At 37.3% G+C, this 72,089-nt stretch overlaps 1 protein-coding gene and 2 long non-coding RNA genes across 5 annotated transcripts; 2 read left to right on the top strand and 1 right to left on the bottom strand.

Annotated features, from left to right (window-relative positions):
• Positions 1–1,900: 1,900 nt before the first annotated feature.
• Positions 1,901–3,534, top strand: gadd45ba (growth arrest and DNA-damage-inducible, beta a). Its single transcript, XM_051122723.1, has 4 exons — positions 1,901–2,102; positions 2,211–2,312; positions 2,416–2,635; positions 2,743–3,534. The coding sequence occupies exons 1-4, from the start codon at positions 2,059–2,061 to the stop codon at positions 2,854–2,856; spliced, it is 480 nt and encodes a 159-aa protein (XP_050978680.1). The 5' UTR covers positions 1,901–2,058; the 3' UTR covers positions 2,857–3,534.
• Positions 3,535–42,866: 39,332 nt separating this feature from the next.
• Positions 42,867–45,740, bottom strand: LOC127173087 (uncharacterized). Of its 2 annotated transcripts, none has more exons than XR_007828709.1 (3): positions 44,144–45,740; positions 43,912–44,040; positions 42,867–43,540 (listed from the first exon to the last, which is right to left on the bottom strand). It is a non-coding gene; the product is annotated as an uncharacterized LOC127173087 (long non-coding RNA). The 2 variants fall into 2 exon arrangements; XR_007828710.1 differs by having other exon boundaries at positions 43,912–44,000.
• A 2,852-nt stretch (positions 45,741–48,592) lies between these two features.
• On the top strand, positions 48,593–71,439 carry LOC127173086 (uncharacterized). Of its 2 annotated transcripts, XR_007828707.1 has the most exons (4): positions 48,593–48,806; positions 59,102–59,223; positions 66,133–69,390; positions 69,672–71,439. It is a non-coding gene; the product is annotated as an uncharacterized LOC127173086 (long non-coding RNA). The 2 variants fall into 2 exon arrangements; XR_007828708.1 differs by lacking the exon at positions 59,102–59,223.
• Positions 71,440–72,089: the final 650 nt, after the last annotated feature.

Raw genomic sequence — 72,089 nt, 5'->3', positions numbered from 1 at the left:
TACTGTGAGGGATGAGGTGTCAAGATTAAGTGCAAAGTGTATTCCAAATGAATAGGTACCGCAGGGGATCCGTGAGACGGTAGTGCAGGACTACAGCCGACCCCCCTACCAGGCTTCCTGTATATTAGAACTGTTAACATCCCTCGTGTTAAAGACAAGTTTTTCCTCACGTATGTGGTATGCTGCAGAGAGCACGATGAAGGTAGTCTGAAGTCCTGCTAATTATCTAACACTATTCGCAGCCAATAAACACACTCAGGATAATGTGTGCTCAAGCATATTATAATTACAGTAACTGTTGCCTTTGTAGATGTAAGCGACTCGGTGTGACCGGAATTAGAGCCATTGCTGATAAATACTAATAAGACCACATAAAGGCATTTTCGGGATTTGTACCACCACAAGTTAGCAAGCAATCAGTGCACTTTAAATATAAGTTAGCAAACAATGAATGCACTTTAAAAACTAAAAATACCTGTTTCTCAGTTAAAATTCGAAAAATGTTGTTTGGTTATAGACAATGCCACCAGTGTTTACATAATAAAAATGAAAGTTTTTTTCTTTTTTGGGGCCATGACATATTAAAATGCATATTATTGCCATAATATGTTATAACCAGTAGATGGCGCTCATTGATAGAAGATAGTTCTGCAGAAATACTATTTGCTGAAATGCTTGAGTTGAACGTCATATTAGCACACTTTATCACTTATTATATTTTAAATAGCATCCCTTTTACTATTAATTAAAACGTATGGCATAATTCATCTAATGACAAAATTACAGTTAATTTCAGAGTCCATGTGTTTTTCAAAGAGCAACAGATAATTTATTGCACTATAAGCATTAACAGCAGGTGGCGCATTGGAACAGTGAATTAATTTCATTCGATTCAGTTGATTTGGGTTATTGATTAAATTGACTGATTTGAAAAGTAATTTAAGATTCATTTGAAATGCATTAATGCACTTACAATGCAACCCATGTGTGAAAGAGTTGTTGCACGGACATAAACACAGTGTGATAATATGACAGAATTAACTCTGAAGGCATTTCTATTGAGGAAAGTAAATCGATCAAACAATTAAGTGCCCCTTAAGATGTTGACCCCAGTGTTTATGCAGTCCGATGGGTTTCGTAACTCGAGCACAACAAGGTCCCATGACAACATCAACAGCTCTGATCCTGTGACTGTACCGTCTATAATTAGCCGGTGGAACTGGAACAGCCTGGGTGATGAAAGTTCCAGGTAAGAAGGAGACAGAAACTCTACTACCTTCTAGAGCCTCTGCAGCAGACGACTCGTGTTTTGCAAAACAAAACAATGCCTTTTGCAAAGGCAGATGCCATCAATTTGAATGCATCGTGCTCGGCACTAACGGTGCACAATACTCGGGATAAGAATCGGGAGGCACGAGTCATTACGCATGCAAGAGAGTTTCGACCAACCGGCGCTTGCAATTTCAGGATGTGCCCAAATATTATAGACCTTGATGCAATCACTATTCATTTTCCATATATTGCTATACTTGAAATTCAACCCCGAATATAAATGAAAACTGGGTAAAATTCTGGTTTCATTAAGTTTTGTACATGATGCAAAAGTTTCAGATAGATCTGCAACATGCACATCGAAAGCATCAGGGAAACTCCATCATTTCCATAAGGAAATTCCATCGGACTCGGTACAAACAAAATTGAAAGCTACTAGGTGCATGTTGTACTGGCTGTTCGGGCAAAGATTCCCCGAATTGGCCCACGTGGGGTCTAAGCAGGAGTTTCCCCCATCACCAATGGCAGAGCGAGCCCGAGACGCTTGTGGAACATTTCTAACCAATGAGAAAGACGAGCGTTCCGCAAGCCTCGCCCACACGAAAGCGGTATAAATACGATTGCTTCGCTGGAAGTCGGCAGAAACAACTTCTGAGACACAGCAGAACGAGCAAGGAATACAACTCCAAAACGATATTCGGATTATACTTTGAACAGCACACTTGACTGGATTTTAATATTTCCGAGCTCTTCCGGAACTTGTGGATTACTATTATTTGAAGCAAAATGACCCTGGAAGAAGTCGTTGGATGCAACATCACTGATAAAAAGTAAGTTCTTCATTGCATGCATACATATCCAATGTGAATCTCAATGGGTACCTTAGTGTATACAGACCTATCCGATTGTCGCTTACCATAGTCTGCATGTTTTTACAGAATGGACACCGTGAGCCAAGCATTGGAAGAGCTGCTGGTAGCAGCACAGAGACAGGACTGTCTTACAGTCGGCGTTTATGAGTCTGCAAAACTAATGAATGTGTAAGTATATACTTATGTCTTGACTTTTACGCATTATACTGGTATTACTGTGTTGTTTTGTCTTAACAAACAGAAGACTAATTGCAATTCGTTTGATCAACAGAGACCCAGATTGTGTCGTGCTCTGCGTTCTGGCCACCGATGAGGAGGACCAGGACGATATTGCGCTGCAGATTCACTTCACGCTCCTTCAGGCGTTCTGCTGCGACAACGACATCAACATCCTGCGGGTGTCTGGGCTGAGACGCCTCGCACAGGTGCTCGGCGAGCCGACCACCGTGGATAACAGCGAGCCAAGGGATTTCCACTGCATCCTTGTCACTGTAAGTACACTTACAATTCTGCGTTATCATATGCAGCATGCATTCAGATGTACATTTTTTCTTATTATATGACATTGACTTACGTTGGATTTCATGCATTTTCACAGAACTCTCAATGCCAACCACTCAAATGCCAGGCACTGAAGGACGTGGGCAACTACTGTGAAGAGAGCCGCTGCAAAAACCAATGGATTCCATATCTGTCCCTGCAAGAGCGCTGAACGAGTTGCGATGCTTCTGAAGCAATGAAGGATGAAAGAGTCATTCTCTGCGAATGAAAGCAAAAGGGCTCTGCACCAGCCGCCGTTGACTGCTGCGTCATGTGAAGGGGCTGTGAGAGAGAAAGTGGAGCTCTTGGAACTGTGCGCACGGACCGGTAGATTCCACCCTGCAACCTCCAGCTTGTCGTGTCCTCCGTGGGGGAAAGAAGTGGTCGTTTTGGTAGCGGAGGAACAAGTTGTGGGAACATGAACTGTGAAAGGCTGCCTGTCGGCGCAAGCTGTGCCAGAGCACTTGCACGCGGGCGGCGTGGGCGCGCGCGCGCGCCCCCGGCTTCATATGTGCAATGGGTTGGAAAACGATGAGTGTGCGTCACAATCGCTGACTGCGGGACGAACATTTTGAAATGCTGAGTGAATGATCTGTGTATGTGCCGGACTCTAGAAACTATGAACTGCAGTAGCATTGATGCCAAGCTACAAATGGACTGCAATCGCTTCTGTTAGACTGCACTGGCAAGGACAGTGTTTGTGGAACAAAATGAACTCTATTGAGTTATTGAGAAATGCATACTATGAATAGATGTAAGTTATTTCCAGTAATTTAAATAGAGTAATATATGCATTGCTATTGTTGTCAAATGCAATATTGTTTCAATAAATTATTGACTGAGAATTGTACACCTTTGTCTGATGTTTTGCTTTCGGTAATGCATCTTATGAGTCTCAAAACAATATTCACCTTAGTCAAAAACAAACATTTCCTGGTGAACTTCCTTCAAAATTAGGCTGGACAATATGGCAGTGAGTGAAAGGGAATTACCCTACTGAGGTGTGAATACATTTAGTGGAAATGTTAAGAAAGAACAAGAGCTCTCAGTGACGTACAAACAAATTACACAGTTTGCCAAAGGATAGTCTTAATATCCTCTTCTCCTGGAATCAGCGTCATATCCGTACTGATACACTCCAGTTACGACACCTTACTGACAGGAATGCAGACCTTACAAGTAATTCATGTTGAGTTCCGTCTACTTTGGCAAGCTCTGCTCCTCCATAAAGTAACAGAACAGGGCTTGCATAACCTCCAGAAAAGGATCTGACAATATGATCCATATAAAATAGCTTTCAGTAAGTGATTTGAGGTTATGTTACAGGTATCTTATCTTATCAACTGTTATGTAGCAGGTAACTTGTGCCTCATTTAAAATAGCAGGTCCCACTGGGCAGACTGGGACTGTGTTTTCCTCAAGTGCGAAATGGTGATGCCAGTTTATGCTTCATCCTTTCACAGCTTGGTCTGGGTTACTAGGGCAAAGCTTTAACTATTAAGCTACCACCACCCTTCAGTAAAACTCTGGCACACTTATTCGTAAGCTTTTGTTTTTCCAGCTCCATCCAGTTGCTGTTTAGGTCAGCGTTGTGAAATCTTGAGAGGTGAAGAGCAACATGCTAACAGTTCTTGTAAAACAAACAGTGCATCTTATGAGAGAATCTTCCACCATTGATTCAGAATCACAAACACGTTGTTGTGATATCATTCTTTCAGCATTACTGTTAATCTGAAGCAACAAATGCTAGTAGCGTACAGTCACTGTCAAAGTGAACTCGATATTAATGACTTGTTATCAAGGGATAATAATAGAAACGAGGAATCAGAGTTTTCCAATTTAGTCTCCTTTGAGATGAAAGACGTCGCCTATTTTCTCGGGCATTCCCTGAGCTGTTTGTGCGTCTGACGTAGCCCGTTTCTGATTACGCATTGGAACCCCGGAAACGTCATTGACCATTTAAGGGCAAATCTGAAAGCGCCCAGTGTGTCAGTTCTGCTCAACGCCAGCGCGAAATATAATCATTTAAACCAAATTCTCAGTGTTTAAAGCATCACATTATACTTCTTTATTTGGATAGGGCATCTCCTAACCGCTCACCGACTGAGTCGTGCCCAGCGTTTCTACCGCCGGTATGTAAGGAATGCGGAAGCAGTGGCTGTGTTTCCATAGATGTGCAGCGTGAGCTCGCTAGCTGTTTCCCACAAGGTGCGAGAATGAATCATGCGGTCTTTTTTCTCTTGTCGTGATCAGGGGGAAGAGTCCAGAATGAGATTAGAAAACAGTTGTTAAAAATTCTGATGACATATAACGCTCCTAAACGTTAACTATGACGGACATTTGGTTTATTAACATTACATTACATTATTTCTCAAGATAGGATATTATCAGGATAACGTTGTTCAAAATCAGTATCTGTATAGAAACAATTATGACCTGTTCCAGAATCAAATATGAGGTTGCTTCAGAAATTAGTGAAGATGCTCTAGCATTAATGCACATTTATTTGACATTTATTTTTGTCCATATATTTTTCCCATAAGAGTGGGTGCAGCCATTTGTAAATTTTTTGTGTCTGGCTTCCGGTCCCATGCACTTCCAGCTATTTTTAACTGCACAAAAAGCTCGTTTTGCTGTTTGGTATTGCAAAATGTTGTGTCTTACCATATTATTTTAATGTATTATCTTAATTATGAACACTCTGGCTTGTAGTGCAAACTGTTTTACCATTTACTGCACTTCGATATTCTTCTTGTTATTTCCCTATGGCGGATTATGAACCGGACGTCTAACACATTACCAGAAAACAGCTTATTTCCGTATTGAAAAATAGGGTGGATAAGGAAATAATGAGAAGAATAATAATGTGCAGGAAACGGTAAAACTGTTTGCACTACAAAGCAGTGTGTTCATAATTAAAATACCCCTGATAGCACACGTACATCGTGGAGACGTCTATCTGATGTCTGCATTTACATCTGCAAGACATATTTTTTTAGAGTGTTTGCTCATCTGGAAAACGCCTATAGGACGTTTCCTATCAGATGTCAAATGTCTTTATTTATGTCAATTTTGAACGTATGTAAAACTGACATCTTACAGACATCTGTCACATGTTTGTACACAGCAGATGCTTTCCAGATCAAGCAATCTTTAACAGACATCTTGCAGACATACATGTGCTATTTGGGACATTTGAATAATATGGCAAGACACACCCATTTTCAATATCAAGCAGCAAAACAAGCTGTTTTGTAAATCTAAAAATAGCTGGATGCAGATGAGACCCATAAAATTTACAAATGGCCGTGTCCGAGGTAGATACTTTGTTCAAATGAGAGTTTTTGCGTCGGCGCCAATAGTCTTGTGGTTAGTGTGTCAACATATAGTGCAACTGGGCTCACGGCGACCCGAGTTCGATTCCCAGCTTGAAGTCCTTTGCCGATCCTCTTCCCCTCTCTCCTTCCAATACTTTCCTGTCGTCTCTATACTGATCTCAATAAAATGCATAAAAAAAACATAAAAATAAAAAAAAGAGTTTTCACAAACTAGCACAACTCAGCACTGCACACAAAGTGCTGAGGAATTCTAAATGCCTCTGATTGGCTGCTGAGTTAAAAAAAAAAAAAATCTACATCTATGTCTTTGATTGGCTACATTGTTCAACGCTGCAAAAACATGATGGAAACCGAAATGTCTCATCAGCGCAAACGCAACAGTTTAAGCAATAAAGCAGTGTAAAACAATTCATGGCAGAAAAATGGGGGGAAAACGTAACTTGAATTCTATAGCATTTGTTATATGTGACCTATACAGGTCCTGTAAAGTCATACAAAATGTTCGCCAGTGCAGCATACAGAATTGACATGAATGCAAATTGTAATAATTGTAAAAGGTACACTGACGTGCATAGAAATACGTTTGTGATACTATCACAAAAACCCATCTCAAAATTCTTTTCAAAAGCATGACCAAGAGATAGGTATACAGGAATAGATACACCTACACAAACTGACTCTAAAAAGAAAGAGCAGTTTAGTATTTTTTAAAGCACTCATAGGCAGAAACTATGGGCCCCTGCTGAAATTTTCCCTTCCCATAAAGCCTTGATCTGTGTGTGCACTGTAATGACTATGTGCCACCCAGACTGTTTCTGTTTGACTCTGGTCTCTGAGGTCGTCAGGTACATTAAGGCAGGCAGCAGCGCTTCTTTCCACCCCCACCCAAATGAGCAGCCAAGACGTGACTCGTGGCCAAGTTTAAGACCCATCCTGCAGAGCAGACCAAATTAAATAGACAGTAAAACCATAGCTTGTGAATGCTCTCATTTTCATTGCACTGTATAAGTCTTTAATCAGCATTTTATCTCACCACTATAAACACATTGCTCATGCTTAATTAAAGCTACCAATTACTAGGTTACAGCAGATGTTGACAGTGTTTTTAGAGAGAGGGGCTGTATGGCTTGCCAACTTACAAAGAACAAGACTATTGTATAAAGCTCTTATGAAATTATTGTATAGTATTATTGTATTACTGTTATTATATTAAACATCTTTTGTGATTATTTTATTCTTATTTTAAATCCTTTTTATGTAAAGCACTCTGAAATACCATTGTGTCTAAATGCCACATCTTTGAACAGTAATCTGCTGCTGCTTTCAGGAAAACCATCTTGAGGTTCTCTAAGGTCTGGTGTGGCTCACAGGAGTCAACTTGACTGCTGCAGGAACCAGCTGGGCGAGCGGTGAGTTTAAGGCCTGCGTGCCGCTTGTCATTCGCAGTCATGCTGAAAACAGGGAGTGGGTGAGCTTTAAGAATACGTGCTATTGTACGGCCCGCTCGCGCTGCAGCTGACCAGACAATAGCCAGCTGTGTGTTCCTCTCTAGAGTGCTGGAAAAACGTGCACGCGTGCTCAGCCCTAGAGGCGTCACTCCGCAGCACAATGGCAGCACACGTAAGTGGCTTAAAAGACTAAATTTGCCTGAACGAGACTGGTGACTGGAGTCGAAAGTACTGGGGAGTGCTGACGTCAAGCCAGAGAAAGTGAGAGAAAAAGGGGGGGAGGGGGGTAATAGAAACAGAGAGCCTTTTCTTTCACTTGGCAAAAGCCCTGGCTGATTTAGAGTTGCTGACAGTATTTAGTTCAGACAGCAGGGCTATTAATAGAACGGCCTGCCAGAATATTTTTAGCACAACAGGGCTATATTTATATCTCAGGGAGTGGCGGCCTTGTAGATAAAATAAGGGGCGATTTAAAAAACCCAAGACGGATTCTCTCGCCCCTCCTGTGGTTCTGCTGAATTGGCCCGAAACTTTTTTTGCCTTGATTGAGTGCACAACAGAGCCTCTCTTTTTTAAGATGTGTGCAGTGCTGGACGGTTGGGACTGAGCTGCCGTGCATCTTAGCCATAATTATAGACTTGTTTAAGCCCCCTACCACCCTGTTTAGCCCCAACTGTATCCATCAAGTCCATCCACACCCGCACGCTTACCATATCCACGCATATGTCAGTGATTCCCTATGAAACCAGTCTTTAATTTAAATAAAACCACACCTATTACACTGACCTCTATGTATTAGGGTCAGTGACAAATACCGGTGTCCAATGTAAGGAAAAGTAACCATCTTTTTAAAATTCTAGCTTAAAACGCATCTGGTAAATCTTAGAAACAAAATCATAGTATTCAGTTTGATTTCATACAATTAAAAAAAAAACTTTTAAACCATTTTCAGCAACAGTTTTTGGTTTAATCACTCTAAAAACGACTGTCTAGGAAAGAATAATAGCATATTACATATTTTAGAGCTGCTTTAAAGCAGAATGTTTGATTCTGTTACACGTGTGTTGAATACCATGAAGATGTTTTGAATCTGTATAAAACATACTATAAATAAAGGTGACTTGACTTGAATACACATCACTATAAAAAAAATGAAATTAAAGATCAAAGTTTTAAATTAAAGAAAAATTATTAAAGCATGTTTTGCGAGAAAAAAATAAAATAAATAAATAAATAAATAAATAGTGTATAGTGATAATATACCAAGTACCCATGCTAATTATAATAGTATAATAGTAGACATATACAGTTTAATGCGAAAGTTTTTGAACCTCTTGCAGAATCTGTGAAAATGTGAAAAACAAAATAAGAGAGATCATACAAAATGCATGTAGATTTATATTTAGTACTGTCCTGAGTAAGATATTTTACATAAAAAATGTTTACATATAGTCCACAAGACCAAAAAATAGCTGAAATTATTAAAATAGTCCCCTTCAAAAGTTTGGAAACCCTTGATATTTCGACAAAATAAGAAAAATCTGGATGTTTTCATCCTGTTCAAAAGTTTTCACCCTCGGCTTTTCATGCATCGTGTTTTTTTTCTGGCGCATCAGTGAACATTTGAACCTTTTCCAAACTTTTAATGGGGGTTATTTGAATCATTTCAGCTATTTTTTGGTCTTGTGGACTATATGTAAACATCTTTTATGTAAAATATTTTACCCAGGACAGTACTAAATAAAAATAACATGCATTTTGTATGATCTCTCTTATTTTGTTAAAATTAGTCTGCAAGGGGTTCCCAAACTTTCGCATAAAACTGTCTATAAAAAAATTAAAATGTATTTAAATATTCAGAAATATAAATATTCATACACATTTGACACCTTGATATTTGTAAGAGACCCTTTCCTGTGATTGCATTTCTTGTTTCTTGATTTTCTTGTTATGCATATTTCAAATAGCTGAAATTCATGATATTTAAAATATTTTTTAAAAAGGGACAGTTCACCAAAAAATGATAACTACCCCATAATTTACTTATCCTCAAGCCATCCTAGGTGTATATGACTTTCTTTTTACAGATAAATACAATTGGAGTTATATTATACATGGCCTGGCTCCTCCAAGCTTTATAATGGCAGTGAATGGCTGTTGAGATTTTGAGGTCCAATAAAGTGCATCCACCCATCATAAAAATACTCCACACAACTATGGGTCTTTAAAGGCCTTCTGAAGCGAATCAATCCATTTGTGTAAGAAAAATATCCATATTTAATCTGTAGCTTCTGCTAAGTGTTGTACACGCATTCACAAGAGAGTGGCGTTACAGCGGATGATGTAGGATGCAGGCAAATGTGGTAACGAATGCGGAAGCGCAGCAGAGAGCAAAACACTGGTCATGAATTAGAAGTATAAAACAAGGATTTGTGGAGCACATTTTATGATGGATGGATGAACTTTATTGGACTTTGAAATCTCAACACCCATTCACTGCCATTGTAAAGCTTGGAAGAGGCAGGACATTTCTTTTTTTTAATATAACTCCCATTGTATGTGTCTGAAAGAAGAAAGTCATATACACCTAGGATGGCTTGAGGGTGAGTAAATCATGGGGTAATTTTCATTTTTGGATGAACTAGCCCTTTAATCATATTGCAGAAGATAGAATACTGCTAAATAAAGAGCACTGTTAAGCACAGTAGATAAACACAGGCGATTCACATCCAGAAATTTCTGCATTATAAAATTTGTTTTAAAAACACGTTATGAAATAAGACATGGCAGATCTAATTCTGTATTTCAATTCACTGATGTGTCAATACTTGTGGCTGTAATCTTTGTTCTTTTGCAGTGACTCTGATGAGAGCGTGTTATTGTAAGATTGCACATCTGATGTCTTACAGCTTTGTGTGAGAGAGAGCTGCTGCTGCTGCTAATTTGGTCTTCGATCGAGAAGCATCAGCAGACGTGGTGCCCATTCTTCACATGAGTCATGACCTCCTCCAGAGCTCAATAGTCTGAGCATTTACTGCCGTTTGAAGTGTCAGACCATCCGTAGTGAAGACACCAGTGATGCATCAGGAGAACATGTGGTGCGTAAGATGTAGAGTTTAAAATATCTTTTTCTAGATCACTCTTTCAGCGAGGGAAATTATATCCAGCTGAGACATTTATAAGATAAGAAATAAAATATATATAATGCAGAATCGCACACACTGACTCAGACAAGACATCGTAAGTGTAAAGTCTGGCGCAATCATGCATCTGACAGAGCTTTCCATTTAAAGAATAGACCTGTATAATACAGTCAGCTACGTTTTTAGCAAGTGTGAATCAGAGAGCGATATCATGGTAACAATTAAACAAACCCTGGGTCATGGGTGGTCTCATTTAGTGTTATAGGCAAGCTCTACCCGAGAAAAAATTATTGTGCTCGGTCCTTTACAGTGGGGAGATCAAGGGCAAAATCTCTCTCCTGGTGGAGATTTTATTCAAAGCCTTAACAAGCACAGTATGGCAGCGTTTTCTACTGGTAATTCCATTGCCTTTTATGACTTTACACTTAACTCTAAATATTCACTGAGGCTGCAGTATAATTTAAGCTTTTAAGTATTTCCAAGTTATATGCCTTATTAATGCTGACAAGGAGAACAAACACAATACACTCTTCACGCTGACTAATAATCCTGCATGCTCTTTATCACGCCTGCGTTTCATTTAGCAAGGGGTTGCAGCGATTAGGACTGTTTTAACAATGACGTTACTACCTTTCTGGACCTTGAACGTGTTAGTTGCATTGCTGTCTATGCAGGGTCAGAAAGCTTTCGGATTTCATCTAATATATCTTAATTTGTGGTCCAAAGATGAATGGTCTTACGGGTTTGGACAACAGGAGGGTGAGTAATAATGACAAAATTGTTATTTTTGGGTGAACCATCCCTTCACCGTTGTCCAAGCTGACAAAGACAATAATAAGATTGTATGCATTTTTTTTTTCATGCATGGCATGCTTCAATTCGTGCATGTAAAAGAAATTAGGTTTTCCTTTTGAAGTCCTTCCAAGCACAGCATGCTTTTCACGTAAACAACACAAACGCTGCATACTTAAAGTGACCTAAGTTAACTCAAATGAACCACAAGTGGAATTTCACCTCAGGCTTCACTAACACAAGAGAAGCCATTGTTTGGCCCCGTGTGCATGTGTCTTTGTTTGAGGTGGCAGTTAATTGAAAGGTACGTGCAAAAGCGGCAGGAAGCCTTTAATGACACAGGGTCTTCTTGTGGACGTTTTAGAGTGAGGTTTACACTCACGCCAACAGGTCTGACTGACCCGCAGAGTTGAAAGGAATCTTAAAGTGCAGCCATTTGAACTTCACCCATCCCGACAACCCCGGCCACAGCAGATAGGTGGTTGGAGGGGTTGGGTGGGCTGTGGGATGGGATGAGAGGGAGAGAAAGACAGTGGGAGTTGCAGGGTGTGGTGACTAAAACTGCAGTAAGTTAAACTGCAGAAATGGTTCTTTGTGAAGGGAGGAGACAGAGACAGTTTCTGTTAGCGTTTCTTATTAATGTCACCAAGGTATTCCCACTGGACCGTTAATCACCTAATCTTGACTACAAGATCAAGTGAACTTTAATTAATGGAATATTGGACTGAAGATTAATTTTACCCATGAAAAGCTGAATAAATGTTTAGTTACTTTTCTGATGGTTACTTTTTTTAAATTTGAATTCATTGCAAAATACAATATAACGTTTCTGCAATAATACACTTACAATGAAAGACTGTGAGACAAGGCATTTCTGCAAGACTTTATAGTAGGGTTCTATACATTAGAACTAATGTAATTGTTTATAGGAAATAACAATTGTTGTTCACTGTTAGTTAATGATATCTAATGCATAAACTAATATCAATGAAATCGTGTAAAATGTTACCACTGATTCCTTCACAGAAATACAAAAATATATTTTACTTTTTAGCCACTGAGCTATTGTTATGCATTATTACTGTAATGGATTGTCTCTATGTAACTGTCCATGTATGCTTGTGCATATCATAAAAGTTACAGAGTTTACTAATTTTGCATGGTCATGACAGGAAATTAAATGTTAACTGCACACAAACTACGTTAGACCACTTTTATTATACTAGTCTCATGGTAACATGCATAATGATAAGGTATTGTGGCTATGCTTTTGAAACAGTGTGCATTAACATTTATCCTTTATTGTAAAAAAATTATACTTTAGACTGAAAGAAAATAATTGTTACAGTCCATTTTATTATTATTCTTTTTTTAATATATATTAATGAAAGAAAAAAATGATACAAAACATTGATAAAAATATTATTCGCTATAAAGACCATACTTTATAATTTCTTGGCTGAATGTATCATACAAATTACATATATGATGCATACAATTAATGTAAAAAAATGCTAATTTTAAATAAATAAATAACAGAAAAAAAAAAATCAAAACCTCAATAAATTATGCAATCAGTAAAGCCCGTTCAAGTGTATTCTGGACATCAACCGTTTTATTTTATTTTTACAACAATTTTAAAGCAAGATTAGCGTTATTTATATAATTACTTAAATAATAATAAAATAAAATAAATAAAAATAAATGTATGTAATTATTATTTACATAATTTATATTTTATATAATTATCTATATAAACATTTTTAGTCAATGTTTAATTTAGTTTACTTATAAATATATAAGAATAATAAATAAATAAATAAGTCAACTAAACAAACAAACAAAAAAATAACAGAAAAAATAACCAAACCCTCAATAAATGATGCAATCAGTAAAGCCCGTTCAAGTGTATTCTAGACTGTTTTTTGCAACAATTTCACAGCAAGATCAGCTTTGTTTATATAATTATTTATATAAATAATTTATATAATTATTATTTATATAATTTATATTTTATATAATTATCTATACAACATTTTTAGTCAATGTTTGATTTAGTTTACTTAAAATAAATACATAAAAATAAATAAATAAATAACAGAAAAACTAATCAAACCCTCAATAAATTATGCAATCAGTAAAGCCTGTTCAAGTGCATTCTGGACAATGTCAATAAAAATAGTATTTATTCAAAAATCGTTTCCGTAAATTTTTTTCTCTGTGTTGTGTTGTTTGCTTTTAGACAAACTGAACAAATGATTTCTGATTAGACTAATGTAAAAAAAAAAAATTCTCAGAGTAGTGCAATGCCTTGGCCCATAGACTTCCATGGAAAGTGCATTACTAAAAACACAAAACAAACTCACTTTCTCACACCACAATACAGGCGCAAAATCTTGTAAGTTTGTATCATTCTGTCTCACAAACCCCCAAATAGTTACATTTGTGTATTTTCCAAACTTGTAGTATCTATATAGTTAAATGCACAGTAGTGAAGCGCAAAATGCAGGATAGGCTTATAAAATGTCAGGATGACAAAACTGCTCTAAACACATTGTATATTTTGCTCTTGAATTGGTAGCTATGTGTCCAGAGTTTCTGAGTTATAATTATGATCAAAGAGACTGAGCCCCCAACCTCAAACTCGGGGCTGACTCAATGCGACTCACCGACACTAAAAATAGAAACGACCCCATTGCCATGTACACACACCCTCTTGTTAGCCCTATTTTCTGACCAACAAAGAGAAGACGGGAGGGGCGCTCTGTGTGCGCAGGCTTTTGTATGGGGGGCATAGAAGAGTGTAGCATTGGAAAGTTGACTCATTCAATTGTCCCACAATTGCTGCTGCCCAAAACCCCGGTGTCCAGAAACCAGAATCGCTGCTCTATTTTTCAGGATACATTTAGGATTTCCAATGACTCTTAGTGGAAACACGCTCTCTGGAAGGTGAGGAAGAATGTGCAAAACAGAAATGCCAGAAGATTCCAGACAGGTTTGCTTACAGAGGCTATGACTGGGAAACATGTTAATCTGCTTATTTATGGACGCTCAGAAAGATCCCTGGCTGACTCACTCACGCCACAGGCTGGGAAAAGCGTCTGGACAGAAAGTGCTTCCACCCGACCATCATAGGAGTAATAACCACCTCACTACTGGAACTAAATAAACTTCACACATGCACACAGAGGCCTAAAATGGAAACGGGCGCTTCGGTAGAACAACCACAACAACACAACCCTCCTCTCAGTGGAGAAATGTGGCGAGAAGCTCCATATTTAAATCATTTTGTTCGTCTACAGTCTTCGGCTAAACCCAAATCGCCCTAATACGCCTATTTGGCCAGTACGCAATCAAACCCTCCTCAGAAGGGCGCCGATCTAAATGCGGGAACATGCCTGAGTTTGACCAGACAGCTTCTCCCTTCTTTCTCATTTTCGATATAAAAATATCTTCTGTGCTTAAACACTGATCCCACATAAATGTCACAGCCTTCTAAATTAGTACTGTGCAGTGCACTGAAACAATCATATCTGATATTATGTTAAATAGGATATTTCTGGCCATATCAGCATAGAGTGCAGTGTGTACAACTTTGAATGAAAGAAAGAGTAATATATATGTGAAAATCCCATTCATTTTTTAAATGATTTTTAACAATAACTGATAAACCTTTAAATACTGATCTGTTTTGAGCTCACAGGTTGTTAATCAGTAGTATATGCTTTTGTTGAAGCCATTGGTTCGCAATGTTTCAACTTATTTTCAAAATAATTGTTTAAAAGCAGAATTTGTGGTGAAAAACTACATTATCCATGATGCTTTATAGAGATCTTTAGCTCCACCCACTCTAATAAATCGCCACAAATGATGTAATCAAGTTGGTCTCTCCAGGCTCTCGAAATACTTAAATATTTGTATATCTGTCTATCTATACATATATACCTATTGTTTCTATGAGTACAAGCAACAACTTTAAATGAATAGTTTTATATTTCTCTGTCATTTTTGTTGATTCACAGTGCTTAATGGGATTGTAGTTCTTTCCCTCATTAAACCCATTTAGTACACAATCTTGAACTTTTTGTCATATTTTCAAATACCGTTTTGCTTCAGATCAAAGTAGGCCTGTCAAATGATTAATTGTGATTAATCGCATACAAAGTAAAAGTTTGAGTTTGCTTAATATATGTGTGTGTACTGAGTGTAATTAAATATATATATATATATATATATATATATATACTCAAACAAATTAATGTATATATTTAAGAGAAATATGTTAAGAACAAAATATCTTTATTTATATGTAATATAAATTATATAAAATTATAATAAATACATATACTTGTAAATATTTTTTAAATATATACATGAATGTGTTTGTATTTATATACACATAATAATTACACACAGTACACACACACATATTAGGCAAACTTAAACTTTTATTTTGTATGTAATTAATTGCGATTAATCATTTGACAGCCCTAGATCAAAGTTTGTAATGTTGTGATTCTCTACGTAGCCGGTCGGTTTTTAAAACATTGATTTTTTTTAAACATTTGAGTTGCTGATGTCTCTAAATTGAGCTCAGCTGTGGATTCGAGGCAAATGAAACTCTTCAACTGAGAAAGTTTAACCTGGGAACTTTAAGAAAACCCACATGATGTGTTTTCAAATCGAAAGTTCAAAGTATTAAATTTTTTTGTAGTATGAGAGTTTTGTCGTCAAGTTTCTCTTGGCTTACACAGAAAACAGAACTGAGACAGAGAGACATCCTAAACTTCTGCAGCTTGGCTGCAACTGAAAGTGAGTTAGAAATTAGAAAGGGTCAAACACAGTTTTGAGATGTTATCAGATATCAGTGTGGTGCGTGTGATGAATGACAGTTTTCTTTACTTTTATTTGGGCATTTTTTTGTTTTCCTTCTTTGAAATTTATGTCACCAGTGTCTTATTCATCTGACATAATCTTGTCCTATGAGAAGGCAATGTTTTATGACATTATTTGACATTTTCCTCAAATTCTTCAAATGTTAACAGACTATACCCTGAAAAATACCCACAGAAATTCACAGAAATTGTTGACCCACTGACTGTAATTCTGTGTTATGAGTGTGTTTAGGGAAGTGAGGAGGTGAAAAGGTCAAGTCATGGTATAACTGTTTAGTTAGAAACAGGACAGCCAGGTGTGACTGAGTCTGGTCTCTCCCATTTTTAAAGAAGACATGCAGCTGTTGTCATTTAACAGTGTCACTCTGCGAACACACCTGCTGATGACCACACACACTCACACACACTCACACTGAAGTCACAGTGTGCTCAGCAGAAACTCAGTGATCAGCCATGACACGATCCTGCAGAGAGCAGACATCAGCTTTCTCACTGCCTGCAGCACATTTACCGCTGCAGCAACACGTGTCACTTCAGGAGAAATGTTTGCCTTGACATTTTACGTAGTAACTGACTGACTACCATGAGGAAAAAAAGTGTTGCTTAAATCAGTGAATTTCTTACTCAGTTTCTCTTCCTGCCAGAGTTCTGCATAAATGACAGATCTGTTTGCTTAGAAGTGTATTTGTTTACTAGAATATGCGTGACTGGTATGCACAGGGTGATGCTGTCATTTAAAACTGTCTAATGTGAACATTTCAATCGTTTCCATAACGTAGAGATACTTTGTTGTCTACTGTCAAGGTATCTGGTCAAATGAAACCTCATGAGATGTTTGAAATGCTCTAGACAGCTTGCATGCCACACAGTGCTCCATATACGAAGTACAAATGTGGGGAACTCAGAATTGACATTAGTATGTTGCTAAACTAAGGACGTTATAATTAGATAAGCATAAAAACACACACTAGTGAAAAATATTAACATGTTTATATAGCATGTTAATATTAATGTTAACATAGCATGTTGCTAAGCTAATGACCTGATACTTTAACATAGTAATGAAAAACATGAACATGTTGCTATGATAATGACATTTTGATAAACATAAAAACACTTTATTAAAAACATTAGCATGTTGCTAAGCTAATGACATGATATTCTGATGAGTATAAAAACACATATTAAAAAACATTAGCATGTCGCTAAACTAATGACATGATATTCTGATAAGTATAAAATACATTATTTAAAAACATTACACTTATCAGAGTATTATCCCTGCTGAAAAAAAAAAAAAAAAAAAAAAAAAAAACTGTCTGGTTTTGCCTGATCGTCCAGCCTGCTTAGGCTGGTTTTAGCTGTTTTTTGTTTGTTTGTTTGTTTGTTTTTCAGCAGATAAGCATAATACATACTAATGAAAAACAAAAGCTGCTAAGCTAATGACCTGATATCTGGGGGAAAAAAAATCTAAAACCAGCCTAAACTGGTTGGCTGGTCTTAGCTGGTTTTAGCTGGTCTCCCAGCCTGGCCAAGTTGGTTTTAGCTGGTTCGCCAGCTGGTCTCCCAACCTGACCTGCTAAGACCAGCCTGACCAGTTAAAGAAGTGGCCAAAACCCCTGTAAAACCATCCTCTTGACCAGCTTAAACCAGCCGCTGACCAGCTAAGACCAGGCTGGATGACCAGCCAAAATCAGCCAACCAGTTTAGCCTGGTTTTAGCTGTTTCTTTTTTTTTTCAGAAGGGATGATACTGTGATACGTGTAATACATACTAATGCATAACATTAGCATGTTGCTAAGCTATTGACCTGATATCCGGGAAAAAAACAGCTAAAACCAGCCTAAGATGGTTGGCTAGTATTAGCTGGTTGTAGCTGGAAGCAGCTGGTTTAACTGGTTTGTCAGCAGGTCTCCCAGCCTGACTTGCTAAGACCAGCCTGACCAGTTAAAGAAGTGGCCAAAACCCCTCTAAAGCCAGCCTGCTGACCAGCTTAAACCAGCTATGACCAGACTGGACGACCAGCTAAAACCAGCCAACCAGTTTAGGCTGGTTTTAGCTGTTTTTTTTTTTTTTTTCAGCAGATAAGCATAATACAAAGTAATGAAAAACAAAAGCTGCTAAGCTAATGCTAAGCTAATGACCTGATATCTGGGGGAAAAAAATCTTAAACCAGCCTAAATTGGTTGGCTGGTCTTAGCTGGTTTAAGCTGGAAGCAGCTGGTTTTAGCTGGTCTCCCAGCCTGGCCAAGCTAGTTTTAGCTGGTTCGCCAGCTGGTCTCCCAACCTGACCTGCTAAGACCAGCCTGACCAGTTAAAGAAGTGGCCAGAACCCTTGTAAAACCATCCTCCTGACCAGCTTAAACCAACTATGACCAGACTGGACAACCTAATCTGGACCACATAAGCTTGGTTTTAGCTGGTCTCCCAGCCTGGCTAGGCTGGTTTTAGCTGGTCGTTTCAGCCGGTCTCCCAGCCTGACCAGCTAAGGAAGTTGCCAAAACCCCTCTAAAACCAGCCCACTGACCAGCTAAGACCAGGCTGGATGACCAGCTAAAACCAGCCAACCAGTTTAGGCTGGATTTAGCTGTTTTTTTTTTGTTTTTTTTTCCAGCAGGGATGATACTGTGATAAGTGTAATACATACCAGTGCATAACATTAGCATGTTGCTAAGCTAATGACATGATACTGTGATAAGCATAATGCATATTAATGAAAAATATTAACATGTTGCTAAGCTAATGACATAGGCCTTTTAGTAAAACATGTCAACAAGTGATTAACATTAGCATGTTGCTAAGATAATGTTATGATATTCTAAGCATAAAAACATGCTGTCGTGAAAAACATTCGCATGTTGCTAAGCTGATGATATGTTTTTCTAACCCTACAACACAACAGTTGAATCGTGTGCCAACGGAAATTAACCTGAGATTTGAAACATTTAACGTAAGCACCAACTCTGTGAGCCACCAAAAACAGCATAGACAAAGACTGTTAACCTCAACATGCAGTGGCTCTAGCGATGCCAACATGTCCGCCAAGTGAGCTGAACTGACAAATAACATTCTTCATGTGAAGTATGGAAAACTTAAACTGAATTCAGAATAGCATACTAGCCTACTACTCTTACTATTTGTGCCAAAATATGTATATAGTACGCAATTCTGAATTCAGATTTCAGTTTGAGTCTGACATTAGCATGTGCCAAGCTAATAATATGATACTGTATTAGAAACTGTTATGTAAATAAAGGTGACTTAAATAAAAGCATACAATACAAACACTGAGTTTTTAAGTAGACAGCATGCTCTCATCTTAAGTGAATGTTGTTGCAGTGCATTCTGGGATTGCCATCTTCATGAAAGATACATGATGCTGCCTTAGATTTTGACCAAAATGAGGTATTTTAGTAGGCAGGATAATCACACTACCTACTATTTAGAACACGTTTATGTCAGGAACATGCCTATTATGCCTAAAAATGCTACCTGTAGGCAGCTCACCAGCTCATTTTAGTACGTAAATTGAATGTGGAATACACTTTAAATGCAGTGCAAATAAAGAAGATTATTCGACTGTGAGATTCACAACATTTCACAACAGATCAACTATTCAAGGCAAATCTTCCCATAGGTAATCAAATCATTCCAGCAGGGCAGATATCCATCAGAAACACAGTATTCCCACTGAATGAGGCACAAACAGTCTGTTCTAGCTCATTTAGGCTCAAACACATTTGGGAAGTACACTGCGAACTCTAGGTGCGTCCCAGTTCACATACTTATGCACTATTCTATGCCGGTTTTTAGTATAAATGGTGTGATTAGAGTGTTCATACTTAAAATTGATGTACTTATTTAACCGATAAAACAAAGTGTGGAAGGTTGGACACATGCATAGGGACTAAAGTACTGACACCTGACTGTTAGATAAACTACAGCAATATAAAAACTGGAGGGAAGTCATGGTCTGCTGAACCAGATGGGTGTGTAAAGGGTGTGCAGGTAGTTTCAGGGTTGATGATAAAGAGTGAAACGTATTTGGATGTTCAACTGAAAACTGATTAACTGAAAATCAATGTAGCTTTTAAACCTCTGACTCAACTAACCAGTCAACTGTCCCTCTGGGAAACAGTCTCGTATAAACCCCAAAAGTTGCATTCGTAAGAAAAACCATTTGCAAAATATTTGCATGTGTTTGCATGGTTCGAGACAGTCACAAGGAAATCCCGCCCTGTGTGCAATTTTTCTGTCTGTCTGTCTCCTCCCAGTCTCCCAGACTGTAGCTCAGCCCTGCGACTCACTGAACGTCTCTGTCTCTTCCTCGTCTGCACGCCTCGGTCTGCTGAGAGAGTGGGCGACAAGAATTGGCGGGGTCGAAGGGAGAAAGTTTATCAGTCAGCAGTGACTCACAGAGGGAAAACCCTTCCTTGTGTGCCAGGATGGCTGAGGGGCGAGACTTTCCAGATAGTATAAACAGGACTCAGACTGTCCCGGTAAAAAAAGACCCTGTTTAGCGTTAATGCTAATGCTGTCTGATCTTTCTTCCTCATGGTCTCGCTGCTACAGACAGACTTGTAATGGCTTTCAGACATGACTTCCTGTGCTACAGACATCAGATCAGCATCTGTGCTGCCTTGTATTGATTTCTTAAAGTCCATCTCAGTGAAAAGTCACGAATACTTGCTTTCACAACTTTATTTACACTGTATTTTGTAATCGAGCAATCAAGCACTAGATCATGTTGGTTTGTTGCATCCTCCACAATGCAATAACACTTAAAACAAAATCATCTTAAATCAGCATAAACTAGTTTGTTGGTATTACCTAGTCAGGCTAGATTGTTTTTGAGTCTTAGAGGGTTTAGAGGGATTTTGAGCACCTGCATAGCTAAACCAGCTAAACACCACTTAGGTAAGCCAGGAAGACCAGTTTAGATTTGTTGAAGCATGTAGGAAAAGACTGAAAGATTTACACCACTGCCTAATTCCTTTAGGGATTGAAATGGTAAATTAACATGTAAACGTGAACATGCATTTCATTGGTTTTGAATTCCTCTCTCAGGTCATACCTGTAAAGATCATCAAAGGAATTTGCACAGTAATTTTGGATGATGTCTGGGTGAAAATGCATTGCAGATAACAAGATATTCATCACCTCCCACAAACAGCACCAGCAGCTTATGCAAGGCCGCTCTGCTCTGACTAATGATTCATCAGCTTTTATTGGAGCTATTTTCATCAAAGAAGCATGCATGTTTTTGGCTGCACTGCTGTCAGATTTGGAAACATATATACGCATCACACTCTATGAATAGAAGTGCTGCTCACATATGACTAGACATGGTGTTGCAAACAAGAAAAGAGAGAATTAAAAAGCTTACTGGTTGTAATAAGTTTTAGAATAATAACCAGGTGTGCACATACATTTTTCAGCCTGGTTCTCATAACAGTACTTGGAGATTTGGTGTGGTCCTTACTAATGGTGTCAATCGATTAAAAACAAATAACTAATTAATCACACATTTTTTTCTGAAATTAATTGCTATTACAATTTTTAATTATTCTTTTATATTGCAATAATTTCACATTCAATCTTCAAATTAATAGAAAAACTACATAAAGAATGCATATTTTTCATATTTGTTTAATGCCATCTTTTTTATGACATTCCCCCTAATATTTTACCATTGACTATAGCCATTCAACATTACAGTATAATTAAGAGCTATCACTTTAACATTTATTAGACTTTAAAAAATAACTTCTAATTTAAGTGAACTTAACACAATCTTCACATACACCCTATTATAATAAATGTCTTTCAGCAAGAAAATATAGCCTACTTTAATAAAGTTATCAAACACTAAATTCTAAATAAAGATAAAGCTTAAAACTAAAGCAGTTATTGATTCCCTCTTTTTAATTTTGTTCTTTGATTAACAGACATCACAGCAGGATATTATTAGGATATTTTGGCTGCTGTTACTTTAAGGCGGATCTGATACTGCTTTAAATGTAACTCATAAATACTTTAATTGCTTTAATTGCCTGTTTTGTAACTTCATGACCTAACTGACAACATAACTACGACAGTGCATACTTGCAGTTTCATTTGGGTTTGAATATGATACAGCATTTTAATAGAGCCTTAATACAGTGCGCACCGGCACATTTGTGCGAGCACTTGAAGATAGCGGGCTACGAGCACAATATAGCGGCTGACAGGACAGGAATATTCATTTTTACCAACATATGGCCTGACAGCATCTCATCTGACATCAGTTCACTGATGTTCTGCTGAGGTGACGTTGGAGTGTGCGTCTGAAACGTCTCCCGTTTGATGTGCTCTTAAAGACATTACGCATCTAAATAAACACAGTTCTTTAGCAGTTGTGGGTGGGATGGCCAAACCTAGCCCCGCCCCTGCGTTAATTGCGTTAAATATTTTTAACGCGTTAAACTGAAAAAATTAATCGCCTGCGTTAATGCACCAATTTTGGCACCACTAGTCCTCACACATAATGTGACCCATTAAATATAACTATTAAAAAAAACAATTAAAAATAGACGAGATTATTGCACTTTATTTATAAACAAATTATTAAATAAATGTATTAAATAAAACAATAAAATAATAAAGTGTGATAATACTATTATATTTTAAAATAAAATGGAGTATTAAATAAAAATACAGTTATTTTATAGTAAACATGAAAATAAAATGCTAATATTTACCCTTTTTAAAATGAATTTTCACCATTTTTTAAATTCCAATCAGCTTTTATTTTGGCGGGTTGCCAGCAAGTAAGTATGTGTGCTTAGTTCGGCGCTGTCGATTGTTGAGTGTCAGTGAATGAAATGTCACGGTTTTGCATTGTGCTTTGAAAACGTCAGCGGATAGCCTAGATTTCTGCTTTTAGTTCGAATAGAAATCTATAGACCATTTCGCTAGATGTAAACATACTGGTCCTGATACACTTCCTGTTTCTTTTTTTTTTTACTTTACACAAACATCACAAAAAAAATACAACCAACATAACATTTGACGGATGAAAATGTTACATTAGCACCTTTAAGATGTATTTGTATATGTGAAATAAAAAAAAAATAAAAAACAAAAAAACAGGAAGCGCTTCTGGACCAGTGTTGTTTACATCTAGCGAAATGGTCTATACAGTATTACAGTTTGTCGATCTAAAATGCTAAACGTGCATAACAGCTGTCATTGCGTCGGTACGCAAATTAGCGGATACAGCGCATTTTTTTGCAACATTTTTGTCGCGAATGCGCAGCTGCGTACCACTTATGTGCACCCCTGATAATAACCTAATCATTCACACACACCAAAAAGCCACAAAGTGAAAGTTTCTTCAGAGCTTTATGATTTCATAAAGGAGTTATGAAACAGTTTGTCCTTTTTTCCAATGTAATGCTTTCATCTTGATGGAGGGAAACGTGCAGATGTTTTTACCACAGATTTCATTCCATCTTCATGGATGTTTACTCTTCCAGGATTCCAATTTGTGAAGATATTCAGCAAGAGTTCAAAGGTAGGAAATATATTTAATTTGCATCAGTCATTCTCTGTCAAAGCATAAATTCATGTTAATGGTAGTCTCTTAATCTATCCATTTATTCAGTTGAGGTGAGGTCTTCAAACTCATGGGAGTCTAATCGTATGACTGGTAAAGAGTTGGTTGGTAGATAAAAGTATCCACAATCTTCTAAAATGATTGATCTTCAGTAATGTGATCCACAAACTCTTTCTTCTACTGAGACTTTAGGAGCTTTTCTGATGTTCTGATCCAGTAAATGATAAGTGAATGATTGGTTATTTGGTCACGGTTAATTCTTTGCACAGTTCCCTCAGAGAATTCTGTTCAAAAAGTTCCTCTTCCTGTTAACACACGCCAACTTCCAAATTTAAGACTTTGTTCTTTGCCGCTTTTGGTGACAAACCTCTTTTCAAACATTAGTTCTAGAACTGATACTTATAAACAGCTGAACACAATTTGCAAACCCTTGCAAGTCTTCTTAAACTAGCAATTCATAAATCTGTCATTGAATAAGGTTGAGAAAATTGCTCTGACTAATGGCGTACACAGGGGGCTCGTAGCTTCTTATCAAACTCAATCTCACTGTCTGCTGGTAACACCCAGCCTTGATGTGCAGCCAGGACCCTAAAAGACTAATCACTACTGAAAAACACTTACCAGCATGGGCTGGTTTGTTGGCAAATAATAAAGTAAAAAAGTTGTATTCTCAGTTCGGTCCTTAAATACAGATCACAAGAACCCTTTGAAATGAAAGAAGTGTCAGATTGAGGTTGTCACTGAGTCATGTTTGTGAATATTCAGAGCGCAGCTGGTGTGTGAGTAATTTAGTGTGCAGTAAGACTATGCGCTTGAAGAAAATATGTTCAAAGAAGCATAAAAGGGAGACCCCGGTAAGTTTCCCTCTGGCTTCCTGTATACCAGGTGTGAGTCACATGAGTCACACGACTGATCTGGGATCGGACGGATTAGATCACAAAGGCAGAGTAACTGTTTACAAGATGTGAAAGAGTTTAGTAGTTGCAAACAATTTTGACATGAATGAACAAAGAAAATGTAAGTGGAGCTTACCTGTGCAAAATTTACTGACACAGAGTTACCAGGTTGTTCGTTCTTACCTAAGCAAACACAACTAGTGTTGTAATGGTTGGTACCAATACCACAAAAACTGCATGGTTGTCTGTGCCAATTTTGGTACCATAGCTATTTTAACTATTTAACTATTTTGTTTTAATAGTTTTTTTTTTATTTAACTACTTTAAAAATAAATATTATAGCCTATTAATTATGTTAGTTATTAATGCTATTAATAATTAAAAGTAAATAATGCATTAAAATAGCATATAGCCTTCAAATGTTGTTCAGTTAAGTAAACATTGCATTAAAAGACCAAATGATCAAATGAAAAGTTAGTAATAAAATAAATACAGAGAAACATTATGGGTAACAAAACAAGTCACAGTTGTTGCACTGCAAAACATAATGTGCAAATCTATTTTTGCATCGCATTTTTGTCCTGTCATTTGCTATAGTTATGACTGTCAAGCATTTCAATTTCACATTCAGTCTAGCATTTTTATATGGTTGTCACTCCCGAAACACTGCAGTGTGTACATAGAAGCATATCAAATAAAACTTTTATACAAATAATAAATGGGACACGAATAACATCCCACAAGTAATCTAGAGTGAAAATGTGATGAGAATATTTGCCACATTATGGTGTGTGCACACCATAAGCGAATTTAATTATTTGCATGAGTAGATTACCTACAAAGTCAATGCAAAGACGCGAATAGACGCAAAGTTGTGCCCGGCGACGCAAATGACACAAATTGGGTGACGTGATTGCCAGGAATGTGCAATACTGTGGCTTCTGCACAAGCTGAAATATTTCAGATTGAGTGGAAAATTTGCATGACACTTTGTTGCGCAAACCAATCACCTAAGAGCTTTTTGACACATTTGGTTGTATAAGAAAATGGAGGAAAGCATTGCGCAATGATTGTATTTGTGTGAGTGACATAAAAAACATCCCGTGAGTAATCTAAAGCGATAATGCGATGAGATTAGTCGCTTCGCTTTTGGTGTGCACGCACCATTACGGTGTGTGCACACCAACAGCGAATTTAATTATTTGCGTGAGTAGATTTCATACAAAGTCAATGTAAAAATGCAAATAGACGCAAAGTCGTGCTGGGCGAATGGCACAAATTGGGTGATGTGATTGACACGAATGTGCAATACTCTGTCTTTTGCACAAGTTAAAACATTTCAGCTTGAGCGGAAAATTCACATGACACATTGCCGCGCAAGTCAATCAGCTTTTTAACGTCCAGTTGTATCAGAAAATAAAGGAAAGCATTGTGCGATGATTGTATTTGCGCAAGTGACATTAAAAACATCCTCTGAGTAATCTAGAGCGATAACGTGATGAGAATATACGCTTCGCATTTGGCGTGCACGCAACATTATGGTGTCTGCACAAAATGTGCAAGTAGATTACAGTCAATGCAAAGATGCAAATAGACCCACATTCATGCCAGGCCACACGAATGACGTGTATTGGGCGACTTGTGAATCACGTATGATATTCGCCTCAATCTTCTGCAGAAGTTAAAAACGTTTCAACTAGGTCAGGAAACTTGCATAACACATTATCACGCAAGCCAGTCACCAGTTGTGTCAGAAAATGGAGAAGAGCAGTATTATGTTTTTTATTCGAGCAAGTAACGCTCATCCCGAGAATAATCTAGAGCGAGTAACGTGATCCAAATATTTGCTTCGCTTTTGGTGTGCACACACCATTAGTTCAGCAGTGGTACAAGGTCACTGACAAGGTCAGTGAAAACGACCATTATAATAATAACAACAACAAATCTCTCATTTTAGCTCTTATTTATTGCATTCACACACTCAACAAACATATCTGTGATTGGAAACATGGTGCGATTAGAAACCTTCACAGAAAGCACACAGATATGCACAGGAGCATTTGAAAGCAACCGCATATCATCGGGTATCAGATCAACCCGCATAAAAATGTACTGTTACGCTTTTACATGTAAGTTTCGACTTGCTACCGGTGCTTTTGATAACACTAAACACCACTATGTCTTTAATCTGTTAAAATGATTTCAAACGCGACTGAGATGATTAATATTCTAAAATAAGCTAATAACTGTAATTTTGTCATTATGACTAATGTCTAATGTATTTGTGTTAAAGGTCGAACTAGGGCGCTTAAGTCGGCTACACATGCTATGCTTTGCAATTCTCAGTCAATGTCTATTTGTGAACAGTTTACATGAGGTATTCAGGTGTGGTAAGAGGGAGTGTTTGGGTGAGGTACATTCACTTATCCATATCTAGAAACCTGCGTGGATAGAGACACACCAAAGCCAAAACAATCCAGAGAATTCTTGTGCTGCTACTACTACAATGTGTAAAATAATACAGAAGTATGTGAATATTGTGTTCTTAGAAAAGACATTTCTTGTTCTGCAGTAGCAAAGGCAAATCCTCTCTTGGAAGAACCTGTCCATAGAATCACACAGCAGATTCTGACATTTCAAGGACAGCTGCAGGTCAAAAAGAGTTAAAGGTGAGAGGTCACACTAGAGTACGAAGACAGAGCTGTTGTTTCCTGTCATCTCCTCCGTGAAGCAACTGCAGCAGAAGAACTGAGTTTCTGAGGAAAATACTTGGAGGAAAAACATTTGAGAAACAGGAGGCTTTGCCGAAACCTGTTTATATGCAAAGAAAGGCACATTCCTGTTCCTGATAGCAGGATCCTTGTACTGATGTGAGTCACTGATCTGTTTTGGTACACCTGTGGGTGGCTTTTCTAGGTGGATCCTGAGCACATATTGGCCAAACATTGACACACAAAGGGATGAGTTGCAAGCTTCACACGCTCATTCATTTATAACTGATCTGCGCTGTCATCGGCCAAGAATGCTGAGCACGCGATCTGTGTTGGGATCCAAAGCCTTTAATATGGCTGATGAATCAATGGCAGTGCAATGTGTTTAAACAAACAATCCCACCACAGGTGCCTAATGAGTAATTGTCCACCTGTAAACACCTTTTACAAACTTCAAGAGATCCTCTCATGACTCATTTTGTACTCACAGGCTATGCTTTAGTTCAACGCAAACATTCCCACATCACAAAATCCGGATCAAAGGGTCGGCACACTACATATTTCTCAGAACTGGCCAGGCGAGATAGACGGCCTCCAAATGTGGTCTCCATCATTGAATCACATTTGTTTTTGGCCTTGTTTTGAACCCTTTTTTATTATTGCATATATCAGAGATCAGAAGCTTATGAGGCTGGTGGAGAATTTTCCAACCCAGAACTATCTGTTTAGTGGTGCAAACATGAGAAACAGTTCCATATTAGCAGCTGGCTCCAGCAGAACAGAGGACAGACAGCTGAGAGCCAGTTAACATGCACTATATCTGAAGCAACGTGTGTTTTTTGTGTGTGTGTGAATATCATCAGGGGGACAGGAAGGACAAGCGCACAGGAACTAGGCTGGGGGATTTGATTCTGTCTCCTCTGATCTGTTCTCCTCCCACTCACACTCTCCTCCACGTCCTGTGCTTTAATGAGCAGGAACAGGAAGACAGTAGTGACACTGAGTCCTGTTAGGGTCACAGAGCAGAGCTGCTCACCTCGTTCTGACCCCCCAACACTTTCACTATGATGCAGAAATCCTGAGACTGGTGTTGTCCCAGTACTAAAATTTCATTGGTTGGTACCAATACTAGTATAATTTCAAGGTTCTCGCTATCAATATCAGTACCTTAGCAAAAACAAATGTAATTATTCAAATTCTTTTGGTGATTACTCACATACTTTATTGGTTGTAGCAAAATAATTTGCAGGCACGCGTAGCTTATGCTAAACAAATTCTGGCTGATTATGACTTAAAACACCTTTGACTGGTCATTGCAGTCATGTGCTCAACAAACATATCAATGCTATCTGATAACCACTTCGTACATATTTTATGAGGTGGTTTATCCGTACAAATTTGTATGAATTTACTCGTACAATTTTGTATGATATCTGTGACAGGTAGGTTTAGGGGTGGAGTTAGGGATGGTCCTTAATACGAATTACTAAGAATTTGCCACCTTGTAAAATAAATTATTATATAATTATAGTTTTGTATGAGCAGTGTTTGGCATGTGAGTTTAAAAAAGTAATTAGTTATAATTAGTAGTTACTTCTCACAACTAGTAACTGAGTTTGTAACTGAGTTACATCATTATTAAAGTAACTAATTACCAGGGAAAGTAACTATTTTGTTACGTTTTAAAAAAAAATTTCAAACATGTCAAATAACTTGGATGCCCCCAATATTAAATATGTTAAATGAATGAAATTTAAATGAAATGAATGAAATTTTTATTTACTCACCAGACTAATTTTAAATATCTGATATACTATTATATAGTAGTCAATATTTGAAGTGGATCAAAAAATGGTATTGGTATTGCTTTGGTTTTAGGACAACTTCGATGATCCACTTTTGATCCACTTTCAAATGTTGACTACTATACATACTATACATGGTACAGTTTTTTAAATATCTAAAAAGTAAACTTAGCATCAGTCAGTCAAGCATTATCATATGACATTATGATAGTTTAGAAACAAAACTACTACTAATTCTACTACTAATAACAATATAAAATGCACTAAGGATTAATGAGCTGCTGGGTTCATGAATATTAATCATGTTGTCTGCGTTCGCTTGAACTGATTTGCTGAAATCAAAACAGGAATCATAATAGGTGAGCAGGAGCCAATGAGATTGCCGTCTGTGCATTAGTTCCGCCTACTACCGGAAAAAACAGCAGTTCTTAAAGGTGAAGAATTCCAGAGGAGCTCCGATGTTTTGACAGGAAAATACAGCAAAGAATATCATTTACATGTAGTGTGTCAATTCTGCATGGTATGTCAGTCTCTCTCGCGCTGTATCTTTCTTTGCGTGTGTGTGAGACAAAGCGACGGCTAGTTGTGTGCCTTCACACTTTTTTCACAGTTTACGGTTCGTCAAATACAGGTACGTTGCGCATCCATTCAGATGGACTGAAAAATAAAATTAGAATAATGTTATAATGAATTATATTTATATTATAGTCAGTAACAGTAACGGCGTTGTAACAGGGAAAAAGTAATTTGTTTTATTACTTGTTACTGAAAAAAATAAAGTCGTTAGTAACGCCATTTAGTTATAACGCCATTATTCTCATCACTGCTTATGAGTGAGGTCGTAGGAATTTTTATGAATTACCTTATCTGTGACTGGCTACAATGCTCAACACTTCAAAACATGTCGTAATTAGAAACCTTTGACGCTCAGTAAAAATATGTGCTAGTGGCGATTTTTTCGCAATATTTATATTATGTGTGTTTCGCAGCAGTTTCATCTCAAAAGTAAAATGAGTGGCGCTAAAGTGCTTTCAATACATGACTATGCCTGCATTTTTATTTTACTGGTACAAGCACATATCGAGAAGATTTTATTACGGTGGTTCAGACAAGTATTGCGACCTCACTTGTACGATTTTGTAGGATTTCTATGGTGGACAGATTTAGGGGCGAGGTTAGGGGTGGACCTTTATATAAATTACTATGAATTTGCCACCTCATAAAATACATATGATTTTTCAAGACATGTAATCAGAAACCCTTGACACTCTTTATAGAGTGCCGTTCACACGTATACAGGAACGTCTGAAAGTAGCACAACACAGGCTTATAAAAATACTTGCTAGTGCTGACGTTTCTGCAACACCGATATTACGTGCATGGTATTACATGTTTCACGGCAGTTTTAAAGTGAAATGAGTGGTGCTAAAATGGGGCGTTTTTATTTTGTTGGTTCAGGCATGTATTACGACTTGACTCGTACGATTTTGTACAATTTCTGTGACAGGTAGATTAAGGGGCAGGGTTAGGGGTGGTTGCCACCTCATAAAATACTTGGCTACAATGCTCAATGCTGCAAAGCACGTTGTAATTAGAAAACTTTGACGCTCTTCACAGTGCACCATTCACATGCATACGGGAATGTTTGAAAGCAGCGCAACCCAGTATCATTAAAAAACAATTTCTGTGATGGGTAGGTTTAGGGGCGGGGCTACAGGTGGTCCTTCATACGAATTACTAAGAATTTGCAATCTAATAAAATACGTACGATTTTTAAAAAAATTGTATGAATTTGTGTGCAGTGAGGTCGTAGGAATTTGCACGAATTAGATTACCTGGAACTGGCTCACATTGAGGTGTTTTTATTATGTTGGTTCAGGCACGTATTGCGACAATTCAGAATTCAAATGTCTGGGGAGTCTTGCTAAAAGTTTAGTGCTCTGTAGTGTTGGAAAATAACATACCCCCTACACCAAACCCAACCCTGAACTTGTAAGTTTTCAAATTTTGCAGCATGTTAAAAGTGTTTTGAGGTCATAAGATTGAACAATCAAAACTCTGGCTCTGTAAATCATAATTTGTGTGAAAAGGGAAAAAACATTTTCAGGTTTTGCTGCCTTTTAGTGTTAATTTCATCTGGAAACTGCAGTGATATATGTATAGGCACGTATTTCCAGTGAGCTTGTATCTGCATATTAGCAGGTACTAGACCTGGTAGTTGGTAGACCAATTTGATACCAACACAGTTTTAGTTCTGCAGACTAAGTCCTGAATTAACGTTTTATTAAAGACAATCAAATGAACCCATCTGAACTGGGCTGTTTTAGATAATGCATCAGGATACCTAAAGGCCTCTTAATATGACACAGATTTAAACCCCAGAGGTGTATAGGTCAAAGCATATCCACCCAGCTCCCAGGACACGTGCGAAACACAATAATGATCAAAGGCACAATGAGGAGACCGAGAACGATATCAATTACAGCACAATATTACATTGCATTATAATGCCAATGCAGTACAACAGTGAGTATCTGTAGACGCAAAACCGTTTTCCAATGGGACAAATATTGTAGGGTGTGGGAGCCGCGTGCTGTAGGGAGAGGCTGGAATCTGCGCATGCTTTCCTCACGAGTATCACATGCTGATCTATGTTCACTCGGGGCATGTGAGTACGGCATGATTTGTACAGAGAGGTTTTCATTATGTGAACAACGAGCACTAAATGTACAGATCATCCACTTTCCCACTGCACATGCCATTAATTTCAGTGGACACACACACAGGACTCCCCCTCTGTTTCACACACACTTTTCCAGCTGCCGCAAGAGGAACAGAAAGGAAGGGTTTCCCAGAGCTGTCAGCGGTTTTTCTTTCTCAGCTGATATAAATCACTCTCCCAACTATGTCTTCTACCACGAGACATAAGCAGACACGTGAGAGAGTAAGAGTTAATTCAGGATGCACTCACTTATCAGTACCGGCAGCAATAGAGGGAAATCAAACATACTTTTTGCAGGCATAAATTTTACAAGGCCTAAGTTATAAACTGATAAGAGTAACTAGATTTGAATGTGTAGAAAATGAAAGTAATGCTTTCATGTGCAAAACTTGGTAGGGTGTTTACCAGGGGTATGTGGTTACAAAGGTGTTTATGTGGCTTTGGCAAAGACATCTGCAAGACATAGTTTGCTCATCTGCAATACGTCTATTGGACGTTTCCTATCAAATGTCAAATAGACGTCTATTAGATGTCTTTAAGATTGTTATGATTTAGAACGTATTTAAAACTGACATCTTACAGACGTCTGCCAGATGTTTGCACACAGCAGATGCTTTCCAGATCAAGAGATCTTTAACAGACATCTTGCAGATGTATGTGTGCTATCTGGGATATATATATATATATATATATATATATATTCATTAAAAAGCGTTATATCATCATCATACAAAGAAGTCACAAGTCATTGCATTTGAAGTCAGTTTACTGAAACTTGAAAATCATAGAAAGAATATATTTTGATTTTCAGTAAGGAACATATAAAATAATACAATACAATATTTTTAACTAGATAAGTAAAGTTTGTGAGCAATAGATCATAGATGTATCCTTCGCTGCCTTAGATATCCCACAATTCTGTGCATTCCATTCCACGACGATTGAGCTAAAAAAAAAAAAAAAAGTGAATTCGTGCAAAAACACTGACTGCAAAGTCACTGACTGATAAGACAGCGATAGTCAGCTGTGTAGGCTTTCGGACGCAGCCATAATTAACATGTTTTTAGCATGACTAATATGTTGTTAGACATTGTGCTAGTATGTTACTAACATGTTTCTAGCATGATTAACATGTTGATAACATGTTGTTAGCATGTTGCTAGCATGTTGTAGTATGATTAGCATATTGCCAGCATGTTTCTAGCATGACTTATATGTTGCTAGCATGTTATTTTCGCAAGCCAACTTAATCCACATCCTTTATTCATTAAAATGAATCATATCAACATAAGGCACATGGCACTCATAGCAATTGCAAGTCTAATTTCTGCTTAATATAATCAGTTATTGAGTTCACATAACTTTTTCTATGAACTGCAAGGATATATATATATATATATATATATAATATTTGAGTGTAATAAACTCATTATTAAAATTTTATTTAATACATTTGACTGAGATGGTTGCTAAAAAATTGCAGGTGTGTTCTAGGTGGTATCTAAGGAAAGAGTCACTGCTGTATGTTCTGCATGGTTATTAACGTTGCTATGCGGTTGCTAGGGTGTATTATAATAACAATGATCCATGCCCTAATGCTGTTGTCTATTAATGTACCGTAACTGTGCGTCTAAGTAGATAAGATCCTTAAATATTTCAGTCATTCACTTAAATACCCAAGTGCCAGGTCTTCTGCTAAAAATAGAAGGAAGGGATTCCCTAAAAGCGTAAGAAGTGTGTGCAAATGATGCCTTGTTCCGCCCATGGTGACGAGAGTGATGACTGGAGTAGCGTTTTAACGCAGGGAGCAGCTCAACGGCAGAAACTTTGCGTCACTGGTGTTACCTCAGACAAACAGGGCGTCAGTAGTGCAGAAACTGAGTGACGGGATTCCGCTACAATAAACATTGTTTTTACACATTAGCAGTCCTTCATGACTCATCAGTGGAAATATTTGTAGAATGAAAACGGTTGAGCAAATGTAAACAGAGTGCATGTTATTACTATTATTGTAGAAAGTGTCCTTGAAAACAGTTTCACTACTCCAGATTCTTCTGAATGGGTTTAAATGTTAAAATGTGTTCAGTAAAGCAGAGGTTAATACTTGTTTATTAGTAGATGAAGGTGTGAGCAAAAACATTTACAAACATGCAAGTGATGGGGAATATGTACAACTTTGTACATGACTAGGAATTACGTGGGATTTGTTTTCTATGGAAATTTAGTCAGTTGGAGGTACGGCTTGGGACTGTTTACAACCAATGTGAAAGAAACTGCCCCTGAGCAATCAACTATGGAAAAGTTTTGGTTTCAGTTCAGCTTATTTCTTTTGCCATTGTTTTACAGGCAAAGCCCAGATTTTAAAGTTTAGAAAAATCCCAGTGGAAACCTTGGGTTTTAAGGAGGGTTTGTTTGTGTCCATTCCTCCCTCTAACTTTCCTTATCCAAAGTCTCAAAAACATATTTCTCTTTTCTTCTGCATTCTTTATGCCTTCGTTCTCATATAATCTTTTCTTTTCATGTCTCATACGCCCTCATTTCCCACTCTTTTCCCACGCAGCCCTACTGATGGTGAACCCACAGTGTTGTCTGAGAGACAACCAAAAGTTGCTGGGATGTTTAAACCCAAGGAGTTCAAGGAGAAATTCCCACGGACAAGTACTGACACATCAGCACTGAACTTACTGAAGGGCATATCTCATAAACAGTTACACCCTCTTGACCAACAACCCACACATGCAAAAAGCTGAGTTTGCCTCTTGCTATGATGATTTGGCAGTACTGAGTGCTAACTGAGCATCGAAAAATTGGCCAGATCTGACGTTTGGCTTTGATAGTTAATCTCAAAAGTGCTTTTAAGAGCATAAAAATGTCCAGTCTTTATTAAAACAAGACAACCACTATCAGCTGTGTAGGCTATGTTTCTCCAGCTGAGATAAAGTAGGTTGCAATTCCATGTCCGCCTATCAGCGCAGGCTTGAACTGGACACTCATGTGTCCTCCTTTTTGATTGCTATTTTATACTTTATACAATTGTGTGTGTGTGTGTGTGTGTGTGTGTGTATATATATATATATATATATATATATATATATATAAATGTTATGTTTAAGCTAATATTAAATGATTTACCGTTTAGACACAATGTTGTCAATGTGGACTATTTTTAGTCTTTCTCCTAATCGTTCCTGTATGATTCACTGTTATTGAATTCGGATGAGTCAATGATTTAATAAGCCTTTCGTAAAGACAGCTGCTAAATTTAAAACTGCATACTAAGTAGGCATGTGCCTAAATCAATCCATATTCATAAAGGCACGGAAAACGAATAACGCATTCTACAGAGCCACTAGTCACGCCCATGGACTGCTGGCTGAACGTCTAATGCATACGGCACACTTACCTTTTTTTTTTTATTATTGAACAATGTCAACACGTTCAATACAATTGAATTCCAGTCGACCATTTCGGAGTAGATTGGTGTAGGTTGCAGAAAAAAAACTGGTAACAAGTGGATGTAAACGGGTAACATCCATGGAATAAGAGAAAAAAACTATTTTTGTGTAAAATTGAAATGCAAATTATTTTTATAGAATACTGTCGTCAAAGATGCCATTTGAAGCTAAATGCATACATTTAAACATGCATACTATGGATGAAAACTGCTAAGAATACTCTACTTCTAAAGCATAAATTTGATTTAAACACATACATAATATTCCCATATGCTGTTCATAGGGGACATATTATATTACCCCTACAGTTACAGCATGAAATATTATTTAAACCTATTACTATTAACATTTTTACATTTATTTTCTCACAGTTCTTACTTTTTCTCTCGCAAATGCAAGTTTATATCTCCTAATTGGACTTTATAACTCAATTTAACTCAAAAATAGTGAGTTTGTCAATTCTGAGAGAAAAACGCCAGAAGTGTGGGATATAAACGCCTATTCTGAGCTGAGGGGAAAAGAAAGAATGACGAGTTGTGTTTCCTTAGTAGAATTGTGAGATATAATCTCGGAATTGCAAGAATAAAGTCAGAGTTTTGAAATATAAAAGCAACTTTACCTTTTTTTATTCTTTTATTCCATGGCTCCATAGACTGCCACTTCCATCATTTTCTGCCGCCAGATAGGCTCCGCCCACAAAAAATGTCATCCCTGTTTTGCACCTGTAAGACTATCCCACTATCTAACGTCAATTTCGTTGAATAACAGTGCTTATCGCTGGGTAACAAGCTCTTGTAATATGCGGAGAACATTTTGAAAATTACATTTAATCAATGTAATCTATAATCTTTTTAAATGTAACTATTTTGTACCGATCCGTGTAATTCTCTAGCCATAAAGGCTACTTCTCAGGGGTTTTCGGCAACCATGATGCACACGCATCCCTAATGTTTACAAACCTATAATTGATCTATATGGCACAGCTGGAAATGCTTCAGGAGTTTCAATCGGATTGGTTAGATTGTACAGGATTTCCGGGTGACACAAAAATGAAACAAAAATGCCGTGGCACCAAACCTCCTCATGAAAGAAGTCATCGTCGTGTTTACAACTGTGACGACAAGCGCTTATCAGGACCAACTGAACACTGGATTTTCAAAAGTATGTGAAAAAATTTAAGTTCGCGGCATAGAGTCTTTAAAATATGTCTGTTATTGTGGTGACATTTCCGTGCCCGTAAACATGACGTGACACAAAACATGATTGGTTGCTTTACCTGTCAATCATATGGCGTCTTGGGCGGGCCTTCTGCCGTCAGTCTGAAGGTCTGGCTATGTGGGACTACGGAGCCACTGAACGGACATGGTTAGCCGCTTGCTAGCGGTTACAGTAGGTTACATAAAATTTCTCTTACCACATAAACAGAGTAAGGAGAGATGACTGATATGACAATAACGAATGATTTACAGATCCTAAGCACCAGTGACAAACATCTAATCCTGTAAAATGTGTGGTAACAGTTAAGTACTGCTGCTCCACTGTATAAACAGAGTTTGTGTGATTGCAAATCTGGAAAGTGAAAGTAAAAATCAAGCGCGCATTCAAATATTAATATTATTAGCGGCTTCCTCACATCCGCAATTTATATGCAGTATAATTACCCAACAATATAACTGCAAGAAAAAGTTCCTCCCAATGGGTATTTATTCCCTTTAGGGGTTCTGTAGTACATGACATTTCCTTCCCGAACACAGTATTTGGATTCCTGCACATCTCTAATACTAAGATACTAGCCTTCCTATTTTTACTGACTTCATGCATATCTTTAACCAACAGCTAAATAATATTAATGATTTAGCTCACATAACAGATAATTATTCAGAAAGCCAATCCAAACTTTCTCTCTGGAGTTCTGGATTCTAATTGGTTGATGCTAAGATGTAGTTAAAGATTTTTTGAGTGTTTTATAGTTTCTAATCGCTTTCACACATTCTGACGTGGTAACATGGGTTGCTTAGGCATTGGTGTAAGAATAACACAAGATATGAGATAAGAACAAAACACTGAAGGAATGTTGTACATTGCTGTAGTTAACCAGCATGCAATGACATTCACAGATGTGCTAGGAGGATCTTAGATTAGTCAAATCAGCACATGTGTCCGTCATGAGGAGCTGTAAACGCGCCCTTATCTTTCTCCAAACAGGTTCCCAGTCCCTCTAAACAAAGTGTGCTGAGTTAAAGAGCAAAGTGCTAACTGACCCTGATTTCCTGGAAGACAAGTATCAGAGCGGGGACATGAGAGAATGTTCTGCCGGACCAGCACAAGGTCTTTGAGTTCATTTAGATAAACCGTACTTGGAAACATGAGCTGCTTCTAGATAGAGATTAATGTAATTCAGCAGGAGTGTTTTGCTGGGCCCAGAGTAACTGAAAGTGCCTGAGTGATAATGACCTATCATTGGGTTCTTAGTAGTAAGTGCAGTGATACAGACCTGCAAATGCTGCAGAGTAAAGACCAAGCTGAACACAATATCTAAAGTTCAATCAATTGCAATTTGGATTTTGTGAATACATGAGCTCATTAGTGACTCACAGCTTGTTTGCATAAAATAAAATGTTTTTAACATTGGTTTCACACCAACGTCACATCACAAACTCTCACTGAAAACAAATGACTTCCTGATTGTCACTGCAAACCATTATACTCTATGTGTGAATGGCTTGAACAAACGGTCCATAATGTCACCTGTTCACCTAAAAAATCCCATTGCACTAATCTATTGTGTGCACTTCATGCCCATTTTAATACCATTGTTAAGTGGAAGCTGTAAGATATTTTTCACGTGGGAATCATTTGTCTCTGCTCTCGTCCTACAGTGAGGCTGCGGTACAGGAAGTGAACATGGCTCAAATGACAAAGGCACATTGTCCCAGTACCGACCCACAGCAGAGGGCAAGACCTGAGAACAAACCGGCCAGCCAGGACTCAGCATTGACCGGCATGACAATGAGCCACACGGAGCCCGCAGAGGCGAGATAAAGAATAGGGAGCGGAGGCGCAGCCAAGGCTAGCACACAACCTCTCTGCACTTCATTATGATCACCTCATCCTGCAGGAAAGAGGCACTGGCTGTTCTCAGAGCTGCAAATGAGGGAGGAAGGAGGGATAATGCTTCCTCAGAAGCTGATGTAGCAATAAATGTCAGAGCATAAAGGAGCTTTGAGGTGTGAACTTCCCATAGGAACTTGTCAATGACCTTGAGGTTTGATTTGAACAAAAATCTATGTATTAAAAGGATAGTTGACCCAAAAATGAAAATTCTGTCATTCATTACTCACCCTCATGTTTCAAATCTGTAAGACCTTCGTTCATCATCAGAGCACAAATTAAGATATTTTTGATTAAATCCGAGAGCTTTCTGACCCTGCATCGACAGCAACACAACTGATACATTCAAGACCCAGAAAGGTAGTATGGACATTGTTTAGTTTATGCGACATCAGTGGTTCAACTGTAATGTTATGAAGCTACGAGAATATTTTGGTGTGAAAAGAAAACAAAGAGAACAAGACTACCATGATGTCCTTACTATGTTGTCTATGCTGTCTATGCAGAGCTGTCAGATTTCATCAAAAATATCTTAACTTGTGTTCCGAAGACGAACGAAGGTCTTATGGGTTTGGAATGATACATGGGTGAGTAATTAATGACAGAATTTAAAATTTTTGGGTGAAGTATACCTAGAATGGTCCACTGAAAGGAGAAGTTCACTTCCAGAACAAAAATTTACTGATAATTTACTCACCCCCTTGTCATCCAAGATGTTTGTGTCTTTCTTTCTTCAGTTGATAAGAGATTATGTTTCTTGATGAAAAAATTTCAGGAATGTTCTCCATATAGTGGACTTCTATAGTGCCCCCAAGTTTGAACTTCCAAAATGCAGTTTAAATGCAGCTTCAAATGGCTCTAAACGATCACAGTCGAGGAAGAAGGGTCTTATCTAGCAAAACTAATGCTCATGCTGACAATTTATATACTTTTGAACCTCAAACGCTTGTCTTGTCTAAGTCTGCATTAACTTTTTTTCCGCTTTTGATACGGTCAATACAGTTAAGGTATATTGAAAAACTCCCATCACGTTTTCTTCCCCAACTTCAAAATCATCCTACATCATTGCAGAAGTACCAACCCAGTGTTTACAAAGTAAACATGCAAAGAGGATCAAACGCCCTTTACGAAAAAAACGGTAAAGCATTTATACTGCATTTTTGAAGTTCAAACTCATGGGCACCACTGAAGTCCACCATGGAGATAATTCCTGAAATGTTTTACTCAAAAAAAAACACAATTTCTTTATGACTGAAGAAAGAAAGACAATGAACATCTTGGATGACAAGGGGGTGAGTAAATTATTTGTAAATTTTTGTTCTGGAAGTGAACTTCTCCAGCGTTATTCTATATGTTGATGCAATTCCAGCTGAAACAGGAAGACAGGGCAGGACATATCAAGCAGTCACGCCCCCCTTTTTAAATAGCCAAGAGCGTTTCATTTATATCACAGCTTGAGCCAGAGCCATTGCGCTCAGTAAAGCCGCATTTTACAGCGTATGGCAGCCACAAGTTCATCCATATCGCTATAAAACACACCATTCTGTGTAGAATTCATATAACGTCAGTACATTTTATGGTCTGCACTGACTTGCTCAAATGATTCTTTTGCCCCAATGGAAAGCATATTTATACTGTCTGAATCATTTACTATCCCCTATATAGTGCACTATATGCTATTCACCATACAGAAAATACTATTTCTGTGAACCAGTAACTGATTTTGGCAGCAGATTCAGCTCCTATTTATAGTATAGGGGGCGGGTGCTTTGGATTCTAGAGAGCATTTGATTGGACAAAGTTTGACGAAAAACTGGAGTGCAGGGTGATGGTATCAAAACCGTTGATCCATGTTGGCGGAAGTTTGAGACTGTAAGTTTTGAATGCTTATATCTTATAAATGCTAATTTTGTCATTTTCACACACTAGCTTATGAATAACATATTCATACTAAAAGCTAAAAGACTTAAATTACTGGCATATTAAAATAAAATAGTTAAAATAAATAAATCCATGAATAAGCATGCATGCATCGTTGTAGTATCTGCTCGGAAGCATCTGATGAAAATTCGGAATTACAAATAATAATTTGGGGGCAAAACATGCTTAAATGTTCTGAAAAAAAAGTGTCACAATAAAAAAAGTTTTTTTTTTTTTTTTTTTTTTTTTTTTCTGGCAGGCATTTCAGGAATAAGTAAGTTATAAAGATCTATACAGCCATTATAAGTCATTACCTGTTGACATGCAATGTACAACATTAAATTAGATTTTAAAGTGCAGCTATTTCTAAACCCAAAGCATGTGGAGATTGAAAGGCTGCTGGTGTCTTACATAATTTGTGCTGGTATGGTGCCATGACTTTACGGGGAGAATGAATTTCAACCTCTGTAGTAATTGGAAGAGCGTGGCTCTGACTTCAAACTGGCACATGACATGCTAAAAGCAGAAGCTGCATGTTCCTTTCCACCCAGTCATGCACACTATTAAAAAGTTGCTATTATACAACAGTTAATTCGACAAAAGTCGCAGAGAATGTGAATAAATGCAATGTTCTTTTTTTGTTTTGCAAGTAATTAGTCTCTGGCTTTTATTCAAAAAGTTGCAAACAAACGAAACCTGCATGACAAATAGCTTTAAGTGTCTTTTAAGGAGCGTACGTCTGGCTCTGATGGGAGTGGAGGTTAGAGATGTGGGAAATGATCTTCGGTCACGACTCAGTGGGCGCATCACGATGTGAGGGGGAGTCTGATCCCAGACCAGCGCAGTGGCGACGCGGTGCAATGCAACCCCAAATATCCTTCACATGACTGGCGCATTACAACGCCACGTATCAGTAGCGCGCAAATGAAACCGTCTAGGGATTAGCCTAATTCAGTTGCGCTCTAATTAATATGGGCGTCGTAAGATTAGTCGCCGTGCTTGGGCGTCGATGATAAGCAACGCTCTTTGCCCCAATCGCATTCGTGTTTTCTCGGGTAAACAGATGTGAAGGCGCTGCTCCACGCCGCAGACAGATGGATGATCCTGCTGCGTTCCCATGATCCACCCGCCCGCCTCAGCTGCTGTCACCGCTCAGCACACTCATTCTCACGCATCCTGCAGCATGACTACAAGCTTCATGTTAAAAGACTAGGCTTATTTCCTCTTCACTGCAATACATGTGTATGAGATAGGTTACATCGTGTTAGCACGTCCAAGTCATATGTCACCCTAACATTAAAAGAACAAATAAATAAATAAATAAATAGGTTCATGATAACAGCAATAACACAGCAACAAAAACAAGATTTATTTGTTTGTTTCATATTTCAAGTGGTAAATCTAAGCCTGTAATTGATTTACCTAAATAACCAACCGTTAAATACTATTTATTTATTTATTTATTTATTTATTAATGTGTTTGGTTCATAGTTTACCCCAAAATAAACAAACAAGAAAAACAACTGTAATACTACTACTACTACTACTGCTACTAATTATTATTATTATTACGTAATTTATTTATTTTAGTATTTATTCAAGTATACATTAGCCTACTGTTAATGTGCTTATAGTTTACCCCAAAATAAAAAAAACAAGAAAAAAAGTTAACAACAACATCAACAACAATAATAATAATAATAAATTCTATAATTATTATAATTATAATAATCATAATAATACATTATACAATAATAATTATTATTATTATTATTATTATTATGTAATTTATTTATTTATTTTAGTATGTATTCACTTAAGTATACCTCAATAGGTATACTTAAATGAATACATACTAAAATAAATAAATAAATTACATAATAAAAAATAAATTAATTAATGTCCTTAGTTCAGTTTACCCCAAAATAAAAAAACAACAACAAAAAGTTAACAACAGTAATAATAATAAAATAATAATAATAATAATTTATATTACATTATATTGCATTATAATTATTATTATTAGTAGTAGTAGTAATTTATTATTATTATATCATTTATTTTAGTATTCATTCAAGTATACATTAGCCTACCTTGTTAATGTGCTTAGTTCATAGTTTAGCCCCACCAAAACAAGAAAAAGTAAACAATAATAATAATTAATCATCATCATCATAATTAGTAGTATGAGTAGTAGTATATCATTTATTTTAGCATTTATTCATTTAAGTATACATTAACCTACCATGTTAATAATAATAATAATAATAATAATAATAATAATAATAATAATAATTATTATTATTATTATATTTTTATCTTTTTTTATTTATTAATGTTAGTATACATTAGCCTACTATGTTAATGTGCTTAGGTCATAGATCTATTTAAATGGATAACAATAATACGTTTACTTTTTAATAGGTTCACAACTAAGCGACCACCCATTCTGCTGGAAATCCTGCTTATATTAATAAATAAATAAATGCATAAACAAATGAACAATCAGTCAGTCAATCAATCAATCAATAATACAATTTTAAAAGACATACATATACTGCATTGTAGAATTTAATATGAATAATCAGAAAATTAAAACAGTACATCTGGGGTTGTCAGTAAAATAAAAATGTCACAGTGCAAAATAAATAAATAAATAAAAAGTCCTTATATAGACATGAATTAGATGCAGTTGCATAAAAATGAAACCATGTACCCAAGGAGCATGTGCATATGTCTGTGTGCCTTCTACAAAAATCCATCAGGGTTAGTAGGGAAACAGAAGCTCTCAGTTTCTATTTTGAGCATGATGACATACTCCGGATCGCAGTCCCATCTTATAGTGAGGTCAGAGTACAGGTATGACAGGCTGAACTGTGTGCAGTCATAAGAGGCGTCCCACCATTCACGTCTGGAATGCACTGACAGCGCAGCAGAGGAATGCAGGATCGTTGGAGCGAGTGATCTCACCCGGCCAGCACATTCTGATCAGGGTCCAGTGCCAGGCAGCTGACTTCAGCTTTCTGTGGACAGATCAGTCTGTACTCACTTAACACGCACACTGCCCTCTATATAATGCAAAGTGAACACAGATCATTGTGACTGCTGTTAATAGCTTTCCCGGGCACATACAACACATTAAATTAAATGTCGCGGTGACCTGGTATGTTAGTAAAACTTTCCATTCAAGGCCTATTCACATTCAAACAAATTGTACTGCTATAAAAAAGTGCACATTTGGATTATAAAGATAGTTAGCATGAAATGCATTGCATTCCTTTTTACTGTTTGTTTTCATTTTACATTACTTGCAAAGCAGTGATGTGTTGATTCTTATCTGTTTAAAGGAATGGTTCAAAATGGAAAAATGAAAATTTGCTGAAAATGTACTCACCCTCAGGTCATCCCATGTGTAGATGAGTTTGTTTCTTCATCAGATTTGGAGAAATGTAGCAGTACATCACTTGCTCACCAATGGACCCTCTGCAGTGAATGGGTGCCATCAGAATGAGAGTCCAAACAGCTGATAAAGACATCAGTGTAATCCACAAGTAATCCACACCACTCCAGTCCATCAATAAATGTCTTGTGAAGTGAAAACAAATTAATCTTTAAGGTGTTTTTACCTTCAAACCATCACTTCAGGCCAAAATACAAGTTCATAATCCATAATAACGCCTCCTCCAGTGAAAAAGTCCATCCCCTGTTGTCCTCTCACAGCAAAATTCACCAACATATTTTTTAGAGATGTTTTGGACTGTTTTCACTTGTAAACGGTGCTTGAGCTGTGGATATTTCTCTCCTGAAAAAAAAAACAATATGGGTTATAGAATTTTAGCAGTAAGCAATTGTTTGAAGTTAGAAGTTGTTTCCTAAAACACACAGCTTTTCGCTTCACAAGATGTTCATCGATGGACTGAAGTGGTGTAGATTACTTGTGGATTATTGTGACATTTTTATCAGCAGTTTGGACTCTCATATTGACGGCACCCATTCACTGCAGAGGATCCATTGGTGAGCAAGTGATGTACTGCTAAATTTCTCCAAATGTTCTGATTAAGAAACAAACTACCATCTTGGATTGCCTGAGGGTATATACATTTTCAGAAAAGTTTTTTTCTTTTTCTTTTTTCTTGTATACTTGAACATTGCAATTATGCATCAGCAGACCACTATACTGCAAAAAAAGAAAAAAAATATATATATGTATGTATGGGAACAATTATTAGAAAGCATGATTTAAACATGAATGTGGAAATGTCAGAACAGCAGAACACTCTGTATGTCTGGCGCCTGTGCAGAAAAAATCATCCAGTTCATCTGGATAAATCACTGACTGGCTGGTTACACTTCATCAGATGTTTGTCTGCAAAACCACCAAAAGAACAAGCCGCACTTGCAAGCTGCTCTCTCTGTGTCCTTTAGCTTAGTGCCTGCATGCTCCTCCAACCCCTCCTCCAGTAAAATAAAGTTCACAGTATCCTGGAACGTTCTGTCTTCTTCCTGTCTCCCTCTGTTCGCTTTTAAGACTTGAGGTTACAATCAGCCAGTCCCAGCCAGTCGCACGGCAGGTATCGGCCAAAACAACATGGTAGGGAGGGCCGACCACCCTATTAGGCCACAGCTATTGTGCAATATCCTCCAACAGGAAACAATGGGAGAGTACTGTCCGGTTTTGTTTTGGGGCATTTTTGTTAATATCATCATGTTTATACACATGCATACATATGTGTGCTTCACCTCTTCACCTGTTATTTGTTTATTGGTACACTTTTTTCCGTTACCACACCAAAACTAGGGACTGAAAAGAAGTGATTTTTAATGACATTTCTTTTACTTGTCTACAAAAATATTAATAATTATTAACATCCATAAGCAGGTCATATTTGCCACAATTACACTGTAAAAAATAAAAAACACAATTTGTTGAGTCAGCTTAAAATAATTTGTTACCCTGCTGCCTTAAAATTTTAAGTTCAGTCAACTAAAATAAGTTTAGTCAACTTGAAATGTAACAACTTAGATATTTGTGTTTGCTAAACTTAACAGACGGGTAAAGTTGAATAAACATTTTTTGAGTTAACTGAACTTAAAATTTTAAGGCAGCCAGGTTACAAATTATTTTAAGTTGACTCAACAAATTGTTTTTTTACAGTGTAGCTCATAAACACAAGAAGCTTTTTTGTTCCAACTGTAACCATGTCGGGTATAGTTGGAACAAGACCCGAGTACAGTTGAGATACCCATCCATAATGCTGTAAAGCTGCCTAACCAGTTCATTGCAAATGTAAAATACTTTTAAAAATAAAAATTCAAGAGTTTTTATTTCCATTCAGTATTTTATTGGATTATTTGTTCAGTTAAAAGTAGTTTGTTCTTAAAATATTGTACAGTAATGGCAAACAGGGATACGATATTTAATTTCAGTTCATCATTTTAATAGTAATAGTTGAAAAGTACAGTAAACAGTAAAACAGTAAAAAACACTGAAGCAAACAACAATAATCAAACAGATCAAATGCAAACAATAACCTAATAACATAATAACAATAAACATAATAAATTAAATGATACGTTCTTTCTCAACCGTACCCTGCTGACCTTGTCTAACATTTCTCTAGATTTTACTATGACCTTGCATGGCACGGTTCCTGTGTACGCAACTTATTTAAGGTGTGTCAAATGTACCCCTGTACCAACCCGGTCTACCCTACAAAATGAGGATTTGCTAAAAAAAAAAAAAAAATGTTGGAGGATTTCAATATAAGCCAGGAGGAGACTGGTTTTCCTTTGCCAAAAACAAAACTTAGTTCTCATAAGCCTAGCACATTCTAGTATACGCTATGCCTACATCTTATGTCATCCACTGGAACACCACTCTCTCGTGACTGCGTGTATAACAGTTAACGGAAGCTAGAGATTCCAGGTTAATAAAATTTTAAATATGGATATTTTTCTTACACAAATGCATCAATTCACTTCAGAAGGCTTTTGTTAAACCCCCAGAGCCATGTGGAGTACGTTTTATGATGGACGGATGCACTTTATTGGACTTCAAAATCTCAACAGCCATGTAACTCCATGTTAATGTAACTCCAGTTGTACTCAGATGAAGAAGAACGTCATACACACCTAGGATGGCTTAAAGGTGAGTAGATCATGGGGTAATTTTCTTTTTCTGACGAACTGTCCCTTTAAGTACACTTTTAAAAAGTGCACTTTGTAATAAATGTCAAATTAAAAGATTTACTTACATTTGAAATCATTATGCGTTAATAAGTGCTTATCATGCTTTAAAAAAGTACATGAAAGATTCTGTTGGAAAGGAAGTCCCACTTTTCAGTTAAAAGCAAGTCACCATTTGCACTGACTGTTTGTTTACTCTAAAAATACATATTTTAGCCTTATTCAAGCTAAAGAAGCACATTTATGATACCACTGTTGTGGTCCAGTTTGGATACACTTTGTATTAAGTGTTCCTAACTACTGTGTACTAACTTTTAATCATTTGATACAATGCACTTATTGTGCACATACATGTTTTTGCATTGCACTCATTTTTTAGAGTACTCCCTTGCATCCTTAAACCTACCAGTACCACGAAACCTGTCCTAACCTCACCCGTATTCCACCTCCATAGCTGCAAACATGTTTTGCAATACAACATAAACAAGTACATGTACCTAACAATTAATGTTATGTAAACAGCAGTAAAAGACTGTATCATGTGGGATCTCAGATTTGGTTTCTGATTTGAAATATGTTTCTGAAATGTAATCTTCTAGAGATGCAATCTTCCTTCTTTTCCCATTTTGTACCTATATGTCTATTGCCTTCAGAAATCGAGGTATAACCAATATGGCTGCCAAATGAGCTGACTTGACTAAAAGGCATTTTACTTTGAAGAAGCCATTTGACTTCCTAAACAATGTTAGTGCCACCGTGTTTTCAAAACATCCGCCCGTTTCTTTGAAGAACCTAAGCAGCCTGACGTAGTAACAGTGGCTCAGCCAATAGCATGCGTTTGAGGCGGGGCTATTTGTTTGTGCCACCAATAACAGATGAGTGAGCACTGAGTAAACAATTCCAGTGATGCAAATGGCAAAGAAGTGGCACACTTCATCTTTAAAAAAATGCTTGGAAATTGAGATTTGGCATGACACAGTGTTCTAGGAGGAGCTTAATTAACATGTGTACACAACAGGTTCAGACCCCTCCTGAGAGAACATGTCTGTGGGGAAAACCAGCACTGATGCCTAAGTGTGTCACAGTGTCATGTTTTGTTGTCGAATTTCACTTGAAATAGATATTTCTGCCAAAAACTAAAAATCTGTGATCATTTACTCACCCTCAAGTTGTTCCAAACCTATTTGAGTGTCCTGTATGAAAAGATATTTTGAAGACAAACAGCTGCGGGTCCCCATTGAGTACAATGGAAATGGAAAAAATACTATGGAAGTCCATGGGAACCAGAACATATTTAGTTTCCCCCATTGTGTTTATACAAGTTCGGAAGAACTTAAGGTGACTTAAGTTGGAGAGTTCTCAGTTTCAGATGAACTATCCCATTAATGTCATTTGGTTTAAGTAGTCACTGCAAATCCAAATGTAAAAGTAGAAAAAAAACAGGATTATTGCCTCATTTTTTTGTGCTTGCATTCATGCAGAGCTTAGTCTATTAATAGCTAACATGGACAGCAGTCATGGGCAGTCTGTGTGTGTGTGCAGAGTCCACGACAGCACAGAAAAATCTCAGTAATGTATCAGCAAACAACACCAGCAAAAAATAGGTAGGAAAAGATGAGACAACAAGAATGATATTGGGGAAAAACAGGAGGGGTTTGGAAACACTTACTTTTCTTTTTCCGATTTTTTTCCCCTCACAGAAAATGTTCAGCATATGGGCCTTTGTTTTTGAAGCCTGTGAGTAAAAACAAAAAAATCAGGACACAGTGTTTTTTGGTCTGTGGCAATCAAGTATGCATCAGATACACCCCTCAAAGCACTCTCTGTGCTTCTCTGTATTTTGGGTTCAAGTAAAGAACCAATCACACTACTCAGCAGAGAATACTCACTCGAGACATTCCATTCTACTTTCAGTGATTTCTTGCAGTGATTTCTTCAGTGCGCTCTATTGTATATAAAGAACACGCTGCAGGCTATTTGATCACTAAGTTTGGCGTCAACATAAATTCATGGCATTTTCACATTTTGAGGTGTGGTGGGTGTCTTCCTGCTTGATGTGGCTAAACAGGGAGCATAAAGATTTCGCTGTCTGACACTTCAAAGGTAATGCCTAATGCCTTCTTTGTAGCTGATGATGCTACTCGATGCAAAGCAATGCTATTTTTAGTGTTGAACTTGCACATGTGCATGTTGATAGCAATGTCAAGATCATGGGTTAGATTCCAAGGGAATGCATGAGCAGGACAAAATGTTGCTATATGCAATGTCATTTTGGATGCAATGTCATTTTCTAATGCATCATGTAAAAAACTTCCAAGTTGGAAGTCCAGCTTCAAAGTTGGAAGTTCTGACTGGAATGGAAGACAGCATAAGCAACTGATGCCGTTGGAATGGCATCAGTTGCAGTTCAAACATCCATCTAGAGAGACACAGAGACATCGGGAGGATGACAGACCTTAGGGCTAGATTTATTCATTTTGACACTGAGGGTCTTTAACGGTCAGTTGCAACATCTATGTTGTTGAGGACAGACGAGGTGAACTCTGAAAACTCTCACGAAACAAATGTAAAAATACTCTAGCTCTGTTCCAAAACCTAGAAGCTGCATTGCTGTCTACTACATGGGCAGTTGCTTTCTAAGGTATTTTAATTCAAACAATCACACACGATTCTGTTGAGCTTATGAATGCAATGGCCAATCGGAGGCGTTCAGATGAGTCATCGCTAAAACGCGGGTTTTGTTTAGTGCGCACGCTCGCCGACTGGATTCTGCATTTTAGTGAATTCTCGCGTCATAAACAACAAAGCGCAGATGTACAATGTAAGTAAGAGATTTACTTCACGGTGTAAACAGTGTAAACAGCTTCAGTGATTATAAGGAAAGTTTTATTTCTTTGACAGTGCTTAAACTCACGATAGATCGAAGTTAGTGATAATGTCCTTTAGTGGCTTTCTGTGTATTTATACGCTATTTGAATAACCGTACAGATAAAAAACATTAACCTATTATTGGCTGCTTACAAGGTTTTTATTGAATTGTGATCACATTAAATACAAATTCAGTCCTATTAAAAATATTTTATTAGCCTACATGACACCAATATGTGGTATTTGCCTAAAAAGAGCAAATGCAATTAGATGTGAAAGTCTTGGCCAAAGTTCAAGAAAAGTGAATAAATGAGCATTCAATATATTATGAAAAATGAATCCTTTATTGGAGAAAATGCTAAGTCATGCGTCTTCAAACCAATTACGTACAATCATCAAGGGACACCCGGAGAGAACAGACGTATCTAGCAACATCAAAACAAACACGCCCTTTTCTAGAACACTGCACAGTTCTTCTCTTGTCATTATGCTATTCTTCTGCTTGATATTTATAGCCACTTCCTAAAGGCAAGACGTACTGTACTGTACCGCACACACTACTGGCCGCGGCCCAAACAGCCTGCTGGAGATATAACAATTTGTCCCCTCCTCTTATTTTCTTAAATGCACATACAGTACAGTCACTCTCACACACATTACTATATATATCTGTGAGAACTACCTGCAGCTGGTTATTCTTAGACAGTAATGTTTGTTTTTTGGCGCAGTCTAAACTATGGAACTCCTTTAGCAGTCTGGTGAATCACTCAGCTGTTCCAAGCCATTGCCATATCCAACTCTGCTGTATCAGTTCCAGCTTTGCAAATTGACCTCTCTAGTTCTTGTCATTCTTACTAATCGTGGATTTTCGTGTATGCATAGTTTCAGTGTGGTCAGTAAGGTTTTTTTTAAATACTTTAATTTTTATTTTTTTTTTTAGAATTGCATGATATAAAGTCAGAATTTGGGGATATAAACATTAGTTTATATCGCAATTCTGATTTTTTCCTCACAATTGCGAGTTCATATCTCGCAGTTCTGACTTTTTTCTCGTAATTACAAGTTTATATCTCACAATTCTGCTTTTATTTTTCGCAATTTTGAGTTTATATCTCGCAATTCTGACTTTTTTCTCAGAATTGCAAGTTTATATCTCATCTCGCAATACTGACTTTTTTCTCCCAATTTTGAGTTCATATCACGCAATTTCAACTTTTTTCTCGCAATTGCGAATTTATATCATGCAGTTCTGACTTTTTTTTCACACAGTTGTGAGTTTATATCTCACAATTCCAAATTTTCTTTCAGTTGTGAGTTTTTCTCACAGTTCTGACTTTTTTCTCGCAATTATGAGTTTATATCTCACAATTCTGCTTTTATTTTTCGCAATTTTAAGTTTATATCTCACAATTCAGACTTTTTTTCTTGCAATTCCGAGTTAATATCTCACAATTCTTACTTTTTTCTCATGATTGTGAGTTTATATCTCACAATTCTGACTTTTTCTCGCAATTATGAGTTTATATCTCACAATTCTGCCTTTATTTCTCACAATTTTGAGTTCATATCTCGCAATTCTGATTTTTTCTCGCAATTTTGAGTTTATATCTCGCAATTCTGACTTTTTCTCGCAATTTTGAGTTTATATCTTGCAATGATTGCAATTATGAGTTTATATCTCACAATTCTCCCTTTATTTCTTGCAATTTTGAGTTTATATCTCGCAATTCTGACTTTTTCTCGTAATTTTGAGTTTATAATCTCGCAATTCTGACTTTTTCTTGCAATTATGAGTTTATATCTCACAATTCTCCCTTTATTTCTTGCAATTTTGAGTTTATATCTCGCAATTCTGACTTTTTCTTGTAATTTTGAGTTTATATCTAACAATTCTCCCTTTATTTCTTGCAATTTTGAGTTTATATCTCCCAATTTTGATTTCTTGCAATTTTGAGTTTATATCTCACAATTCTGACTTTTTCTCGCAATTTTGAGTTTATATCTCGCAATTCTGACTTTTTCTCGTAATTTTGAGTTTATATCTAACAATTCTCCCTTTATTTCTTGCAATTTTGAGTTTATATATCAATTATGAGTTTATATCTCACAATTCTCCCTTTATTTCTTGCAATTTTGAGTTTATATCTCGCAATTCTGACTTTTTCTTGCAATTTTGAGTTTATATCTAACAATTCTCCCTTTATTTCTTGCAATTTTGAGTTTATATCTCACAATTCTGCCTTTATTTCTTGCAATTTTGAGTTTATATCTCACAATTCTGACTTTTTATGCAGAAAGAGTTTTTAATGTAAGAGTCATTTTTAAAATCAATAAAAATCTTATCAAGCCTAAATGTTTGAACAGTGTTTGTCTCTTAAAAACAGAAACTTATTCATGTAATCTTTCCAGAACATAACCATCCATGCCAAACTTCATTGGAACAGCTTATTCTTGTATCAAAGTAAGTTTGTGTGATAAATTTCTTTCCAAGGAATTACCGCAGCCCTCGGTGGGGTTGTTGATCAACAGGGCAGGACAAGAAGTAACTCTTGTGTCTGTCACCATGGCAATACAATCGTGAAAACAGAGTGAAATTAAAGGAGGAAAACAAATATCCTGTTTTAACATTATAATGCTAGATTTTGGAAATCGTTACACAGTTTATGTAATCCTATATTTGTCCAGCCAGCCCTGTTTGTTGTCAGATAGGCAGTCGCAGCGGTTGTGGGTTGCTATGGGAGAGGGTCATGGTAACCGTGTTGTTTAGGGATGGTTGACTGAAGGAGAGGCAGCTCGCTCAGCCTGACTGCTTTACTACACAGGGGTTCCCTCTTGGCACAGGCTGCAGTAGGGAATTATGGGTCATGGTCTGAGCAGGACTGTAAGATGGTCTTTGGAAAGTCTGAGTCAGCACTCTCATTCCTGGACGTCTCACTACAGTCAACCTACTGTTAATCGGCCCAGTAACCACAGAAACCACACATACAACAAAAAGTTACACAATCACTAAGACTGCACACATGGTTTCCAAGGAAACAGTCAAAATTATGTTATTTTTAAAAGTTTTACTTGAATTCAGAGTCTTGCAATAGAACAACAGGGGCCTCATGAGATTGTGACAATTATGTATTTAATGCATAACATTTAAATATGATTATTTTCTAAATAAAATAAACAATTTAGATCAAGATGGTATAGCAAACAAATCATTAAAAAGAAAAATATCTATCTATCTATCTATCTATCTATACATCTGTCTATCTATCTGTCTGTCTATCTATCATCTGTCTGTCTGGCCATCCATTTGTCTGTCTATCTATCATCTATCTATCTATCGATCAATCTATCTATCTGTCTGTCTGTCTGTCTGTCTGTCTATCTATACATCTGTCTATCTATCTGTCTATCTGTCATCTATCTATTTATCTATCTGTCTGTCTATATATCTATCTCTGTCTGTCTGTCTATCTATCTGTCTATCATCTATCTATCTATCTATCTATCTATCTATCTATCTATCTGTCTATCTATCTATCTATATATCTATCTGTCTGTCTGTCTGTCTGTCTGTCTATCTATACATCTATCTATCTGTCTGTCTATCTATCTGTCTATCATCTATCTATCTATCTATACATCTGTACATCTGTCTATCTATCATCTGTCTATCATCTATCATCTGTCTGTCTGTCTGTCTGTTTATACAATTATCTATCTATCTATCTATCTATCTATACATCTGTCTAGCTATACATGTGTCTATCTATCTGTCTGTCTGTCCATCTGTCCATCCATCTATAATTTAGATCAAGGTGGTATAGCAAACAAATCATTAAAAAGAAAAATCTATCTATCTATCTATCTGTCTGTCTGTCTGTCTGTCTGTCTGTCCGTCCATCTGTGTCTATCTATCTATCTATCTATCTATCTGTCTGTTTGTCTGTCTGTCCGTCTGTCCGTCTACCTTTCTTCAATGAACAGAACAGACTAAAAAAAACATGAAAAACACAATGAGCGTTTATGCAGTATGTTATTTTAGTTTCCCACAAGATCTCATGTACTGTTTGTAATAAGTTGAACAGGACTGTAAGATCTCTCTCCTGAAGCAGCTCTTCAGATTAGGAACACACAGTGTGTGTTTATCTCAAGATGTCACAAAGCTCTAGTGTGACACTCACTGTGACATTTATATACAAACTAATGAGAGCATGAGACGGGCTCATTTTATCACGGACTGGGAACTGTGACTCCTCAGAGCTTACAAGCAGCTCACATTATGTTTGTATGAGGCTGAGTAACAGCTGTGTCACAAGGGTCCAAGCCCACGCTTTATTTCAATTTTAGATGTCTTAGTGTCTTATGCTATTTACAAATGTAGTGTCCCTCGTATTTAAACTTTCCTAGCAAGACACACAGATACAGTACATACTGAGTGCTGCCCTTTTGACTGTGTGGCTCCTCCAGAAAGACTGCACTGATGTTACACAACACAATTTGGCATTTGTCACAATCTAATCAATTACAGTTTTTCTCAGTTGCTTTGGTGCATTTCTCACAACACTATTTACATTTGCACAACAGTTAATGCATTTCTCAAAACAATTAGTACAAACTGCAAAACCTAGTTGATAACCTGCAAAAGCGTGTCACTTGCTCAAAATGGATAGCTCATTCCTCAAAAGCAAGTATTCATGTCAGTGAAAGTGTCAGTGTCATCAAGATGAAAAGTCCTGACACCATTGTTTATGAACAAGATAGTCAAATGGCTTTGTCATGTTTTCATTATGACAGTTTACTCTGTAAATTTTTTCCTATGCAAAAAAGTCAGATTTTGGTGAAACTTCCTGAAAATGCTCAAGACAGCACTATATACTATTTGCACAGCCATTTGAAAACTACAGTAAAGCTAGACATTACTGTATTTAGTGAGGTATCTGAGTACAAGACACTGAATATGTATGTTTCACATTTTTACTTCATATGCTCTTTGCAATTCTAATTTATTCAAAGCATTGTGCAAACGAATAAATACACCCTTATTTACAACAAACATAAACTCCCTTTGGGTAGAGCTGTGCACAATTGTAAACAATATTGCAGTACATATTGGAACTGAACCTACAACATACATAGGTCTGTAAATCATTCATGCACATTTGCAGAAATTGTTCAATTTAGAGGACATTTTCAGGAAAAAAAAATTAAAATTTTTTATAAAATTTGCTTGACAGATTTTGACAACTAGTTCAACATTTTTGTATGTAATGACTCAAGCAATGAAATGAGGACTATTAGTTTTATATGGAATGACTATTCAGCATTCACAAGTTTAGTTAATTTTGACTGACATGACATAAGCAAATGATAATGTTATAAAACAGCAGAGAGTTGTATGAAAGCAATTGATGCATGTCCAAAAGCATTTGCAATTTGTTGGAAGGAATGAGAAACTGCTACTATGATGTGCACAAATGACTAAATGTTGTGGAGGTTAAAGTAAATGTTGTGCAAATGTAAATAGTGTTGTGAGAAATGCACCAAAGCGACTGAGAAAAACTGTAACTCTTGGTTGATCACGTACTTCTAATTCAATAACCTGTCCCTGTACAATTTTATGTCCTCTGAAGACACAGCAAATTCAGTTGAATTAGACTAAACAATGCCAAGAATTCAGGGTCCTGCGTCAGATTCATATCTAACTTATTCTCTAAAAATTGCGTGTGTGTGTTTATTTATTTATGTATTGTTTGTAAATTCGATTGTATTTTGGGATCAATTTGTCCTTCAGTCACTCTTCACTGATGCATTGAGTTCAAGTGTTTAGTAAACTGATTCCATAGAAACCACTGTGACCCAAACAGTAAACTGCACATCCACAGTGATCTGTAAAATGACACACCAGGCAACACCAGCACAGGATCACATAATGCCAGAGACCACAAGGCAGGTGAAATCTCTCACCTGTCTTACTCAACTTAACCCTCGTAACCTAGAGTGACCCACAAACAACAACAAATACAAGTAGCGTGGAGACTGTCCCCTCAGAAACACATCAGAACATTTACAAGTGGAAATTAAATGAACATTGCAGACACTGTTAAAATGTTGATATTGCATTTAATGAGCTTTGTATGAAGCAAATATGTTAGGACAAAGGGTACTTAACTAGTTATGGTGAACAGATGGGGCCTTGCAGATAGGTGTTGGAATTTGATTATGGGTGTGAAGGACACCCAAAATAGGGTGTGTAATTATGCTAAGTTAATTTCCCAAGATCTGACTGTGCAAAACTATTTTAATATATCCCCATTACAATTATAGGCTAACCTCAAGAGTAGGTGTGAGAGATATGCACACATACATACACCCAAATCTTATATATATTTAATTAGACATATTTTGGTTTTATCTTTTGGTTTTATGGCAGCGTAGCATATCACATTCTTTTGACATAATGTACCTGGAAAACAGTCCTTCCCATTCTGCTCAGTCTGTACTGAGTGTACCTACCAATTAGCAGCAAGCACTGTGACAAATATTCTCATATTCTTCCCAAGTGTGTAAGGAGTGCAGAAGAGGACAGATGTAAAAAAGCACAGCATGCTGCCAGGAGAGAAAGGCAAAGAGATCCAAGTCCTCAAATCATCTCTGAGATGAGTGCAGAAACCGGAGTGCATAAGAGGATGGTCATATATCCTGCAGGGTTATGCCTGAGTTAGGGGGGAATTTGGTTCAAGGGCTGAATGAACTGAGAGAACAGATTTTGAAAAGACCAAAGCATCTGAGGTCAGTCAACAAACTGGCCAAGGCAGATGAGCTGTTGGAGTGTAAGAAAGGCTGTGTGTGTGTGTGTGTCTATGCTAAATGCATGTAATTGGGCCAATGCTTGACTGGCCTCATTTACAGACACTAGACAATGTCATCAGACTGTAGCCAGGCCTCTGTAGCAAACAGAGTGTCATGGACCTAAATGAACCATTGCAGAAAACGATCACTAGCCAATCACTTAGTCACACACAAACAAACAAAAAAAATAAAATAATGACTTTTATTATTTACTTTTTTCCCCAAAGTTGTTTAAATGAGTTGTTATATTTATTATATATATGAGATTGAGTCACTTGTCAAAGTTTAACACTTGTAAAGCAATGGTGCAAGCAGTACTACTAATATCAATGTTGTGGAGATAACATTTGTTCATAAAGTGATTTTTAGTACATGAAAAGAAGAAAAAAAAAGTTAGTGTCGCAATGGTGCAAGCAATATTAATAACACCAAGGTTGGGGGTTCAAATTTATCATTTTTTTCTAGAGTATGCACTGCAATTTGCAAAGAAAGAATGTTTATCGTTTTCTTGTAGCATATTTGTAGAGCAAGCAATACTACCAACACCAAGATTGTGGGATCAATTCCCAGTAAAATGTCTATCTTGCATGCACTGAAAATTTCAAAGAAAAAAAATTAGCCCCATTTTCCTGTAGCATATTTGTAGCGCAATCAATATTACCAACACCAAAGATATGAGTTCAAATTCCAGTAAAAAGCATATTTGTATGCACTGTAAACTGCAAACTACAAACTGCAAAAAAAAAAAAAAAAATACCATAATTCTTGTAGCATATTTGTAGAGCAAGCAATACTACCAACACCAAGGTTGTAGGTTTAAATCCCAGAGAATGCATAAAAACTGTATTGCAAATTGCAAAGAAAATAAAATAGTGCCATTTTCCTGTTGCAAATTTATAGAGTAAGCAATACTACCAACACCAAGGTTGTGGGTTCAAATTCCAGTAAAAAGTGCATCTTGTATACACTGCAAACTGCAAAGGAAAAAAATGTTAGCACCATTACTCTCGTAGCATATTTCTAGAGCAAGCAATACTACCAACACCAAGGTTATGGGTTCAAATCCCAGAGAATGCAAAAACTGTATCTTGTATGCACTGCAAACTGCAAAGAAAAAAATAGCACCATTTTTCCTGTAGCATTTTTATAGAGCAAGCAATACTACCAACACCAAGGTTGTGGGTTTAAATCCCAGTAAAAAAGTGCATCTCGTATGCACTGCAAACTGCAAAGAAAAAAATGTTAGCACCATTACTCTTGTATAATATTTCTAGAGGAAGCAATACTACCAACACCAAGATTGTGGGTTCACATCCCAGTAAAAAGTGTATCTTGTATGCACTGCAAACTGCAAAGAAAAAAAAAGTTAGCACCATTTTTTGTAGCATATTTGCAGAGCAAGCAATATTACCAAAACCAAGATTGTGGGTTCAAACCCCAGTAAAAATGTATCTTGTATGCAGTGCAAACTGCTCTGGATGGAAGTGTATGCAAAATGCATGAATGTAACACCTAGAACAGAGAATTAACCCAAAAGATAAGCTTGCTTGCTAGGTAGATGTGATATAATTTATTATAATACATGCAAAGAAAAAGATGTTGTTAGTGCCAAATTCTGTCAGGTGAACTACAAGAGCATTATAAAACAATAGCCATGACAATGTAAACACACAATACATCTCACTTCATCTAAAAGTGAATAGCACAGCTGTGTTGGTGCCATTTCTTTTGGGAGTTTTCACAGCAGAGACTATTATTAGATTTGCCAGTAAGAGAGATTAACTCTCCTGGCCTAAATAACCAGCCAGTCGGCTGCAGAAAACGGCTAAATAAAAGCAGTACTCAGGATCAGTTAAACAAACCATACCTTTATCTAAATTTCTTTGAGCAATCCGTCAAAACTGGTCTCGGGTCGGCATATAGGGTAAGTGTACCCTTTAAGCCTGTGTACTTACGTTGGTGTTTTGGGACCCTTCAGAAATCAACAGGTTTCTGCAATTTTTTTGGGACCGAGAGATAAATCTTGGATTTTAACAGCTCATTTTTCTTAGAAACCATGTCAATATCTATGAAAAACACATAAACTTAGATTTTTCGTAGGTTTAATGGGTACACTTACTCTAAGAATTCTTGATTAATCACCTGCCCTCATGAACAAGTATAGTGTGTCTGCAAGGGGAGTTTTATGTTTGGACATGCCTTTCCCACAGAATCCTTTTCCAGGTAAAAGACCGAGCACTGTGCAAAGGTTCACAGTATTCCTAGACTGATTCCTAGAAACTGCCCCTATCAAGAGACAGCGTTCGTTCACACATATATAAACATGCATGCATCCATAAAGTACTCACTCACACAGCTGCAGGACAAGTGTATATCTAAACTTGATCTATGCCCTAAACGAACTCCAGCACACGGATGTTTGGAGAAGTGCCAGCGTTGTGTAAGGAAGCACATGCTTCCATTAGCCTGGAATACTCTCAGTGCACTCTGAACGCTGTTTTGGATTAAAGCGAATGTTCATACTTGATCAGGACTGGCATCGTAACTGTACATGTTGTGCAAACTGTACAGATTATTTTTACTGCTGTCACTGTTGTCCTTAAATGAACTGCTTGATCTTTGATTATACGTTCCCTCCCACATTTTTTTTTCAACTCTAAGAACAGGATATCTTCTCTTTACAGGATTGTTACCAAAAAGAAGGACGTGTGCTGGTATCGGTGCAGACCTGCATGCAGGGAGTGCGTGGGCGGGATAGGAAGACATGCATGCAGTCTGTCCGCTGGACATGGCTGGGTTTTGAAAGGTCGGAGGTCACTCAGACCACATACACAATGCAGCCTAATTTTTATGCGCACTTTATCATGTGCACACATGGGCAAACAAGTGTGTAAAGAGGGCGGAGAAGGGGGGATAAAGATGAATTTGGGGGACAAACCGGGCGAGGACCGTCTGAGGCCCAATTCACAGTGCAGTTGCAGCCACACCTGTTTGCCAATGGGGTTTAGCACGCTTGCACCACTAAATCCCTGTTTCCAATGAGTCTCCTCATTACCCAGCAGAAAAAGCAAGCAGCTGGGATATGGAAAAGGGTGGAATTTGACAGTAGGAACCACAGATAAGATAAGACTTCTATTCTCAGTAAAGCTGTACACAGGTGTAAAGCTACAGAATAAACATCATGGGTGTTGTATCTGTGTGTTTTTAAGGTGGAAACAAGATTTTGCAATGAAATGTTTGCATTTCCGTTATGTAGAAAAAATACACTCTGGAAAATGTAGATACATTTAGGGAAAAAATTTTTTTGGAATCTCAAAATAAAATAAAAAAATAATAAAATTCCATTATTTATGGAAGCCCATTTCCGCGACTGCATAAAAAAAATAAAAAAGGTAATTGCAACGTTTTATCCTGCAATTTTGACTTTTTTTTCTCAAAATTGAGATATAAACTCACAGTTTTGAGTTATAAGGTCAGAATTGTGAGATATAAACTTGCAATTCTGCAAAATAAAAATAGTTTATATCTCACAATTCTGACTTTTTTTCTCGCAATTGTCAGAAAAAAATTCAGAGATGAATTCAGAAATTAAAAAAAGTCTGAATTGCGAGATATAAATTCATTTTTGCAAGAAAAAAGTCAGAATTGTCAGAACTCATAAATGCGAGTTTATATCATGCAATCCTGACTTTAACTCATAATTCTGACTTCATAACTTGTAATTGTTTATATCACAATTCTAAAAAAAAAAAAAGTCGGAATTCTGAGTTTGTGTCTTGCAACTGTGAGTTTATATGTCGCAATTCTGACTTCATAACTTGTAATTGTGAGTTTATATCACGCAATTCTAAGAAAAAAAGTCAGAATTGTGCATTTATATCTTGCAGTTGTGTTTATATCTCACAATTCAGACTTTATAACTCATAACTGTGACTTTATATCACGCACTTCTGACTTAACTCGCAGTTGTGAGTTTATATCTCACAATTCTGAGAAATAAAGACAGATAAAAAGTCGCAGTAACCTTTTTATTTTATATTCAGTGGTGGAAATAGGCTTTCATGAGTATTAGACTACTGGCTAAAAATGATTATTCACAAAGTTTAATATTTGCTACCTTTTTAGAATATACCAGTGGAGGTATGACACCAGTAACCAGAAAATGTTCAAAAGAAATCTTATAGGCCTAATTCCTAATTTACATTTTCAAGGATCACTGAAGTAGCTCTGCACCTTATAGAAGGAAAGTAAGAAATGTATTTAAATTTTTAATTAAGAAATTCATACAGAGATGCAGTTCATATTATCTATCTATATTAACTAATTTCAAACATTTAGGCAGACACCTTTAGAACAAAATTCATGTTCCTTTAGGTTCACTTATATTTTTTTAAAAGTTTTTTTCCACAAACAAACCACAAATGAATTAACAAATAAATAAATAAATAGTGCGCCTCATGCAATGATATCTTGGCTTCAAGACTCATTTCAAAAAGTGGAAACTGCAACTGTAATTTATGGAAAATAAAAAAGCAAAATTTAAAGCAAAATAAAAACAGTGCACAAAATATATGTGTGAGATTCTAGTATGTATTCTATTAATGGATAAAATATGATATTTCTAAAGAAAACTGTTAGAAAAACTATAATAATCATCAGTGGACATGAAATTGTTTTGTAGTATGCAAAGGATGGCAAGGATGGTAGATTTTCATGAAAACCTTGCTGAATCAGCCTGTGATCATATGGTCGCTCAGTATGACTGAAATTACGATAAGAATTCAAGATGTACAAGAAATAATTCATCACAACTCTCGTTCTTCTAGATCTTAGGAAGTCTGAATCAAATTCAGCATAAATCGTTCTGAATCTGACTGTGTGGGATCACCGATTTGAATGTCCTGCTGTCATATGTGACTTTCAGATTTAAACCTGTCTTTGAAAATGACACACCAAAGCAGATGATTTACCGTCAGTCTTGGTCTGTACTAGAACGTGTTGATTCTGCTTGATTCTAGTGTGTTTTGTAAGTTTATGAAATGATGTTCCAGGATGTATTCAAATGTATACGACCAACATCATCAGGTGATCGGTGCATCCCTACGGAGTAAATTATTCAAGACCGTGCTCTGAGCGCGCATGTGATTTGTGACTTGTGACACTCGGACACACCGAGCAGAGTGACATTACACACATGGTGTTACTGTGACTTGGATTTGCAAAGTCACCATGACCAGCACACCACCTTGTGACATTGGCAGGAAGTAGTGAATGTGGTTCCACATGTCTATCATGGGTAAAAAAAAGGAAATCACACTCTCCTCTAGCCCTTTAACATGTTTTAAAGAAAGAGGATATTTCATCACCAGTTTGCAGCAGCTCTGTAGTTTCTGCAGTGTAATACATTGAGGCATGACTGCTCCAAGTGTGTGATTTCCACACCACTAGTGGCACCAATCGGAACTGCAAAAATAATCAGCTCATGCAAAACCCAATGCCAAAGCATTGATTGATTTTTTTTTTTTTTAATACTTGGAGTATAGATAAGACATGTAAAAATACATTGCGATGTATTAATTAAATAATAAAACTTTGAGTGTTTTACCACAAGATTTACTAACAGATTATGAAGACTAATAAGGTCCTCACCAACATATTGCATATTCTGGAATACACACACACACACACACATATATAAAACATAAACATACATAATATACAAAAATATTATTAATAATATTATTATTTAATGCACCTTGACTTGGAATGATTGCCATTTCATAATTAAATTAATCATATATATATATATATATATATATATATATATATATATATATATATATATATTATTGTGCTTTAATGCACCTTGACTTGTAATGATTATTTGTTCATTAAGTGTTATTTGCAAATTAACTTTTAATATTATTCAATATTTTTTTAAATAAATTCAATCATTTATTTTTAATTGTTATAAATTAATCATTTAAAATTATTTAAAATTATTTATTAAATTATATTAATTTTTTCATATTTTTTTTATAATCAATTTTATTGAATACATTTTAGTTATTACATTTTAATAATTCTCTTTTAGTTTAATTTTTGATTTAAAGATGGTGATTATTATTAAATATTGGTTCGAAACATTTTTTTAAATCATATTATATTCATATTCCATCATATTTCACATATTTTGTATTACCATAATATTACATATCATGATATTATCCCTTTTTTTATTTAATTAATAATAATTGTGCATTCATTTATGCACTCAATCAATAAACTGAACGAATTAATGAATACAAAAATCTATTTTTGAGACTGTAATTGTAAAGCCTAATCCACCAGTCATGTTAGTAGAGCAAATTTTCTTTCCCATTACATTTTTGTCTTTAGCATATTTTTGGAAATAATTATGAATTGTTACAGAATAATCAAACCTGATCAGATGGAATAATAACGTAAATCACAATCACAAAGTAAACAATAAATGTGATGCATCGATTAACAAATGAAATAGAGATACAGTCGGATATTGCAATAGGATCGTTTACTAGAATCACAGAGCAACATTGAGTGATTGAATCACTGTTAGTGTAAACAGGGCTTTAGCAAGCATTTGAGAGCTCTTTCCTGTAAATTACATCAGAATCAATGTGATGACCACATCAGCAGGCCCAGCATGTGCCAATAAAAGGTCAAACATCTGCAGAAATACAGTATTCATGTCAGGTGCTTTGCTTTTCATGAGCTCATCTTGACTCAGCATCACATGACAGCAGCTTCTGCCAGCTCCTCAGAACTGATATCACACTGTGATCACTGTATCTCCAGAGTCTTTGTGTTTTGGGCTGGAAAGCCCCTCTGTTTGGAACGATTTGTAATCTTTTCACAAAGCACTGCACAATAAATAACCATAAATGGAAAACAAGCGCACGACAATGAAGGTTAATAGCAGCAGTCCAGTGAAGTAGACAATGAAGTCACTTCAGAGATCCACACAAACTTACACACCCTCACTCTTTGACTCAGTTGGCTCAGGCCACCAACTTTTCCAGAGTTGAGATCAGCAACACAAATGTAGTCTGACCTCATGGAGGAAAAAGGGGGAATTGACGCTCTTGCGCACACACACTTACACACAAACACTCAGCCTCAATCTCTGCTCCCTCTCTCTTTCCCGGAAGACGCTGTGTTATTGGAAATGGAGACAGCAAAGCAGAAGTAGGAAAGGGAGGAGTAAAAACAGATGAGGGGTTCCTTTTAAATCATGTGATTGGTGAGTCAGTGCATGAGCTCAGGGCAACACAAGACCTCCTGTGATTGGTGGACAGTGATGTGCTGATCCGATCAGGACAGGGATGGAATGAGCCTATAGGATCAAGCTATAGGATATAGCTATAATCTTATATACACTCATAATTAAGAGCTGCATACTGGCAAAAATAAGAGTTTATAAGAGTTTTATGCTAAAATTCGCACATTTTCTGAAGAACATATGAGTATGTTTGTATAGTAGCAAATATCTGCACAAATGTGCAAGATAAAATATTGGGATTTGAATGTATGTATTTATTGTCATTTAGAGAAAATAAAGAAAATTAAGTTTTATTTGCCATTCATATTTGTAATAACGCTTGATTTAAAGATGACCACTATTAATGATTTTTTATTATATGATTTTTAATTGTATTTTATAGGATTAGTTTACTTCTAGAATAAGAATGTCCTGATCATTTTCTTACCCCTATGTCATCAAAGATGTTCATGTTTTTCTTTCTTCATTAAGGTTTTCAAATTAAGGTTTTTGAGGAAAACATTCCAGGATTTTTCTCCATATAGTGGACTTTGATGGGAGCCAATGAGTTTGCAGTTTTAATGCAGCTTCAAAGGGCTCTACATGATTAAGTGTTTTATCAAGTGAAACAAACGGTCATTTCTAATGGTCTAAAAAAATAAAATAGAGATAAAAATGTATAGTTTTTACCCACAAATGCTTATCTTGCACTAGCTTGACTTCACGCATTACGTAGTCATGTTGGAAAGGTCACGTGTGACGTGGGTGGAAGTTCCAACCTAGAGTTTACAAAGCGAACGTGCAATGAAAGTCAACATGGGACGATTTTGAAGTTGGAAGAAAAAATGAGATGGAGTTTTTCGCCCTAACCTACCTTTTTGAACCTTTTTGAACCAAGTACAAAGACGAAGAACTACTGCGTATGAAGACACATGTGAGCATCGCAGAGCTAGTGCTAGACGAGTATTTGTGGTTAAAAAGTATATAATTTTTTTTTTTAGAAAATTACTAAATGTTTGTGCCTGTAGTTGCACAATTACACATAAGCATGTATGTTTACATGTGTATGATCTACATAGGCATTTTGAGATTGGAACTTGATTCCCAGTTTCTCCCTGACATCAACTTTCGGCCCGGTGCACGTCATGTTCAATGCAATGTTTATACAACAGACCCTCAGCACGTTACCCCCTCAACAGACGTCACAAACCAAACACAAACATATCCAGCGGCCTGCGCAATTACTCTACCGTGGGAGAAGGGTTGAAAACAAAGGTGGTGCAGCACCATCATTAATATTCCATCTCACTCACACAATGATAGTGAGGTCAGCGTATAACAGCTCTCTAAAGCACTGTGTCATTAGAGGCACAGCCTGGATGATATTTCAGCTGCGTACGACTACACCATCTCTCCTTCAAAATAAACAACAGGGATTCGGCTGGATGCACATGACAAACTGTTAATTTGTGGAGAAACACTCCACAATTTAATTTAAAGATGTATACAAACCAAATGTGATGGTAAGAGTTTATCAAACACTGCGGACATTGGAAATTAGGTCATCATGTGATAGAAACTGAAGATCAGTCTTGCAGGAACATCTATGTCCTGATATGGATGCATAACTTGGTTGAAATCAGATCAGATTCCCATTAGAAACCAATCAGATTTTGAATAAATACATAGGCTGTCCTCCTCGGGACTTTAGGAGTCAACTAAGGACATTACTGCCACATCAAAGCTGTCTATGAGGAGAAATAAAATAAGATATTTCGTCCTGAAATCAAGCTGTGTTGTGAAGCAAGGCTCCTGTGGAGATTATTAGTAACTCGAAAGCAGTGTTAAAGAGATTTGCATTTTTAGCAGGCTAAAAATGGTGGGTCGAGTAAGGATACATGCATTCAGGTGGACGGGGCCACTCTTAAGGCAAACTAGGTCATTGTTAAAAGAATACTAACTCTCATCACCTTAACTCAGGTCAGTACTTAAGTGAGATAAAATAGGCTTCTGAGTTACGGTCAAATCTTTGAAGCTGTTTATTTGTCACACTGTGACTAAGGTCATAAATAGGTTCATCTGGATCCTAAATTATCTTCTTGCGGATGAGACATCAGATGTTAAATCCAGGGCTGGAAAGACAATGAAGCTGGTTCAAGGGAAATGTCAAATTAGAGCAGTAGGTTACTCACTCAACACATTCAGATCCTCAGAAGCTAGCAGCTCACTAACCATTTTCCTGTTGCTAATAGCCTGATTTACATAAGTATTTGAAATATGAAGGGAGTTGGTGCACACAAATGTCTTTGTTAGATGTTCAATACCCAATATCTCAACTCCCTGCTGAGTTGGCACTACCGACTCTTCATAGCCTCTGGGAACAATGAGTAATTTGGATTTTTCTTTACTTATTAGGCCACCTCTCATGACCTTGGCTCCAGGTGAAAGTTCAGCAATGAAGCCATGGCCCAACAAGTGCATTCTGGTCCAACGTTTTTGCATCTTCATTTCCTCAGCAAACGACAAGCAAACTCCATAAGACCCACCCACGTTCCTGGAATGTGCACTGTTGGAGCGGAAACGTGGCTGAGAACAACTGCTATAGGAAGTGTTTCTGAGAAATGTCAGAGGCCATTTTAATGCATGAAGTGGAAAGGACCGACAGTAGGAGTGCCTAGCAGGAATAGCAGTAGGCGTAACATCCCACAAAGTGTAACTCCATTCCTAATCAAACGCACCTGAACCAGCTAATCAAGGTGTTCAAGATTACTTGAAAATTACGGGTAGGTGTGTTGAAGTCGGCTTTAAATTGAACTCTGCAGATGGGTAGTCCTCCAGTGCCCTTGTCTGTTATTGAGGTTTACATCATCAGCCTTCATCATGGGCACAACTATGGTCCAACAGGTGGTGATCAGAACTTGTGGAAGCACAACCATCAGGCCTATGCTTGTTTCCCTACAGCACCTTCTCACAGCTTGAGTCATGTGAACTCTTTTCAGCTCCCACGGGCTTCACACACAGAGTGGCTGACTGCAGTTTCACGCACCAACAGGAAAGGAAAAACCTTAAAAAAAACCCTAGATTATATATTTGTGTAGTTCTCTGGGCTTTGAGTTTTAAATCATTGTTCTCCCACCAACTACAGCAGATGTTTTTGCTTCTGCAGTGTTTTTTGAGGGGCACAAAGTGGGTGTGAGAGTAGAGTGCAAGCGTGAGATTTCCCACCACCTGCAAATGCAGCATGGCCTCACTCAAAACAGGAAACACAGATGAAAGCGAATGATTCAGAAATAAGCGGCGTGGACAGCACCGACCTTAAACTAGAAATGAGTATTTTCATCTGTTTTAGCTATTTTGGACTGAGTGTAGAGCTTTGGATTTTCAAAGGGAAACTTTCACAAAGAAAAACAGTTTCTGAATGTTCAATTTGACCTGCTGTTGATACTTCTACATTTGTAAGTTATATTTACCTTGAACCTCCTACTAGACAATATGCTCAAATCAGCAAGTTTGAAAGATCTTTGGTGTGACGTGAATAACGCTTTTAAAAAGTCCCTAAGCCTAATTATTTAACTTTTATAATTTCGTTTGAGGGTGAAAACTTTCCCCATGCACATGGACAAATATCCCAGAGTACATGGAGTGCAGGCCCCAGACTGACGGGACCAGAGAGGCCAGCCACTGAACAAGCACCTCTCTGACAGGATCAGAGAAGCCAGCCACTGAACAAGGTCACCGAATTCATCTCGGTTCACTCATCAAGAGCAATGGCGACTCCCTTCCTGACGCCCGTGCACGTTGCATGGCTCTGTAACACTGGCAAGTTACGGGTGTTTTCAGTGACCGCCAAATGCCCAATGCCCAAACCACTCAAGGGCAAGATTTACAAGACCGTCATACACCCGTTTGCATTGTACAGTTCTGAGTGTTGGCCAGCCACCACCAAGCACAAGCAGACCCTGTCCTGCAGAGTTTAGCTCCAACTCTAATTAAACACATGAACTAGCCAATCAAGGTGTTACTAGGCATGCTAAAAACTTCCAGGCAGGTGTGCTGAGGCAAGCTGGAGCTAAACTCTGCATAGTCTCGCATAGCCAGACCTTCAGACTGACAGTGGAAGGTCTAGGCCAGGGGTCACCAAACTTGATCCTGGAGGGTCAGTGTCCTGCAGAGTTCAGCTCCAATTTGCCTCAACACACCTGCCTGGAATTTTCTAGTAAGCCTAGCAAGACCTTGATTAGATGATTCAGGTGTGTTTAATTAGGGTTGGAACTAAACTCTGCGGGGCACCGACCCTCCAGGACCAAACTTAGTGATCTCTGGTCTAGGGAACCTTGGCATTGAATAGCCAAGGCCCACCCAAGAGGCCATATGACTGACATGTAAAGCAACCAATAATGTTTAGTTTTATGCAGTGTCATGTTTAGGGGTGTGAAAATGTCCCCAAAATAACAAACCGGTGTGTAACTCTTGGACATAATTCAGGGATTCTATGCCATGAACTTTAAATATTTCACATACTTTTGAAAATCCAGCATTTAGTTGATCCTGATAAGTGCTTATCGTCACTGTTGTAAACATGACAACTTTCTTCGTCCATGCAGGGGTTTGGTGTCACTGCATCTTTGTTTCCAGGCGGAACGTTAAAAAACGTGACACACACGTTTCCCGGAAATTCTGTTGAATTCAACCAATCCAATTATGTCTTCAAAACTCCTCAAGTGTTTCCAATTTGTGCAATATGCATCAGGCGTTCAGCCAGCGGTCCGTGGATGTGATGTCTGAGGCTAAGACTAAACTCTGCAGGACATCAGCCCTCCAGGACTGAGTTTGGAGACCCCTGCTCCACAGTATGGAGACGAACATGCTTCGTGGTCCCTCTGCCTCATGCAACTGAACAATGATGTCCAAAGGCACATGGGTGTGGCGCACATAGTCGACAAAATGCGCAAAGCCCGACTCCACCGGTATTGCCTCGTCATCAAGTGACAATGATTTTTTGGTGAAAATGGCCTACCAACGATCACCACCTGAACGACGACTGTGAGTCAGACAAATTGTCTTGATTGTCTGGCAGAGGACATGCACAGTCAGTATCATCCATGACGATGCCCTGGACCGAGCCAAGTGGCGAAAGATGTGCAAACAAGCAGACCCTGCACCAACGTGGGACACGTGGAATATTGTCCTAAAGGGTCAATGCCCTTCAGAGTTTAGCTCCAACTTTGATCAAAAACACCTGAGCAAGCTTATCAAGGTCTTTAGAATCTTTAGAAAATCAAAAGTAGGTGAGTTTGATCAGGGTTTGAGCTAAACTGTGCAGGGCAGCGGCCTTCCAAGACTGGATTTGACGAACCCTGAGCTAGGATGAAAATGAACTTGAAAAATTTCCCCATGCAGATTTTGCATTAGGTTACAGATGGTCGCATGAATTTGCTGTGCTGACCCATAAACAGCTGCTTGGTCCTTTGTGCATCACTACATTAGATACATTAGGACTTTTTGGAGTAATTATCACCTGTCAGGCTATAAAAACCCCTTAGACTTGACATTGAAGAAAGGTGGCATATTAAAGGACCAGACTATCACAAGAGACTCAATGGGCTCTTTTGACAAAGATCAGTCGCTCAACAACCAGAGCACCCTAGCATTGTGGTCTCAACTTTTGCACTGGTAAGCAGCACTCACATTTTCCATAAACAACATTCCATAAAAGACTTAAACCACAAGACTGACACATATACAGAAACTGCACCTGAATTGTAGATTGTGTGCTGGGAAGAGGCACAAATGCCAAGCATATCTGAGCATTAATATCCATTCTAAATAATGACAACAGTTTTGTTTAAAGTAGGGTAACAGAACAGGCCTGCTGAGTTAAACAGACACGGAAGTCTCTGTCTGTTACAGCAGGAATGACATTCATTCTTTTTTCCTCTCACTCACACGCACAGGTCCTCAGCTCCTCGTAGGAGTTCTTGCACAGGAACCAGTTCCTCCGGGACTGCAGCAGGAGAAACGGGTCAAGCAGGCCAGGCAGAGAAAGAAAACAGCTCAGGTTGATGAAGAACTCTCACCCGCAGGCAGAAACTACATATCCCCGCCTAGAAAGAGAATACTGGGATTCAGGGAAAGCTTTGTTCCCTATGGAGAGAAAAAAAGAGTGTGTGAAAATGTACTTCCATGAAAGTGTGAGAACAGAGGCTGGAAAAACATGTTGGTGCATGCAACTCCCAGCATGACTTTTAACAAACTGGATTTATGAAGTGTCATGCTGCATTTACCAAAAATGTGGATAAATCTAGATGGTGGCTTTGCTGAAAATGTACCTACGATTGTTTTCTAATAATGCAATTTATCTTGAAATTATAAATTTGGTCATAATTAAGTTTGATTGTTGAGGAATATGATGAAGATACATATATACCTGGAGGAACTTTAGACCGTAGTGTATTTTGAAAATTTAATGTGTAAATACATCACCCATTATTACAGTAATTATAACACATAAAAAATCTGTGGTTGATTCATCAGTGCATATTAAAAACTGGCCTACATTGAATTTGCATTACTAAGACAACAAAATTTCCCCATGTGTACTTGTGAACTCTAAAAGATTCTCTATGCAAATATCCCACATTTTTATGCAAATACTCATCCTTTGGGATAAACTTGTGTTAAGGAAGAAAATGTCCCCTTCAGCAGAGAATTTACATATGCGCTTCATGTGCGGTTCTGTGTACAAAGACACCCAAACTCTCTCTGTCTCCTTTGAGAAATGCTCTTGAAAAGAAAAACAAATATGTTCAGCGTTAGTGTTTTTAGGTAAATCACATTAAGACTGTTCTAGGCAAATCTTTGCAAAGCATCAAAACCGACCTCAGTTCTGGTCCATGAAGACATCTAATCCTTCAAACAGGTTCATGCAGACAGATCTACCATGCAGCAGTTATCTGAGCTGCACTCTGGGATAACTGAGTCTGTAATATTGCAAAGTGTTGACCCGGGCATAGCGCCCAGGGTTGCTGCCAGACTCCAGACGCTCAGCACAGGTGGAATGGGAGGAGGTGAGAGACAGCAAATCTCTAAGAACTAGAGTTGTCAACAGGGCATAACTTTGAAATCTCTGAGAAAATAATGTGAACACCCATAATTATAAATATCATTTGTGAAAAAAACTCATTTGTTATCTATTCTCTAGGTTCTTTATCAGTGTAGTATAAGTTGTGTCCAGCAATGTTTCTTGGGTAAAATGACTGACTTGCCAGACTTCCAAAGAAGAGAAATCACGGGAACCCATTTAGCAGAGCATCTGTAACCATAACAGCCTAATTGTTTGGTGTTTTAAGAACAACAGTCTTTACGATTATGACTGCGTACACAAAGCAAGGCAAAACTTTACTCAACAAAGAAGATGCGCGAAAACCTGAGGATTCACCTTGAAGAGAGAACCTCACAAACCCAGCATCCATGAAAAGACTGGAGTGGAGCACCAAGATGAACTTCAACATCTGCCCTGGGCAAATCAATCGCCTGACTTGAATATTATCAAAACCAATGTGGGCAGTATTTAAGAGAAGAGTGAGTATTCATTCTCAGACATCTACAGTTCTACAGCAACTGGCAGATACTTTTATAGTCCATATTTCCCTCAAATATTGAATGAATATACTCCAACAAGGTTGAAAACTGTATCAAAGGATTAGTTCATTCCAGAATAAAAAATCCTGATAATTTACTCACTCCCATGTCTTCCTTCAGTCAAAACATAATTAAGGTTTTTGAGTAAAACATTTCAAAATTTTTCTTCTAATAGTGGACTAAACAGGACACAACAGCTTGAAGGTCCACATGGCGGTTTCAGTGCAGGTTCAAAGGGCTCATCATGATCTCAGTTGAGAAATAAGGGTCTTACCTAGTGAAACAATCAGTTATTTTCTTTCTTTTTTTTTTTTAAATAAGTATATACTTTTTAACCACGAATGCTCATCTTGCACTAACTCTGCAATGCGCATCCACAATTTCACGCATTTTGTTATTATGTTGAAAAGGTCATGCACGGTCATGCGAGTTAGTTCTTCATCTGTGTTCTCCAGTTCAAAAAGGTACAGTAGTGAAAAACTCAAAAATCTCATTTTCTCCTCCAACTTCAAAATCGTCTGACATGTTGTTTTACCATTTTTTTCTTGTAAAGTGTTTTCAACAAAAGCATCAAAATGCATTGACCCTTATGAAAAGCTTTGCAGATATCTTCATCGAAGGGCATTTTAGTATTTGCATGATTATTTTCTCAATGTCATTATATGATACTGATGTTGTCTTACTCAGGGTACTCAGTGTTTCTAGGTATACACAGGATCAGTCTCTCTTGT

This window comes from Labeo rohita, chromosome 11, assembly GCF_022985175.1.
Source record: "Labeo rohita strain BAU-BD-2019 chromosome 11, IGBB_LRoh.1.0, whole genome shotgun sequence".
Lineage (NCBI taxonomy): Eukaryota > Metazoa > Chordata > Actinopteri > Cypriniformes > Cyprinidae > Labeo > Labeo rohita.
This window is presented reverse-complemented; position numbering and strand designations above follow the sequence as displayed.

What these genes read in the sequence shown, in the direction of transcription:
- gadd45ba (XM_051122723.1), top strand. Translation starts at nt 2,059, where the DNA reads ATGACCCTGGAAGAAGTCGTTGGATGCAACATCACTGATAAAAA. An exon ending in TGCAACATCACTGATAAAAA is followed by an intron (nt 2,103 to 2,210) that starts GTAAGTTCTTCA and finishes ATGTTTTTACAG; the next exon opens with AATGGACACCGTGAGCCAAG. An exon ending in TCCACTGCATCCTTGTCACT is followed by an intron (nt 2,636 to 2,742) that starts GTAAGTACACTT and finishes GCATTTTCACAG; the next exon opens with AACTCTCAATGCCAACCACT.